This window comes from Alligator mississippiensis, chromosome 7, assembly GCF_030867095.1.
Source record: "Alligator mississippiensis isolate rAllMis1 chromosome 7, rAllMis1, whole genome shotgun sequence".
In the NCBI taxonomy this organism is placed as follows: Eukaryota; Metazoa; Chordata; order Crocodylia; family Alligatoridae; genus Alligator; species Alligator mississippiensis.
Window position 1 is genome coordinate 23,778,273 of NC_081830.1, and position 72,089 is coordinate 23,850,361.

General features: G+C 42.9%; 1 protein-coding gene across 1 annotated transcript; it reads left to right on the forward strand.

Moving 5' to 3' along the window:
* Positions 1-27,249: 27,249 nt before the first annotated feature.
* ADRA1A (adrenoceptor alpha 1A) lies at positions 27,250-56,605 on the forward strand. The gene is made up of 3 exons (XM_019482446.2): positions 27,250-27,480; positions 28,861-30,574; positions 55,683-56,605. Exons 2-3 carry the CDS (start codon positions 29,692-29,694, stop codon positions 56,201-56,203), a joined length of 1,404 nt encoding a protein of 467 aa, XP_019337991.1. The 5' UTR covers positions 27,250-27,480; positions 28,861-29,691; the 3' UTR covers positions 56,204-56,605.
* The last annotated feature ends 15,484 nt before the right edge of the window (positions 56,606-72,089 follow it).

Sequence of the window (72,089 nt, forward strand, 5' to 3'; positions counted from 1 at the left end):
TTTGTACATCAGCTGGAGCCTAAATAGGTTGCCCATCCTTTAGAGAATGACTGGTATAACCCTGCACTAGAAAATTCATATATTCCTTGTGGCAGGTAATAATATAAATTGAAATGTATGAGAAGTGCATTAAACAATAATAATATAAAAAGCAATGGAATCCAGTGTTTAAAAAGTGTGCTGAGAAAAGAAAATGTCTTGCTTTCAAGTCTATAGTTGCCTAAGCTTTTCATTTCCAATTTGCTAAATAAATCCATCTTGCTGTCTGAATTATTTAGTTACATCAGCCAGACGTTTTCCATTAGGCTAGTGTTATTTTTAGGACCTATGGGAAAAGATTTAATAACTTACACTTGCAAAGCTCACCTGAGGTAACCAGGCAATTTCCTGGTTCTTTTTTCCCCCCAATAACTTGAATATAATGAAGGAAAAAAGCCATGCCCAAACCCATGCCCGCTGTGTTTTAGGAGCATGGGGTTAGTCAGCGAATTGTATGGTTTATGCATTTAGAATCCATCCAGCTTGGATTCTTGTAGAGAAAAAAGACTCCAAAGTTAACAGGTATCCATTTCCATACTAGTTCAGGTTTAGCCATCACAATTTCCAAAATCCTCATTAGCCACAGAACAGATAATGGCTGGGGTCTCATCTTCTCCCCTACTGCTCATCTGCTTCACTGATGTGTGTCTCAACCATGTTACTCTCCGAGAGAGATGATCTCTGCTATCTGGCGCATCTCTACTGATGCTGTCAGTTAGTGCAAATAGTAGGAACTTGGGTCTCTGAAATATAACTTTGTTTCTTAAGAGGACCAAAGCATCACGTTTGTAACCTTTTCAGATGTATTCTTATTTTCATTATTCATAGATGGAGATTTAATACCTATGTTTAAATTTGATCTCTGACTTTGAAGAAAAGGGCTCAGGCAGGGAAATGTGATTGAATCAAAGGCCAGAAATGTCTCCCCCAAAATACACTAATTGAGGTCAGAAGGGGTCCTTTCAGGTGGGAGAAAATAGCTCCTTTGCTTAATTACCCTTGCTTTGTCTGTGGGGAAAATATCTAAACCGTGGGACTTTAAATCTGTTGCTAGAGACAGTGGTGCTACAGTAGTTCCCTTTTATTACTGCAGGGTTATGGGTTTTTTTTCTCTCTCCCTGTCTTTGTCTCACTGTCTTCTTTAAAAGCCTCATCCAGACAACAACTGGAGGAGAGAGGAGTTTTGAGGAAAGTGCATATAAAAATGCACTTTGAGAGTTCAGCATCTCACTACATATTGTCACAGTCGGCTAGCACGACAGGTGCTGCTACAGTGACAGCGATACTGTAAAGGGATTCCTTTCCTCCACTAACTGGGTAAGTTTGGTTTGAAAGAAAGTCTTGGGGAGTGGGACTGAAATGAAGTTTGTTTGAGATGGGTGTTTTTGCTTTTGCTGTAGGGGAGTCAGATGCTGCATGGTTAGGGCCCACGCTGCATTTGAACATGACTAGATTTTTAGACAATGTGGCTATCTCTCTCAATAATATGGAGAGTGGGCATAATGTTTGCCAGCTGAATTATTGTAATGTGAAGCATACCAGTATTTGAAATCCATCCTTGATTTTTTCCCTCCCCACTTTTCCCCGCTTTCTCCTCCCTCCACTATTGTCTGTATCTCTGTTAGCAACAGAATTAATCAGCTTATTCACAGAGGACAAATGATCAGATGAATTTAAGGATTTTTGTGGGTGGTATTTTCCTGGACCATCATGGCTGCAATATTACAACAACATTAACGCAAATGGATTTAAGCCTTTTCTGATGGTGAATCATTTTATACACACAGTATTAGAACAGTTGAAGTTCACTTAGCTTCTCAGGTCAGGATCCATTAAAAGATCTAGTGTGTCTTCCTTTATGTTACTTTCCATTAAATTTCATCCAGTTATCTTTCTACTGAGTTTACTAACTTGTGCTTGACTAAAGCATTTTCTCCAGTAATGCTTCTGAGTGGCAGTTTGTGTTGAATATTTAGTTGCAACTTCCATTCATTGAGAGTGGTCACAGGTCCTATGTAGTCATGTGGCATTTCTTTTGTGTCCTTCATTGGTTATGCTGGTCCCCTTTCCCCTCTTCTGACACCATCAAATCCTAAGGGCTTGACAATTAAACCAGGGGATTTGAACTCTAATTATCCAGAGGTCAGGTTGATGTTAAAGCATTTATGAAAGAAAGCAGATAGGTGACAGAATGCAGGTTGGGTTATTAACGAACATAGTAAATTGCAAATTCTTCAGCATTTGTGTTTCTTTCCTTTCTGGTGCCCCATGACAAAGTATGCATAAATAAGCATTTAGTTAGCAAACTCATGGAAACAGTACTCAGTTCATCAAAGTGTAATCAATGTTGCTGATTAGATTTTTCCAGAAGGTTGATTGCTAATTAATATATTAACTAAGCAGGGGGCAGAAATAGACCCCAGGCTGGATTGCTCTATACAGCCAGCGATGCTATTTTTAAAGGGCTCTGTTTCCATTATAAAAATAGCAATGGGTAGTTTCTTGCAAAATAAAGAAACTTTCAAATGGTTAGAAATAGGAAAACTGGCTCTGGTTTAAAAGAGAAGGTATAACTTTGCCCCAGTCCTGAACAGACCCCAGACTTCCTCTTACATTGTGACCTGATTCCAAACATGTTCTAGTATCTTAAAACAAACCCCTGGAGTACTTAATCCATAATTTTTGATCCCTCCTTCAAGTTTTCTGTCGTCTTGTTTCAACTCATTTTCCATACAGTTGTGAGATTTTCTGAGGACCTTCAGTTTTATAAGACTATTTTGGACCTAGGTAGTTCATGGTGATGCTAAAATATCTAATCTGAGCGGTGGCCAAGTGAAATTTTAGTCAAAGACCTTTGCAGCTGAAAGGCCTGGCTTTGCTAAGTGATTAGTATCTATTGATGGCGAGAGTCTGAAAGAAAAATAGCTCTTTTGTTTCATTTTCTAATGGTATAGGTCTAATGACACACAAAATCATTAGAAATTTGGTATAATTCGCTTCCTGAATAGGTCTGTTCGATCTAATAGGTCAGTTTAAATCCTGAAGCATCATTTTTAATATCCCTTCCAAAATTTATCATTAATTAAAACTCTGAATCAGAACTGAATGATGACATTCTGTACTCTGCAAAACGCAAAGCCAACCTAAGTAGAATTAAATGTCATGTAGAACTTGTTCTCTTCCATCACTGGCATGTTTTACTTGAGCCACAACACGCATTAAAGAAAACATCAAGACCACTTTGACAGTATTTGTGGGGGGCTCTCTGCTTCATTAGTAATGGGACCAAAGTCTTTTACTTCAGGGTTAATGGTTGAAACCTTCACAATTCCAGATGTGAAAAGTTCTGATTTTGTAGTCTAACTTTGCTTGCATGGTTTTAATATTATGCATACAGAAATGAGTAAAATGTGTAAGTGTCCAGTTATTAGAGTTACAGGGTACCTATACATGTGTTGGACATGTGCTCCGATTTGTGCTAATTAGCACAGATAGGAGCAGACTCGATTAACATGCTGCAGCAGCCTCCATGTCACATCTATTCAGCATCTCCACATTTCAAAATGGCAACGGGGGCACTTGAACTAAAGCTAGTTGAACAAGATTAAGTTCAAGTGCCCCTGCTGCCATTTTGAAGTGTAGGATGCTGAATACACGTGATGCTGTGGGCACTTTAACTAGAGCAGCTCTTGAAGTCGCTCTAATTAAAACGTCTGCCCCTCTACCCCGGAGCTTGTGTATGGGTAATGAAGGCTGTCACTATTGGTTGGTGGTAGCCTGCAGAGTAGAAGAGGGTAATAAAGAGGGCAGGACACGAACAGCCCACAAATGTCCTTTAGAAGTCACAGGAATTGCTTGTAAAAATGATGGAAAATCAGTGCTATAATGCCCAGTTCTTTAGCACTGATGTGACTGGGAGATTTGCCATTTATTTGGCAGGTTCCTGTTCCTTGGTTCAAGGAATTGCCAATCTGACTTCTGTGCAGAAAAGCATCTTATTGAAAAGAGTGCATGTATTTGGTCCATTGACTTAAGCTTAAGAGCTTTTCTGAAGGTGACCTAGTTTATCAGGTAGTTTTATATTTCAAAGAAATTAGACAACCTACTTCTTCACCTTGCCATCCTTCTGATCCTGTCAGTGTGAGCTGCCCAGTCTAACTTTAAGTACCTCAAAGATCGGATAATAATAGGATTCTCACCAATTCTAGGTATTGCTCAGTTCCTACCTCTCTAGGTTTGAGACCTTATGTGCATGTTTGCTTCACACATCTAATGAAACACTTTTTTCTTTGTTATCTATGTGTGATCACCCATTATCCACCAACGCCAGGTATAAATAATTCAGTACATCTTTCCTATCCACACACGTAAAGGAAAATATCAGCTAATATAGGTCCACACTGCTGGTTTCTCTATTCTAAGAGAGCTCATTGCAGGGCAACTGGCTTTTTTAATGAGTAGTGATTTCTTGAATTTGGGAATATGAGATTTCAGATTAGAATTAATTTCTTTCCTCCCTGTGAAACTGAATAAAGCTGTTTTGGTTACATTTTTGGATTGCAGTACTGCCTAGGAGCCCCAGTCATGGACTTGAACTCCAGTGTGCCAAGTGCTGTACAGAATATGCAGAACAAAGATGAACCTTCCCCAAATGGCTTATAATAAAAAAACAGAACAAACAATCCAGTTCAGTTGCATTTAAGAATGATAGATGGATCCAGCAAGCCTGTAAAATGAGTGTAATTCCTTAACTCAGAGTAGGGTGTGAGGATAAATCCATCAAAGATTATTAGGCACTCAGATGATGGGGGGTGCAGATGAGTACTGATAGCTAGCAGACAACTGTACACTCACAAGTTCTGACTTGCGTTTTGGTTTGTGCCTGTACCTAATTCTAAGCACACAGTTTTCACCTTTCTGTTTCTATTGGTTTATTTTTTTATATTTTTTGGAAGAAAAATGAACTGCTACTTTCTGTACTGAATAGCAAACTGGTTTGGTTGGCAGAGAAACATAGAAATTATTTTGCACAGAACAAAAGCTAAGCATCATTGAAGCTGCAGTACATTTTAACTGCAAATCAATTCAAATATAAGTAGGATCCTTAGTTATATAGAATCTGGCAGAACAAAAAATGATTGAGAGAATATTTTAGCCAGCAATGCTTTTAAAAAAAAAAAGGTTTCCATTGGCATTAAATCTCGGTTTATTTGCAGTTGAACATATTGTAACAGCCCTTTTTGTTATGAGTAGAACAACGATTGGTTTTGTAATGTAAGAGAGAGAGATGCAGTTATAATGTGGGTGTAATCTGGCTCCCCTCTGGAAGATCTTTAATCTTTGTTAATGTCTCCCAATATTGTCTTCTAGTCCCTGTGGAGCACCAGGACTCTGTGATCATGCTGCAAGTGTGAACCTAGATCATCCACTGTGGTGATTTTAAAACCTGAATCAATAGACAAAATTTTCCTAATCTCTATTTTTGGAACCATCAGGAGCCAAATTCCAATTTTAGGGATGTTTGAATTTTTTAATTACTCTCAGAGTAATTACTGGGCATGTCTACACATACATTTGTTCCAGCCTAAGTTTACTCTGATGTAAGAGTCTCTGGTGTTAAGTGCTTTTGGGCGGGCGTCTATACATGCCAAAGTTTTGTCTAGCCGAGTCTTGAAAACCTCCAAGGATGGAGATTCTACAACCTTCCTGGGTAACCTGTTCCAGTGTCTTACTATACTCCTAGTGAGAAAATTCTTCCTAATATCTAACCTAAACTTCCCTGGCTGCAACTTGAGCCCATTGCTCCTCGTTCTGTCATCTCTCACCACTGAGAACAGTCCAGCTCCATCCTCTTTCAAACTCTGCTTCTGGTAGTGGAGGGCTGCTATTAAATCCCCTCTCAGTCTTCTCTTCTCTAGACTAAATAAGCCCAGTTCCCTCAGCCTCTCCTCCTAAGTCATGTGCCCCAGCCCCCTCACCATTTCTGTTGCCCTCTGTTGGACTCTCTCCAATTTGTCCACATCCTTTCTGTAGTGGGGGGCTCAAAACTGAACACAGGACTCCAGATGTAGCCTCACCAGTGCTGAATAGAGGGGAATAATTGCTTCCCTTGACCTACTGGCAACACACCTACCAATACAACCCAGTATGCCGTTAGCCTTCTTGGCAACAAGGGCACACTGCTGGCTCATATTCAGCTTATTGCCCACTACAACCACCAGGTCCTTTTCTGCAGAGCTGCTGCCCAGGCGTCACCCCCAGTCTGTACTGGTGCATGGGATTATTCAGTCCTAAGTGCAGCTTCATGAGATTCCTATTGGCCCAATCCTCCAATTTGTCAAAGTCACTCTGAATCCTCACCCTACCCTCCAGCATATCTACTACTCCCCACAGCTTGCCATCTTCTGCAAACTTGCTGAGGGTGCACTCTATGCCATCTTCCAGGTCATTGATGAAGACATTGAACAAAATCGGCCCCAGGACCGACCCCTGGGGCACTTCACTTGATACTGGGTGGTTTCATGGCTAGTCGTGCCTCATGGGGCTGTGGAGATGGCAAGGCAGGTGCTAGCCAGGGCTTCCTGAGTTGCTGGTGGAAACTGGAGCTGGAGAGCTGGGCGGGATGGGCCGCTCGGCACCCGAGGGACCCTCCCCTGTGACTTGTCACCAGGGGTGCCAGGCTAGGGTGGGGGCTCTGGCAGGCTGCCCGTGCTGCTGTATATGATTTATGCTGTATATGATTTATGTCAGTTATTGAGCAGATTCATAGGTCCTGATTTACATGCTAAGATCCTTTTACGAGGGTTTGGCAATATAAAGGTAGCCTTGAAATGAGAGTAGATGTACATCACTTTTCTAACGCCTCATTTCACAGTGTTAGTTATGTAAAAGGGTCTAATGTAACAGAGAATCAGGCCCTTACTGTTAAAATCTGAATTAAATGTCTGGTATTCTAATAGGTTTGCAAATGGTTGAATACGACTGTCCAAATTTTGGCTATGACTCTTCTGCTTTCACCAGGCACAACTGTCTCTGGAAGCACCAACCATACTCCACAAGAAATTCTCTTGAACCAGACATTCAACTGGCATAAATGGGCCTCATTTCATTGGCAAGCTGCCTTTCTTTTCTGTGAGTGTCCTGGTCCAGTTTTTCCTAGCCAAGAAGTCTTGGGGAGCATCTTAGATGGTTATGTGCTTATCTGAGGTCAGTATTTGAAATGCTAGTGATTTGTCCATCCTGAGTCAGTTGAATTGGTGGTAAGAAGTAACTCTAATGTACAATGTACAGAAAGGAATTATGGTTGTAAACGATGCCTACCTTCCCAACCAGGCAGATTTTAGCTGCCTACTGCACCTGACTGCCCACTATCTAAACCTTAACACTTCCCAGAGATAGTGGTGCCTAAGAGCATGAGGGAAGAGGGCCTTGGTTTAAGCTGCAGTTGAGTCATGAGATCTGAAAAACTGATTCATATGTTCATCTCATATGTCCTTGGTGGACATCATTTAAGCTGTTTCCCAAAGTGAAGCTTGCACCAGGAAACCAAAGGAATGACAAATGTGGAGCAAATAATCTTTCCTGTATGCTGCCATTTAGTAGGATGAAGTTAAATCATAGCAACTAGAGAGATGAGAATCTCTGAATCCCTAAAGGCTTGAGAAAATGCTTCCAGGAATGAGTTTTACTTGTTTATATATGAATGTCTGAACCTGAATGAGTAGGGCACAACTTACATTTGCAGTCTGAGGAGCCGAGTACATGGGTCCTCCCCTCCCCCCCCAGTTGGGAAGAGGGCTGTCACTTGAAATGTGTAAAACTTTCCACATGTCCACCATCTTAGGTCCCCTCCACCAAAAATAAAACTTGGCGCCTATGTTTGCACTGCTTTCCCTTTCAAAGCATTAGAAACACCTTAATGCTTTTGGTGGTTACTGTTTTTAAATGGGCCTACAGTGATAGGTTGAGCAACCAAAATGGACAACTTCCCATCAATGATAAACTCTTGAGATAGCCAAGAATCAGTTAAAGCTAATGGATTCACAGAAGGTATTTCTGTCAAAGTGATTTCCCTTTGCTGGATGTACGAGACCAGAACTTTTTGCATGTCAGAACTGCTTGTTAAGAATATAAACATCTAAAGACCATAATTACAGCACTTTTTGCGTCCTGCCCTCACCCGTCTTTACAGATTTAAAAGCCTGAATTAGAGTTACTAAATAATTACACCAATTACACTATGCACCTTGTGACTGCATAACTTGAGAGATGTAGACAGAAACTGCTGAATTACTGCTATAAAACCGGATGTTGAAGCACAGGGGGATGAAGCAGCAAATAAAGAGATTTGGAGGATCCTTGAGTCTGACATAATTGTAAAGAAAATGCTATGTAGAAGTTCATGTCCTATTGTGTGCTTTGAGTAGTTAATGTTTGGCTTCGGTGCACATTTCACAAGCATGTAACTTAGCTTTGGAACATTCCTGTTAAAAACATGATGGTACAGATGATAAAATGAAAGGTCAGAGACCTGCTTGATATAAATATATTGTTGCAGACCTGAGAATAATGACTTTCTAATTTCCAGTCCGTGCCTGAGATATAAGGCTGTTTTTCTTCGTATAATGCTAGACTGGTTTTCACCTGGACCCTCAAAAGTTGGTGTTTGTCCAAGAGGCTTTAATTACTGGTGGATGATATGCTAACCTGTGGCTGAAGAGAAGACTTCTATTTATATAAACCATCTGTCCTAGGCATCACTGAGAATGCCTTCAAAACTGTTGAAGATAGTTGTGGTTGTGGACCTGGATCTATTTACAAATTGACTGAAGACTAAAGCATGGCCATGAGAATAAAGCACAAGGCTTGGGAGTCTGGGGTCTGTTCTTTGCTGCTGGATGAAGTCATTGAGGGGTTGCAACGTGTGCAGAGAGCTGCTGCAGAGCATGCCCTGACTGCTTGGCCCAGATTTGTACAAATCAGTTCCTCAAAATAAGGTAGCCACTAGGCCTATGCAAACAGGGAAGTATTCGATTTGGATTCGGCTGATTTGGAGGATGTCACAACCCAAGGGTGTGATTTTGTGCGCGCGCTTCGGCACTGCTAAATTATTTCCCGCCACGAGGAGCTTTCTTTGCAGGGTGCATTTCTCAGTTGCAAAGAGAAAACCCCGGTGCAAAGGAGTTCCCGCCACCTGCATGCAAATTTGTGTCCCACTATTGGCCAGTTCTAAATTATTCCCACGTGGCGGCTAGTGATTGGCTTGCTAGCCGTATAAGAGGCTTGAGCGGTTTCCGCCCAAGTTGGAGGACTCCACAACTATCAGGAGGAGGAGAACTTCACGTCTCGTGAAGAACTCTAAGTGCTGCGGAGCCTAACGGACCCAGCGTGCGCCTTAAGAAGGCTATAGGGGTCTGATCAACCTCTGGCCTCTCCCCGTTGCTGAGCGCGATCCCTCGACAAACCCCTTCCCTGCGCGCTTGTTCCACGGAGCCTAGCAAGCTTTGTGTGTGTGTGTATCCAGAGCTTTGTCCGAGTTATTTCAAGAGGCTCGAGTTTTCTGCGGGTCTTGTTCGAGTTCATGTTGTGGAGCCTAGAAAACTCCACGTGTCTGTCTGTAACTGCAACGCAAGCAAGTTTTTCCTGCCTGCACCGTGACCATCTACGGTGTAAATAAAATAATCTTTAATCAACCGCTACGCGTCTGTGCCTAATTCTAGTCTGTTGGCCTGCATTCCTCGACCCGCGTGCCAGGGGTCCTTTATTCTATGGTCAGTTCCTGTTTATAACTCAGTTGTTTCCAAGATTCTGGTTTATTCCAGGTGCTCCCCATCCTTTTAAGGGAAAAAGCAATCCTGAAAGACACCAAGGGTAGCAGAGAACAAACATATGAAGGGCAGGTGACCAGTGAGTAAGACATTAAATAAACTCAAATTATTTTTGCTTTAGTGTTCACAGCACTAACTGAAGGTCATTGCTTAAAGAATAGGATGCATTTTGCTGGGTTAAGAAAGTGATTTTTTTTTAATGATCATGCCGCAGTGGGTTAGAAAATTAAAATAATTAGACAGTGACACAGCAGATGTGTCCTCAATGGATTGTGTTCCAGAATTCAAAGGGAAAAGAAAAGGGGGACACTGATGGGAAAGCATGGTAGCATGTGAAATATGGGTAGATGTGTCAAAGATAGAGACAGTGATTTAAAGGAGAAATGTCACAGGGTAGAGACAATTGCATACAGGACAGGACTGAATGGCTCAAGAAATGGATTAGCTAATGGAGCATGCTGTGTTTTTAATGCAGGCCTGTAAAGGCGTAGCATGTTAATAACCAGCCTGGGTGTGCTTTCAGTAAGGCTTATCATGGAGGGAGAAATTCAGCGCCGCATATGAGTGCTCTGACATCAAAAGCCTGATCAATGTGGAGGGTTCCATTAATTGTAGTAGTGGGCTTTGGATCGGTCCCTTCTTGTACAACTACGTGTCTACATTTTTTTCAGAAAAACTTTCAGCACATTAGAAAGCAGACAAGTCTCTAGGACTCAATTGGCCCTATTTTGGGCAAAATGGGATGCTACAAACTCTGCCAAGTCAAGCCAGTCTGTGCTTTGATAGAAGACCTCTAGGTGCTATGTGATTCTTTCGTTTAAACCAAACAGAGAAACAACGCTGCAGCATGCTGTTTAGAGATATCGCCTACCAAATGTACCCTTTTTCAAGTGAGGCATCATTAAAAAAACCCAAGCTGCTTTCTGCATGAGAAGAGGCGTGCAATGCTGGAGCCCTGTGCAAATTCTGCTTTTAACTACCTGAAATTCCTCCTGATATTTCACTTAGATCATGACAGTCTTCACTGTTTGTCTGAAACTAGTTTGGTCTTGCTATGTACTGTTAAGCATCTGTTTTTCCAAGATGGAGGTGGTGGCAATTCAGCTATAGTCTACATATTTTTGCCACTTTACTACCCACAATGTGTTCAGTGCTTTCCAGACTTACAGTACAGGTTGCTGGGAACAGCCCAGTATCACTGTACATAAATAATAAAATAAATGCCAACAAATAGGAAAAATTACTTGATTCAAATAAATGAGCTACACAATGAGAGATGACACAAACACTTGGCAATGGTTAGCACATGACCTTTGGAGAGAGCAGTGGACGGTTGATTGAAAACATTCATTGTGGCTTCAGAGTCTAGTGAAAAAGTGCTACAAGCAAAAATGCTTAGGTTTGCCTTGTATAGAAGTAAAAGGAGAATATTTTCCAATGTGGCTGAATATCCTCATGGCATGAAAACATGGTTGCTGGCAAAAAGAGCCTAAGTAAAATCAGAACCATCTGCTTGGCACTAGTTTTTTGAGTCTATACTATTCACTGTGCAGGGCAGAATGTACTGGACGAGAATAAGCAAGCAATGTGCAAATTAGAGTTGATCGGAGCATTTTCAAATAAATGAAATTATTCTGAAGCTGCAGCAATGTGAAGAGCTGTGCTTGTTTTTGTCAAGTAGGTGCTTTTGCTTAGACCACTTCTCTCTGGAACAGCATAATTCAAATTATCCCAGTTAGTCTATATTCTTCAAACTCCCATTTCAACAAACTCCTGTTCCAAGGAGAACCTTTTCTGCCTGATCTCTCAAGTAACCCCAAGATCCACTATCTGGATCAGGCAGGAAACATGAAGCCTTTTGATGTCCCCTTCAGAGCTTGGGCCATATGTACAATATATTAAACCTTTTCTGATGTTAATTTTCTGATAGAAAAATTCTACAAAAAGTAGAATCAAGGTGGGGGGTGGGGGTGCCTAGGGTAGGGGCATTGTAAGGAGCAACAACTTATTTTTGGCTTCTGCACTGTCTAAACATTTTTATAGACCAGTGGGTATTAGTGTATCATCTACCACTTCTTGCAGTGGGAAAAAAGGAGTTGCATAGTTCTTATAATGTAAAAGAATATATGACTTTCATAACTAATACACAAGGTGATTGCATTTTTATTGCAAGTGAATACAAAGGACTTGCAGGAAGCAATTAACTTTAAATAATATTACCAAGAAGAAGAGTTAGCTGAACCACAAAATGTTTGAGAGATGATTATTTAACATGAGCTTCAAACATGCTATTGGGAAATGCTGCTTGGTCATTGTTTAAATCCAGGAAGACAGCATGATGGTTGCTTTTATTCTCTTGTGTGTTGGTTTTGAAAGAGAGAAAATTCTAAAAAAACCCATGCAAGACATTATTATTGGCTTTTTGGCCGATAAATTAATAACACAGCTTTTCTCATTAAATCCCTCTTCTTCCTCCTCCTAACCCCTACTCTTCCTCCTCAATAAAATGAGTCAGAGTTTAAGGCACAGTAGGGCGGTAGTGAATTTAGCACAAGGGTCAATAATACTGTGCCCCAAGATGCAAGAACCTCAATTATGGTTGTTTTCCGCCTGCGTGACTTAAGCTAGAGCACTGGCAATAAGGACTGACTCTCTCTTACATGCAGAGCTTTGCTTTAGTAAATCAAAAGACAATCTGGAAGAAACCCCCTGTCTACCCATATACTTTTTCCAAATCTTTTATCGACTGTTCTCCCTTTCATCAGTTCCCTAGGATTTTATAGTGATTCCTAACAGCAAAGGCAGGTTTTACTTAATGTTCTCACACAGACACAGCACAGTTAAGAACTGAGACAGAGTTCGTAATGAACCCAAAGACTTTGGGATGGATTTCCTGAAGCTTAGTAATGTGAATCCAACATGGTTTTTAGCCTGAAAGCCCCCAGTTAGTTCAAGGCCTGGGAGTAAAACCCAGCACTCCCAACTTCTGTACACTTTGCAGAGTTACACATGAGCATGCTCAGTGTTTCCACTTTGCACTCATATAAAGTTCATCAGACCCCTATTCTCCCACTCTAACCATAACATACTTCGTACCTCTTAAACACTGTGATGGAAAGTAGGATGCAAGCAGAAGCAAAGAGAAGGGTCCTTTATTCCTCTCAATTATTCCTTTTATTTCCTTCTAATTGGGGCTTGATCTCACAGAATTATTCCTTGGGGAGAATCAACGAGCAGTTAACTGTAAATCAAACACTCTTCTCTTGACAGAGTAACTGAATTCATATTTCCTTTTAAACTGTGCCCTTACTCTCTTGGATAACCAGCTGTTTGTAGTTATGGTTGAGTCTGGAGTGTAATAAGTGACACGATACATCATTCCTTTCCCTGAAACATAATGGCTCTTGACTGTAATAAACTACCCATTTCTCTTCACACTGTTTAACGTAAGGATTATGCAGTTTCAAATGAAAACTGCTTAGCAAAGCTTGGTACTGTACAAGTTTTCATAAATGTGTTTCTGCTCTCCTGAACTGTCATTTGGCATAAACACAACATTGGGTGTATAGGGACTTGGAAGAGGCCTCCTGGACCATTAAATCCAGGTCCCTGCTTTTGGGGGCAGTGCATCATAGCAACCCCCTTCAGAATTTACTGTACTCCATCTTAAGAATAGTTACTTCCCTCCACCCAGGCTTAAATAGTTAAGAGCCTTCCTTTTAATTTTAGCTGAATTTAGTCTGTACCCACTTGTCCTTGTTCCAGCATTGTCCTCCAGCTGTTTTCTCTTTCCAGTTTTTTATAGAGACAGCAGTCATCTCTCTGCTCAGCCTTCATGTTACTAGACTAAAGAAGCCAAGTTTTTGTAGTCTTCTGTCATGTGATACTCTCTTGCTTTCTCTTGATCCTCTTACTACTCCTTCTCTGCACCAGTCTTGAACATAGGGGACTATAACTGTACATTGTCTAGCCAGGGAAATGAGTAGCAGGGCTTGCATTTTCAAAGATGTCTAGAAATCACAGCTATTAAAGGTTCGGCTCCACCAGATTTGCAGGTTGTAGGTTCTATGCGGATTAGCATCTTTGTCTTGTGCCCTGTTTTCATCCATATGACTTTTTTTTTAACAACGCATGAGCATTTCACAGATCAAGTGTTTGGCAGCTCTGACACAAGCTCTCACAATGTCAAATGTAAGACCTGGACATGTTCTGTGTAGAAGCTTACTAGATTTGCAAATTTTTATTTTACCAATGCCTTTCTGCATGCACACCCCCACTGGCATTTCTCTGAGTTGAATTAAGACATGAATTCCAGCTGCAAATTTGAGGTATGTCATATCAAGATTTTCAGGCTATCTCCTCACTCCACACCCCAAAGTTCAAAGGTGCACAGGTTGAGACTCCAGTTACAGACAATGTATTTGATGGATCCAGGTTTAGATGCTCAGCAATGCCCCTTCCTAACATTCAGGGCTGTCTTGTCTTCAGGAGAGAGGCAGTAAGATAAAAGCAATTGCACTTGTCTCCTCATTAATGCTGTCTGAGGTGGTACTTCAGGTCACTATGTGTCTTGGCTGTCTTTGTTTTACCTACAGCATTACCTCTTATCTTTTGTAATAGACTCAGTATTTTTGCTCTGCAAATCTTCTTGGGAGATGTACTCTAAGCCTAAGGAAAATATACAGCACTACTGCTGCAAAGTCCTCACCATGTCAAAACATTGTGCCTCTGCAAATCTAATTAACATTTTGCCTGCTGGTGCTTTAAGTAGAGTATTTAAATATCAGTCAATTGGGAAGGGGTTTTTGTTTTGTTTTTGCTCTTTTGTTTTTCATGAAATGCTAATTTGCGGTAATTGTATTATACTGGCTTAGGAGTCTGGCTCTGAGGAAGGGAGTTATTGGTGTGTGCATTTGAGTAATAATGATTAGAGAGACAGAAAACCTAAGGAAAGAGAATACATTACTAAAATACTCACGTCTTTAGAAAGAAACTCCAACTTCCTTGCTTTAAGGGAGTGAGAGATCTGCATAAAAGATTCCTCAAACACCTACATCCACAAGCCTGCCATTGAGATGGAAATCAAACACATGTTTTTTATAGGCAGAATTAATTACAGTAAATTGGAGGAATTAAAACAAGAAGCCAGCAGTACTGAGGGTGGTGGTTTTGTACAGCTCTCACAAATGGAAGCTGCATTTGTGAAATGTGATCATTTCATGGAAAGACCATAAGGAGGGGAAGAGAGGAAACTACTCTTATTATTTGTATTATAATGGTATTTAGATACCCTAACCTACCAGTATGAGGGCAGCACTTATCACATTTGCTTGACTCATAACAAAATGCAACAGGTAGATAAAGATGCAACCAGATATGTCAGGAGAAGGAAATGAGTTTTACCCAAGTAAGATCAGTCATAGCTCACCAGCTGTCCAGCCATACTAATTAGCATGGGTTTTTATGAAGGTGAACCTGAAGGAAGGATTTGATAGAGGATAAAGCAAAGACTGTTAAGAATATTCTTTCTTGTTGGGCTAAAGAGAAGTTCCTTTAAAATTGCATCGAGTCGGTGTTGTCTAGTAACTGGAGCAGAATCTTTTCTAAGCATTGTGCATTCATTCTGTATGATATCACATATCGAGGTGCTGTAGAAGTGCAGAGAGCAGATCTGAAAATACACATTGAAATCCTCAGAAAACTATCTAGTGGTTAGAGCAGGAACCTGGGAGCCAATACTACATGTCACAGATGCTGTGTAGAGGATTACCATAAGGAAGCGGTAGAGAAAAACCGCATGATCACTATTTAACTAGGCAAAGAGCTCAACAGCTGGGTGATTCTTGGTATCAGCTGTAGAAAGAATGTTTCAGGGCTCTGAATACTGAGAGACCAGTTACAAAATGCTGACTGCTGTGACCTGTTGAATAGCAAATAGGGGAACATATGTAACACAAGTGCTTTGTGCTAACAGAGTCTGCAGTCATCTCGAGAACAGAGCAAAGCAGCATCCATGTGCTCTGCCTGCATTGTAGACGCTTTGGGTTTTTAAGAAAAAAGTGTCATGCCTCATTTGTTTATCCCAAATGCAGCACTATTCTTCCATTGGTGTGACATTGGTCTATCTGTACATTATAGTGCAGTCATTGCTTTAATTTCTTCCTCTGGAACATCTAGTGCTGGCCACTCTGTGACAGGAAAATGAATTTATATGCAGCATTGATTTATTCAGCAAAGGCAATTTCTAGGTGTAATAAAGAGGCCGGTGTGCTCAGTAAACACATTTCTGAAGTTCTAGCTAGGGACTTCAGAGGGCCTCAGACTGTGCCCCCTGGCCAGCAGTTCCATCCAAAAAGATGATGCCGTTGTTCAAGTGCTATGTGCTCTAATACACCACCAAAATTACTTACTTTTGTCATTTAGCTTTTAAAGCTGCTGACTTTCATTGGCATCTGCTTGGGTCCTCTCTACTTCAAGGAGATTTAGCACAAGATATATGATCAGAAAGTAATGGAAAAACAGACTTCTGCAAAAAGCCTGGTTCTTCTGTAACTCCATACATCCTTTCTCCATCCCCTCCTAAACACTGTTGTGTAATGATGTTGCTGGCAGACAGTAACTGCCTGGAGGTGGCAGTGGATAAAATGAGCTCTGCATTTTCGGTCTACAAAGTACCGAGGGCAGCTTCTTGATGAAAGGGGCCATATATCAAATGTAAGTTATTGTTATGCCCTAAACTGCTTAGGAGGAGAGTCAGACAAAAGTTGCTGTTCAAACACAATAGGGAGATGGTGGCTTATAAGAGATGACAGAATAATAAAGTAAGTCACAGAGCAACAAAAATCCAGGATGGCAGGACAAGAAACCCTGGCTCTGAAATGATGAGCCCAGCAATCACAATGACATGGGAGGATAAATAGACTAAGTGAATTTCAGCCCTATGCAAAAAATGGGGGTGGAATAAATGGAAGAGAATTTCACATTTTCTAAGCCGTGAGACTACAGAAGTAAGGGGATTGTGTGCTTTGGATAGAAAAGGAATGTCACAAGCTAATAATGAGCTGCTATTACACAACCACAAGTTTAAAGCTAGTACTGAGTTGACAAAGAATTAATGAGCAATACATTTGCATGATAGGGACGTGGTGGCAGAGCTGTTAAGGTACTTTGTGGCAGCTCCTCAGGCATGGGTTTGAGTCTTTTCTCAGGTTTGTTCAGGAAGCATCCATAGTTAATCCAGGTGTAAATGGGTCCCTGGTCATTTGGGTGGGAGAGTCAGAGCTGGATGTGATGCTAGGCCCATCACTCTCTAGAGTGCATTAGTTATGCTAACCCCTGTGGGTTACCAGGCTTGGGTGCCCCAAATGACATCAGAGCTTTATTCTGGTTTGTACTGTACATGCACATAAGGCCCTTGCCTCAAAGTGATTTCAGTTTAGATAGAGAAGGGGTAGGAGAGGAAGTAGCAATGAAGTAACTTGCTTAAGATCACAAAGCAAGTTGGAGGTGATAATAAAATCTAAATCTCCTGACTTTTGAGCTAGTACTCTCTCCACTGGGAAACATGACTTGTCAGAAGTAGGTGCCCATAATATATCTGTGGCACCCTTTCTCTGTGTGTGTTTGTGTGTGTGTGTGTGTGCTTGTATGTATGCAAAATGATGTTCTTGGTTCTAATTTCAGGAGTATGTAAAGTGCTTTACATACTGAAGGCTAAATTCAAGCTAGAACAGAGAAGGTAGCACAAAATCCCCTCTTTACCATCAAAGGAGGTTTTGGAGAAAGCAGCATTAATATTACAGGAGCTTCAGCCTGGAAATCTTAACTTGGACATAGGAGGTAAACAGGAACCTGGTAGGAGGGAGTGACATTGAAGCAGATTCTCATTTTCTGATAGATTTGACTTCAGCAGTAGGTAAAAATCAATCTTCCCAGGGCTAGAAAGTGACATGGATCTCTCTGTGGCTGGGTGTTACCAGATCACCTGAGAAATAAGTCGTGCCGGGAATTCATTAGTCATTCTTTGTGAGTTGCATGCAAATAAAAATTTCCAAGGATCGATCGGTACCTAGTAGCCAGCCCACAACTGTCATCCAACTTCCTCTGGGCCAGACATCCTTACCGAGTGTAAACTGATATAGCTCACTTGAAATAATGGGTTTATGTTAATTTATGCCAGCCTGCTAGCTGGCTCTCCATCTATACATGCATCTTCTCCAACCTGGTATTGGTATTAGTGGCTCACTGCCTTACTAATGCTGACAAAAGAAGGAGTATTTTGCTGAACCAACTAGCTTTTTTGGAAGGTGGTCATGAGGGAAGCATGCTGTATTTTCTTTTGAAATGGTTTGAGTTTGGAGAACGGCTCAAACTTTCTCACTTGGGGAGGATGTTGAATTTCAGGGCTGGCTGTAAATTCTTTTAGTGTGGGGCTTTTAAGAAACCCAAGTCCCGTAGATTTGTAGTCAGATGTTATTCCTAAGTGAATTTAGGAACGTTGGAAAATGCCACACTAAGTTTCGAGGCTGAGATTTTTGAAGTTCCTTGAAGCTTTTGGATGTCTCATTCCCTTCAAATGACTGTGAATCAGGCATTCAGATCCAGGCTGTGTCGAATATTGTAGCCTTTGTCTGTAGTCAGAGAGACGTATTTAAAAAACAATCTGTTAGTTTTCATATTGGTAAATTAAAGCTGTCCAAGGGGAGTGAGTAGCTCCATTTGACTGCCGATATCCATCATAACCAAATCTCTTCATCTTGCTGACAGAGTCAAAACACAACTATTTAAACAAACAAGGCATGTAGGAAAAAAAAAAAACTGTCTGTGGTAAATGTACATGATGTGGTTCCAAGCTGCAGATCACAGGCAGCAGCATCCTCCCAAGTCCACGTTCTCAATGCAAACTGATCATATTTAGTGCGTGAGAACTCCAGCCCACTAGCAATGCTGATGGGTGGATTAAAAAAAAAAAAATCCTCCAGGGTTGCAATTTCTCTCCAGCATGGCTGTCGGTCTGAGACTTAGGTTCTTTTCTTCTGTGAAATGGGGAAAAAGTGTTCTTGCTGAATAGGTGATGGGAAGGGGGAAGGTTTAGTAAACAACATTTAATATAGCTTGTTCGTGGATGGGTTTTTCCTCATATCCATATATGATCTGAAACTTCGCTAAAGTTCCATTTGATTTTTCAAAGTAATATTTTTATCACTTTTTCTCCCCCCCCGCCCTTAAAGCAAGCCTCCTTGGTGGCCATTCCACAGAGCTTCCATCTTAACCAAAGGTTAAAATGTTTAGTGTTCTTGTACAGTACCAAGGCTCCTTTTTCAGTTAATTTTGCAAAAAAATCCTGTTTCTAGCTGCAGCTGTGATTTCTGCCCCACGCCTTGCAATAAAAAAAGCTCTATTTACAGAAAGCCCTGAATTTGCACTAAGGTTGCTTGACACTACTCCTGATAGCTTAAGGAGTCTTAAACTGGACATGTGTGCTCAATTTATGACTATTTTAAGGACCTTTTTTACCCTTTTAGAAGGATGGAAAATGTCCTTAGTGAAAACAAGAATCCAGGCCCAAAGCAATTATACCTGCAGGTAGGAAAACCTACAGTGGGATGTTAAGATGACTTCACTCAAAGATGTGATTGAAACTCGTATTCCCAAGGTCTTTCTAAACCAGAATGCCCTGTTACTGTTGACACTGTGACGCTATAAAGCTCAGCACAGGCTGCAAAACCTACCTAAGTATAATCTCAGGGTCCCTGCAGGTTTTACTTGCTGTGCTAGTCTCCACGCTGCAGCAGTTAAAACTAGCTAGCTTGGGTACTAATTACAGTTTATGTGATCTGCAGTCACCCTAGACTTTAGTGTAGCATATCTTTGAGAACAATAATATTGCCACCATTTTCCAGGTGGGAAAGTGAGGTACAGTGGGTTTAAAGGACTACCCAGGTTCACACAGAAACGTGGGAGAAACAATTGAACACAGATTTGCTGTGACCCTCTGCCTTCTGCAAACCTGCTGGAATCTGCCTCAGTTCATCTGCACTCAGTTATTTGAATTATGTGTAAAAACCATTATTCACCCATCTGCTAGCATTTTGTGGGGAGTGGAGAGGAATAGGAGCAGGTGGTGCTAGAAAGAGCTGCAGCAGTCTGGTTCTGAAAAAGAGTGAAGCAGAAACATGTCCTCTGACAAGGACATTCATCTTAAATGAGGCGATGATTCCTGAGCTCAGCATTGATAACTGTAGCCATGAATCTAAATTTCTTTTTAATTGTACAGTTAAGGAGTGGAGATGTGAGATTCATTTCTATGTACCCTGTATTTGGACAGAGAGCAAATGCTGGAAATCAGCTTTTTCTTCAAGACTCGTTGCCCCTCTCATGTTGGTCCCACTATCACTGTTTCCAGTTTCCTTAGCTCCTCTAGTCTACAGGTAGATTATTTCAGCTTCCTTCATCAGCCAGAGGGATGAAGCCAGTGGTTCAGAGGAACATTTCACACCAGTCACAAGGCAAGCCCAAGATCTGTGGACCAATCAAGTTGAACTGAAGCTCCTAAAGCAGACCCTGCTGCATAGGTTTGATGCTGGTTTTCTGCACCACGTGAACTGAGAGTACCTTAGCCAGCCATGTGAAAGGGGATGTTACCATTTAATTTGCACAGATAGGAAAAAAGCTTGTTCTGATCCACAAGTGTGTGCCTGGCAGGTGTGTCTTTTTCAATTTGGAAGAGCTTTCCCAATAATTTAGTGTTCCATACAAATTTATCATGACATAATGAGCAGGAGTCTAGTTGATTGATTTTTTTTTCACAACTCATCATCATTTCATTGGTCTTTAAAGCCAACATTACTCCCCAAAATAGTCATGACTTTACTTGGCTGTTGTAAGACTTAGAGATAATGTTTGCAAAAGGACTTTAGGATCGCTGCTGTACTAATGCCCATTGCTATCTGTGTTATCACATCTGTTTCCTATACGTGTGTCCTAGCAATTCCACCAGTACCATATATCTCTGCATAATGCTTAAGCCCCTTCAAAGAATGCACACTGATCGGATCCTTTGTAGAAGGAGCAGTGAGATGCGTAATAATGCCTTTAAGGTATATAGAGGGCCAGGCCATCATCTAGGGAAGTTAATGGAGCTATGCTGATTTACACCATGTGGCAGTCTGGTCTGTAATGGACCTTGCACATTTTTGATGTTAGAGCTTGAAAGGTGCGCTTTTCTTTTTGATGGTTGCCCCAATCCCCTGCAGGCTGAGTGATGTCTGGGAAAATTCAGATATGCTTTGCCTTTTACATCATAACTTTTATATAATGTTTTCACCCCTTTAGAAAGGCAATGAGATCTGTGTATCCTCTCTGGGGAAATTTTGCACAACTCTGTGAGTAATGTTCACCGAAAATGCCTCATTGCTGGTTTAGTTCTGCTGTCACTATATAGTCAATACCCAGGCTAAGTTTGCAGTAGGGCTCACAACCCTTTTGTGAATCTATAGATGAATGGTTGAGGCAGTGTTCATAGTTGGGTCAGATTCTGGAAATGATTTGAAGTTCAGCTCTGAAGCCCCACCAGAGAAGAGGGGATCCTTGCCAGGTATATGAATTTTTCATGTTATTTTTACCAAATTCAGTCCAAATCTCATGAGATTGGGTGCCCAGAGATAAGAATGTTAGCTTCAAAATCAGGAGAATTTTGGATTTGGTTCCTTGCTCCAATGCAAACTTCCTGTGTGATCATGGGCAAGTTTTTTACTCTCTAGTGTTGTGGGCTGCACTGAAAAAATAGTTTTTGCTAATTAAGGTGTTCAGCACTGGTGGCCATAGATGCATGCTGTTCAGTAATCAAGCAGAGCCAAGTCCTCTGACAGAAGCCTGCTTCAATTCTGTGTCTCTGTTCTAACTGATCAGCCCTATCTATCCTAAGTCTGTGCATAACATAACCTGCTCTAGCCAGCTCATGCCCAGTCCTCTTGAAGGTACAGTGTCTCCACTTTTCCTTTTCCCAGCCAAACATTACAAAAAACAACTAGCATCAATCAAATTCAATACAAGACTGCCTTAAAATACTTCTAACTGTTCTGTTAATGAACTATTCTCCAACTATTTGGGTTGGTCTAATAAAAGATATCAAATTCACCCAAGGAACCTTGTCTGCCTCTGTTAATGAAACACACTCATAGTGTTCAGTTAGTCTCTGAATTTCCCTATGCTATCGTGTACATGTGGGCTCAGGACAGAAGTTATACATGAACTTGTTTAAGTGATCAGAAACTGGTTTAAACCTGCGAGAGAACATAAATTCAGTGCACATAAACCAGTTTCAAAATGCACATAAACCAGTTTTGCTCCTGGGCTGCCCCAAGTGAAACCCCCAACTTAGCAGCTGGGAAGGCTCAAAGGGATTACCCCTGGCTGGGAGGGCGGTTCTGGGGGGTCCCGGGATGTGCTGAGTTGTGAGCAGAGGGGGAAAACCGGTGGGAGAGGGGAGGCAGGGGGGTTTAATCCCCGTCCCTTCCTTCTACCTTCTCCTAAGGCGCTGCCTGGGCCACGGGCTGGCCACATGCCCCACTGCTTGGGGAAAATCCTGGCAAGGGCTGCTTCCCCCTTTTCCCCCTTCCTCCTCCAGGCACACCCAGGCTGGGGCCCCTGCAGGCTGGGGTGGGGGTTTAAACCCCTCCCCAACCATACTCAGCCACCTGCCAGGGCCTCGCAATGTCCCCCCCAGCTCAGCTTACCTCCAGCCTTTCGGCCACTGCAGAAGGGAAGGGAGGGCTTGCTTTAGCGCCCCCCAGCTTCTAGCCTGAGCCACTGCAGGCATATGGCTGCATTTCCAGAATCAAAAGTGAATGTCTAGTCACTTGCTTGTCTGTTCCATCCATTAGACTAACCTGCAAAGATGGACTCAATTCAGGCTCGGGCTTTTTGAATGTCTGTACTTAGCCATGGAGGTCACCCCTGAGACATCAAAGCAGTACTATTTTTAGGCAACACTAAAGCCATTAGTTCCAGTTGTGTCATGTCCCAGGGCTCAGCTTATCATTTCAATGTGCTGTGATCGTTGTTTGTCTGAGACCGTGGGTGAAATGGCTGACTCAGTGTCCTTATCTCCTTCCTGTCAGAGTTGAAGATCGGGTCAGTTCCCATTCAACATGTGAGTGTAAGACATCATATGACCACAGGGCTATCTCTTGTGACACCATTGCTGCTGGGGACCATTTTTTCCCACCATAGGTATGAACAGCATTGTTTTCACATAGTGAATCTGCTCTCAGGACCCAAAAAATATTGTGGCTTTCTTGTTTTGCCTTCTCTTTCTCTTTATACATTTCTAAGTCTCCAGTGACTGATGAGATTTTTCCAGTGCAAGCATTACTGTTTTCCGTTTTCTGTTGAACGCAGCGTCATCAGATGACAACCCAGGCTTTGTTAGTGCCAGTCTGTCATTTAAGAATGCTAAATATGGATCAGAGTCAGACTCTGCATGCATTTTTAGTAGATGCTTAATTTTTTCACATGGTTTTCCACAAATGTATTAGATTTGAGGATAATCAAGACTGACAATTTAATGTCTAAACCGGCAATATCTAATTTAGTGCAGTCTGACTAAACTCATGTCCAGTAAAGTGCAGCCTGTTGTTAGACATGATTATATAGGGCATATCATGTATAGGAAACATGAATTTGATAATCATGATTACCTATTTAGCTGCAGGTATGACAGTCTCAGAAAGTGGAAAAATAATCCAGAGCAAAAGTACAGTTTTTCTTTCTGCCAATGTAAATCTATGGCTATTTTTGTTTGAGGGGAGTAAATTTTATTGTGTCACAAACATGGGTTCCTTTGCTCGACTTTGTCTTGTATTTTGGACTTCCGGGAGATGCCTTAGCCACTGCTTCAGTGCCTTTGTTCCTTTCTGGCCAGTATAAAGCATTTCTGAATCAGTAGTGGGATTAGTCATATTGTGATAGAGCATAAAGGACATTATTCAAGGACCACTTTATATCAGGCATTGTATGGTTGCCTGGCCAAAAGACATTATCACCCCCAAAGAGATTAGAAGAAGAAACAGGTAGTTGAAATAAACATGCGAGAAGGGAAGGAAATAATAGCAAAGCAAAGTGTCATATAAGGAATAGTGTCACTGATTGTCTTTGAGCACAATCATAGTGAATGGGTAATGTTCCACATTTTCAGTTTTTACTGAATTCCACTGGTAAATTACTGGATTTTTTTTTATTGAAGTTATTTGGTTTTTACTGATTTACACTCATTTTTCAGTGAAAATCATTACAAACTGATCGGAGGGGCTGGGTGGTGGTGGCAGTTGCACGCAGAGTAGGGGGTGAGGGGAGTGATGGTGGCCATGTGGAGGTTGGGGAAGGGTGGCTGGAAGCACTGCCTGGGGGCATATGGCTCCCAGCTCTGACCCTGGGCAGGGCAGGAGGGGCCGCGGAAATTGCTTCTAGGGTGGGTGGATCCCAGCTGCACCCAGCGGCTCTGGCTGCGGCCCTGCCCCAGGTACTGGGAGCTGCGAGCCCAGCCGGGGGGGGCAGGCAGGAGAGCCCAGGCCCACTCCCTGCAGCAAGCACTGCACTTGGCCAGCCCACACAGCTCTGCGGGGCTGGAGCCGCTGCCTGGGGGTGCAGGGGTCCCAGCTCTGACCCTGGGCAGGGCAGGAGGGGCTGGTGCCGGTGGTGGGGTCGAGTCCCCCCTGCTCCGCGTCTAGCTGCACACCACTCCCTCTTCCTCTAAGTGCCAGGACAGCCTGGTAGCAGGCTGCTGCAGCAGGGGGAAGAGGCATGTTGCAGTCTGTCAGCTGCTCCCGGGGCTGCAGCAGGGAGCAAAGCAGGGGAAGCTGTCAGTAGGTGCGGGGCATGGGGTGGGGCGGAGGGGCACGCTTTTCCTGCTATGTGCCCCCTGGGAGGGCTGCAGGCTGGGGACTTTTGGGAGATGCGCCGGGGTCTTCCTGGGGGGTGCATGACCCTGAATCTGTGTGTGGGATGAGAGCAGGTTGTCACTGCTGGCTGGGGCTGACAGTGTCACCACCGACCAGGCTCTTCCTGGTACTTGTGGCAGGCATCAGTCTGCTCTTGTCCCGTGTGCAGGTCTAGGGGCAGGTGCCCCCTGGGAAGAGCTCAGCGCAGCTCCCCAGTCTGCAGCCCTCCTGGGGGGCACATAGCAGCAAGAGACACGGCCCCCGCCCCTCCCCACGCCACTGACAGCTCTCCCCGCTTTGCTGCAGCCCTGGGAGTGGCTGATGGGCTGCCCCACCCCCCACTAGTCCCAGCTTTACTCCAGTCCCTCCCTCACCACTGCAAGAATATATTATTATTTACCCTGATTTAAACTGATTTTTTAATTTTCTTTCTTTTATCCCGATTTCACCCCGGTTTTTATGTTTGGAAGATAAACCCTGAAAAATTCCTATAATTTTTATTTGAAATAAAAACTGAAAATGTAGACCACTATGAATGGGGGGTAGTGCAATTGTTTCAACTAGAGTTTCTGTATAAACAATATTTATGCACAATCCTTTTTTTCCAGCAAGAATGACTTGATTTTCCTGGAACAATTGCGTCTTGTCCAACTTCTACCTACATGTATACAGAAATTATTTTTGATGCAAGTTGTTATTTTTTAGTCTTGCTTTGACATTCAATTTTCTTGTAAATAATTAAAATAGCCAACAATATTCTGGGCAGCCAAAATTGCAATCTCTACCCTCTTTTTTAAACTCAAGAAGAAAAATGCCTTTTTAGCCCTTTGTTCAAGCTGCTTTTTCTAAAGGTTTGATTGACAGGTGAGATTTTCCACATGCTGTGAGTTGATTTCAGTGATTTCTTGCAAAGTGCATTCAGTGAAATACAATCATCTGGTGATTTTTTTGCTGTGAGGTGGTTTCTATCAGTTGCTTGTCCATACAGCTATACATCTCCCCTCTCTTTCCCCCATCTGTATCTGTCTGATTGAAACTTGTAGATTTGTCCAGCAAGGCATTTTATTTCAGGAGGAGTGTTAATAATTCTTTACACTCCCTTAGCACCTTTTGAAGCAGTTTGCAAACATGAATGAATTAGTCACAGCATCCCATTGCCCCTCCTTTCACCTAGGCAGATAATAGTCACAAAGAGGAGAAATGTGAGAAGTGCTAGTCAGGATTGGAGCCCATGCTGCCTGACTTCCAGACACAGACTTTTGCCACTGCACAAGACTTCCCTGCGTGAGGGAGCTACCTTTGCACTTGCAGACTGACTTATGAATTGAAAACAGACCAAAATTTGGCAGATTTTCAGCCAGCTCTATTTTCAGCCATCTGTTCTGATTTTAATTTTGTTGAAGTGAACAGGATGGGTTAAGTGATACTCTGGATGCTCAGCTAGCATCCAAGTGATTGGGTGGCTTGTGTTGCCTCCTCTTTTGAGACCTGTGAAACTGTGGTCCCTGCTCACATCCTTGTAAGAGACTGAGGGAACACTAACCATGCTGGTGTGGCTCATCCAATCCAATATCCTGTGCCTACTGGAATTACTTTTAAAGGTGAAGCTTTTAAGTTGACCCTAATTTGTCACAGCATTTAGTATTTTACTGTTTACTTATGGATTGGTATTTATAAGGCACCTGTCCTACTCTCTGCACAAAAATGAAATGGAACAACACATGGTTATTACCTACCCTTGTCATGTTTAATCTCCCTGACTTCTGCTTAAATCTGGACACACTTTCTTCTCTCAGCTCCCCAGGCTTTTAATGTTTTCCAAGCACTGTTGCTCGCTCCTCTGGGAAGAATCTTGAAAAAGAGCAGGATCTTGCAATGTTCACCCAATATAGACTTTAGCAGAGCAGCTGAGAAAAGCATGCAGGATCTATGGTAGTTTGCCATGCTAGCCTTGCCTACTATTCCAATATAACAGGTGTGTGTATATGACAGGTGTGTCTGTATGCTTTTTTTCTAATTTTTTTTTCTGGCAGGCATTTCATTTTCTGTATTATAGGAGAGCTGTGTGAGTGGCATGGGAACTATTTTCATGCAATTTTCAGATGATATTTGCCCATTAATTTTAGGGTTAATTATCAATCCATAAATTGTGTGTAACTGACATTTTTGCCAACTAACTATCTTCAAACTTGGAGGTGGGGGACAAAGGGGAGAAGCACTTTCCAGTATCTTGCGTTTTTGCCAGGCACAAATGCTGCTGTTTGCTGAGACATGTTGGCATTAGATTTGTGCTCTTTGTTTCTGAGCAATACGGGAGTGACAAGAGATTACGGTAATGGTAGGGGATACTGGCTGCTGCATCAGCAGAGCAGTAAAGTTACTGCTGCTTCTTGACAGTGTGGAGCTGAACACTGCAAGGGGGCGGGGGGTGGGTTCAGGGAAGCTGGCACCAAGCCCCTCACAGCCATTGGGATACAGGGAATTAGTGCAATTGTGAGTCATCAAAATATTAGTGGGTAAAGAAGTGGTGAAAGGCAATGAATTTTCAGGCAGAGAGTCCTGTTCCTGCATGGAGAGAGGAGCTTGCTGTGCTTTGCTGTGCTATGGACTGGCTTTGAATTTCCTTTCCAGATGCTCAGCCAGAGGAGCTGTGCAGCCTTCCCGATACTCAGGAGGTGAGTGTGGACGTGGGGCAGAGGCAGGGATCCGGAATAGGGTCTCACTCTGGTTCTGACTTTCCCAGCAGATTGGTTGTTAGGTGTTTAGTCATTTTGAATATCCCATACTCCCTGTACTTCCCACCTCCCTCACCTTTTTTCCTGCATCACCTTTTCCCTGACTTGCTGAGAAGTTTTGTTTCCTGCACTTAGAAATGAAGTCAGATCATTTAATTTCATGTTCTACCCTCTGCTTTACAATAATAATAACCATAATTTCAATAATCTGCGGATGGGGGCTGAATTTTTAATTGATGTGCTCATTAAAACCTGCATTTTCCTTGGTCTTGTTCTCTCCTGTGGACAAACAAAATGTAAAGCTCCAGTTTCCTAGCACTAGAAGGAAGGCAAGTTCCTTTAATGGAAAGGACACCTTTTCACCTGTTCATCCTTCCTGCATATTAATTTGGGTATCAACAGGTTTTAAAATAAGAATATTACTTTTATACAGGGATGGTAATTAAAATTACACAGATATATGGTGATTTGTGGCAGGGGAATATTTTTTTCCTTCCATAATCTATTAAGAGACTGCATTTTTTTTTTTGTTAATAAGAATCAACCGATAGCCATCTTATTTGGGAGCTCAGATCTGTGTTGTTAGTTGTGGCTTTTCAAATGTCTGAGTAGTGGCCTCAGATAGGACATTTGGACTTTGTTTTTATAAGACATAATCAGCTGGCCCTTGTAGCTTTATTTCATGGCCTTTTTTTTTGCTTCTAATGCCTAGCTTTAACTTACATTTCCATGAGATATACCTTTTCCATATTTAGTCAGAGGACACTGAGTTTGGCTGCCAGATATACTGAACTGCTATGCCATTTAGTAAAAACATATTTTTCTGCAGCAGGTAAAAAAATGGCTTATATCTGGATAGCTTTTTAAGATGTGCTGTTTGTCTAGGCTAGTGAGAAGTTGTTGGACCTCTGAGGTTGTCACTTATATTACAGTGAGAGGATTCTGAACTTGCAGATTTTGGTCACAGTCAGGTTGCAGTCCTGATTTTTATCCCATGGTCTGTGTAAGAAAATTAACAATCAGGTTTGATTTGATTTAGCCCAAGGTCAGTGGGAAACAAGCTTCCGCTCAACTTGTAATATTGTCTCTCTTCTTCTGGGAAGAGGTCAGGGACATTGATTAAGTAACAAAATGCGCATTTGTTGTTTGTTTTCTGGAGCAATATCAACCAGGCAGAAGTGGTTTCTACAGGCTGGAAGGGAATGGGATGGGGAAGCAGCATAAAAATAGATTTTCAGGCTCTGAAAAATGCTCCTACCTAGGAAAATATTACTCCAGGTTCTGAGAGTCACATTTTCCATGTCTCTTTGCCTGCTGTAGGGGGCATCATGTCTGGGAAGAGCACGACATCAAGGACTCTGGCAAGGGAAACCTTACTCTCCTCTTCTGAGCTTACAACAAGTTGGCGTTTATAAACCTGGATCCTTAGCCCAGGAGACCAGGTGTGTAGAGCTGAACTTTTCCGACAATTGCAAACATTTTGATCAGCACGTCGAGACTCTGAAGCCTACTGTAGATTTAGCATCCTTTAGTTAGAGGCGCATTACTGAGTTGATGGAGCATCATTGCTATCTTTTGTAAAGCTTTCTGCAAAGCCAAGTGTGAAACAGAATTTGGACACAGAGCACAGCAGTTAAAAGCATCACTAACTACCTTTGGGGAGAAATCTAAATTAAGATACTTGGATCTTTTTCATTATCCTATCACTCCAGCAAACTGAACCTTTCTCCATAAAGCAGTAATGAATTAGCACTACAACTCAATTACTTCTCTTAGAATTATCCCCAAAATAGGAGAAATGCCATCATCTATGCCCCCACTATACCCTGCACAGTGGAGATTTTTGCATCCCAAGAAGAATGCAAAGAAAGCCAGTCTTAGAAAGTCTTCAGAACGGTTGCTCTGTTGCTAACTAGCTGCCCAGGAATGCAGAGAACAGTAGAAGCTTAGAGAAAAATGCAAGTTTTCTAATATGTTTTTGTGTTTCATTTCAGTGTCTCTGTTTCTACAACCTTATTATAAATGGGTTTCCTAAAAGAGTTGGCAAATGCTGCCTGCAAAATCTTCAGAAAAAACTGATCTTGGCACTTCTAGCACCTGAAAGGAGAGTAAGGCACACAGCAATCAGATAAACATTATCTGTGAGCAACAATGGTTTTCCTCCCTGGAAACTCCTCTAACTGTTCAAATTGCACCCATGCTGTGGGCACAGTGAGCATTTCTAAAGCGATATTATTAGGGGTTATTTTGGGAGGGCTGATTATTTTTGGTGTCTTGGGTAATATTCTAGTTATATTATCAGTAGCCTGTCATAGACACCTTCAGAGTGTAACTCATTACTATATAATTAACCTGGCTGTGGCTGACCTTCTCTTGACTTCCACTGTCCTGCCCTTTTCAGCTACCTTTGAGATTTTGGGTTACTGGGTCTTTGGGAGGATCTTTTGCAACATCTGGGCAGCTGTTGATGTCTTATGCTGCACTGCTTCCATCATGAGTCTGTGTATCATCTCTATAGACAGATACGTTGGGGTGAGCTACCCACTGAGATATCCAAGTATAATGACAGAAAAGAGGGGACTCATGGCTTTGTTGTGCATTTGGGCTTTGTCCGTTGTGATATCCATTGGACCTCTCTTTGGCTGGAAGCAACCAGCTCCAGAAGATGAGACCATCTGTCAAATCACTGAAGAGCCTGGCTATGTGCTGTTCTCTGCTCTTGGCTCCTTCTACCTCCCACTGACCATCATCTTGGTGATGTATTGTCGAGTATATGTGGTGGCCAAAAGGGAAAGCAAAGGCCTGACTTCTGGCTTGAAGACTGAAAAGTCTCATTCTGAAGAAGTGACTCTCCGAATACATCGCAGAAACACCCCAGAAGTGAGTGGAACCCCATCCTGTTCCAAGATGAAACACCACTTCTCTGTGCGTCTCCTTAAGTTCTCCAGGGAAAAGAAAGCAGCCAAGACGCTGGGGATAGTGGTGGGATGCTTCATACTGTGCTGGCTTCCTTTCTTTCTAGTCATGCCTATTGGTAAGTGAAGCAAAACCTCCTGCTTTTTATAACAATTTCTCCAAAGGTAGGGAGATATTTGTGCCCTTACCATTACTTACAGCTGGAAATGGCAGTTGTATGAAAATCCAAACCCGTCACAAAATAGTATTTGTTTCACCAAACTTCTGTCCAAAAATTCTCAAAAAACAATTCTGAAATTCTGATGTCAGAATAAAAGGTTTATTACAGTTAAAAAAAATGTATATTGGGGTATGTAACACAAAATGTTTCACTCCATTTTGGCCTTGTGAAAATTTGTATCTAAATGATTTGTTTTTCCCCATTTTCATCAGCAAATAATCCCCAAATTGTCTAGCTTCACACTGATTGAAAGCAAAGGCAAATGTTGAAATCCTTTGTTAGATAGAAATCTTGACCTCAGGGCAGGCTCAACTCTAGACAGAGAGGTGTAGTTGTGTTTGCGTATGTGTGTACCTGTGCTTCATAGTTTCATAGATTCGTAGAAGTAGGGTTGGAAGGGACCTTGTAGATCGTCAAGTCTGACCCCCTGCCCTGGGCAGGAGAGAAATGACCCCAGACAGGTAGACATCAAGCCTCCTCTTAAAGACCCCCAGGGTAGGAGCCATCACCACCTCCCTTGAAAGTTGGTTCCAGATCCTAGCCGCCCTGACTGTGAAGTAGTGCCTTCGGATGTCTAGTTTAAACCTACTCTCTAACAATTTGTGGCCATTAGTCCTTGTTACCCCGGTTGGTGCTAGGGGGAACAGGGTCTCTCCCAAACCCTGCTGGTCCCCACTGGTGAGCTTACAGATGGCCACCAGGTCCCCCCCTCAGCCTTTGCTTGCAAAGGCTGAACAGGTTCAGGTCCCGTAGCCTCTCTTTGTAGGGTCTGCCCTGCTGTCCCTGGATCATGAGGGTGGCCCTCCTCGGGACCCTCTCCATGTTGTCCACATCCCCCCTGAAGTGCGGCGCCCAGAACTGAACACAGTAGTCCAGCTGCGGCCTGACCAGTGTCGCATAGAGGGGGAGGATCACCTCCTTGGCCCTACTTGAGATGCACCTGTGGATGCACGATAAGGTCCGGTTAGCCCTGCTGACCGTGACCTTGCATTGTCGGCCCATGTTCATCTTGGAGTCAATAATGACCCCAAGATGTCTTTCTGCCACTGTGCTCCTGAGAAGGGAGTTTCCCAGCTTATAAGTGTGCTGCTGGTCTTACTGCCCAAGTGCAGCACCCTGCACTTGTCAGTATTGAAACCCATCCTATTTTCGTTAGCCCACCCCTGTAACCTGTCCAGGTCCTGCTGTAACCTGTCCTTCCCTACTAGCGTGCCCACCTCACCCCAAATCTTGGTATCATCAGTAAATTTAAACAGGCTGCTTTTCACCCTGTTGTCCAAGTCACTAATAAAGAAATTGAACAGTGCGGGCCCAAGGACTGAGCCTGGGGGACTCCACTGCCCACTTCCCTCCAAGTCGAAAAAGACCCATCCACCACCTGAGCATGATCCTTCAGCCAGTTCGCAATCCATCTGACTGTGTAGGCATCAATGCCACAGTCACCTAGTTTTTTGATGAGAATGGGGTGGGAGACAGTGTCAGAGGCCTTGCTGAAGTCCAGAAAGACTACATCCACCGCAACCCCTGCATCCAATGCTTTTGTGACCTGATCGTAGAAGGCTATCAGGTTGGTCTGACAGGATCTGCCCCTAATGAACCCATGCTGGTTGCCCTTGAGCATCATCTCTGCTGCTGGTCTGTCACAGATGTGCTCCTTGATGTTTATAGTCCAGATAGGCAAACTCAGTTTATTTCAAGACTAGATTCTCAGAGGAGCTAAAAGCTTTACATTTTTAGTTACTCAGCACTCATATTGGGTACAGTTTTTCCTATATCTTTGCCAGGCAGCAGCTTCTATTATGCCACTTTTCAAGAGCTGAATATTTCATGTGCATCCAGTGTTAGTGAGACCTAATGGAAATCTGGCCCCTTATTTTGTTGCTGTAAATTTTGTAAATAGGAGTTGAGCTTTTGAAAGGGCTTAATAAAAACCCCACAGCCATAAATAGAAAGGCTGCCATTGACTTGAATGGCATGTAACTTAAACCATCATAAAAATAGTATTTTATCTTTTCTTTATTTTGTTGTCAAATGTGATCTTTTTTTTAAAACTAAGGAATGAGTACAATCCTCCCCCGCCAGTTTAAAAAAAACCCCAAAGTGTTACTAATTGTTTGCTATTTGCAAATGCTAAAATGACAAATGGCTCCAAAATGTTATGGTATAACTTTTAAGAAATGAATCTTAATTTAAGAGACCTCATAAAGCAGCACAAGATTCCAACATAGTATAGCAAAAGGGAAAAAGAGCAAACCACTTTATTCCTGGAAGATTATGGTCATGGTTATATTTATTCTAGTCTTTGGGATCCAAGAGCAAAGTAGGCATGTATAAATTGATTTTTTTTTTGGTTGTTAACTTCTAAAATTGTAAGTTCAATTCATCAGTCATCGAAGTTTAATTTAGAGAAAATCATTATTTAATAGCAATGAATTGCCCTCCAGAAAAATAAGATCCTGAATACGCTATAAATTACTGACTAGTATACTACAGTGCTTTTCTTCCCCTGTCTGGTGATATGTAAAGCCCAATTTTTGCCTCAAAAGGGTTAAACAAGAATTTTGAGGTGTGGTACTTACTATGAAGAATTCAACTGATTTATCATGACTAGTTCTTACTGGGTGATTGCAAACTGCAATTAATTAAAATAAAACAAAACAAAACAAAAAACCTGAAACAAACTTGCTAAATGCTGTTCTCCAGCCTTTGCAGAGTATTATTCTGTTAGTGTGCAACAAAGCATTGAAAATTAGGGCTGTGCAAAATTTTGCCGGCAGTTTTGTTCAGACGCTGTTTCAACTCGTTTCGAACTTGAAACAGCAAAATTGAAATGAAACAGAAAACTTTGAAACAGCATCGAAATGAAACGAGGCAAGTTGAAACATTTTGAAAATTTTGAAAAGTTTTGAGTTTCGAAGCTCAAGCTGGGCTTGCCTGCAGGCAAACAGAAACTAAAGTAAGGAGAGGGAGGGGGAAGGAGGGGGAAGGAGTGCTCTCAGTAGGGCTGTGCAAAACGGCTCTGTTCTGTTTCGACTAGAGTTTCGAGGTTTCAATGGAACAGCATTTTGTTTTGAATTTCATTTTGAGTTGAAACAGCTGTTCTGTTTGACATCGTTGAAACAGTGAGGCTGTTTCGATGCTGTTTCGCTGTTTCACCCATTTGCTACAATGGGGAAGCTCGAAACAGCTTCTCTCATCTGGCAGGCAGATCAAGGCCCAACCCCAGGAGGGCTGCTGGGGCTGTGTCAGTCCTCATGGGGCTGAGGGCCCCTGATCTGCCTGCCAGGTGAGGGAGAGAAGCTGGTGCTACTGCCTGGGACTGGGGAAGGGAACTGAGCCTGATATCTCAGTTCTCCTCCTCAGTGCTAGATCGGGCTGGGGATGGGAAGTCAGCCCAGCTGGGCTGAGTTCCCAACCCCAGTGCAACCATCGTGCTGGGGAAATGAACTCAGCCCAGCTGTCTGGCTGAGTTCGTTTCAACTGGGCTGAACTTGGCTGAAGTTCAGCTGGGCTGAGTTCATTTCCCCAGCGTGATGGTCATGCTGGGGTTGGAAATTCAGCCCAACTGGGCTGAGTTGCCTTCCCTGCCTGAATGTAGGGCTGGGGAGGGAAACTGAGTGATCTGGCTCAGTTCCTTTCTCAAGCCCAATTGCAGCGCTGGGGAGGGGAACTGAGCCAGGGCTCAGTTCCCTTCCCCTGTGCTGTGATCGGCTTCCCACCCCAGCCACGGGAGGCGGGGAGAATCAGGATTGTGCTTCCCGCCTGGCGGAGCCTGGAGCTGCTGGGAGCACAGCCCTGGTTCTCCCCTGTCTCCTACCACCTAGCTGCTGGCTGCTTCAAAACGTTTTGAAAGTTTTGAAATGTTTCAACTAGCCTTGTTTTGTTTTGAGGCTATTTCAAAGCCCTTCATTTCATTTTGATTTAATTGTTTTGAGCTCGAAATGAGTCGAAACAGTGTCAAAACAAAATGGCCAGCAAAATTTCACACAGCCCTAGCTCTCATTATTGACTGTGTAGCTGGCCAGTGACTGTCATCCTTCCCTGAGGTCTCTTCCAATCCCAGTGCTCTGGGGGAGGGATGGACAAACTGCATAAAAGGCAGCAGTGCTTGCACTGCCCTGCTTTCTGCCTTGGTGTCACTTATTGAGCTGTGTGTTCCAGTTTTGCCTGTCAGCAGCTAGAGATGCAGAGCCCCAGAACCCAGACTCCCCTTGCACCAATCTCCTTGACAGCTGGCAGGCTTCATGGTCTCAGCAGGGGCTATCATTCCTGTAGTTTTGACCCTGCTATGGCTTAACACATACATGTGACATGAATTTTTTGCTTTCAAGATTTTGAGGTGAAGTTTCCTTAAAACCCCTGCACCTATCTCCTTGAAACCTGGCAGGCTTCATGCCCTCAGAAGGGGCTACCAATTCTGCAAGTTTTATTCAAATCAGGCCAGAAATGACAAAGTTATAGGCTGTTTTGAGGTTCCCTATTATATCTTATGGGCAAAATGTCGAAACAGCAAAACTGTTTCAACGAAACGAAACAGAACAGCAATTTGAAATCTAAATGAAATTTGAATTGAAATGCTGTTCCATTGAAACACAAGTCAAAATGGAACAGTGCCGTTTTGCACAGCCCTATTGAAAATGTGTTTTCAAACTGATTTTGCATGGCTTCCAAATTGTTACCTAACCTTCAGTTTTGATATTCTAGAAAATTAAATATTACCCTTGAATGGTTTAGTCTCCATTGCTTTCCTTGTGGAAAAGCTATATTCTATAAGAAGCAAGACATCAAGAGGGTTCTGTAGACATTTTTAAAGAAAGATTTAACAGAATCTTATGGAAATTACCCTAAAAATTGACAGGATGAAATGGAACATGATCTCCTTTCTATAGCTTTTTTGATGTTCTCCTATTGAATTCTTGAGTGGGAATATAACTATTACTTACATTGTAGATTAACCAAATTCTAGATTCTAAATTAACTATCACTAGCTATGTTAGCTTTTGCTGCTACATAAATGTCAACGGGTTCAGAATCTTTCTAATTTTGACTTGGGAGATGTCTGCCACTATTGGGAAAGCATTTGAGTAAAAGATTTCATAAGGAGAGTCCCTGAGAGGACAGGCTGCCCTGGGTGTCATTATGTTGGAATGCTGGTTGCCAAGATGTCCTAAACATACCCAAAAAGGGTTCAAGAGACTGCATTACGCACAAGTTTTATTTCATCCCCAAGAGTCATTGCCCAAATAGAGCTGCTCTTGTCGATTCATTTGCTTTAGCGTTAGGAAACCTGTCTCTGTATCTTTGATCCCTTATAAGGGAAGTTTCCTAAGGTTAGTCTGCCTATCTTTATGTGGCTTCTGTGTTATTTTAAAATCACATAGTATGTCTTCTCAAAACCTGTTTGCCCCCTTTGTTAGAAGAAAAAAAAAGGCTAAATAGAAATGCAACACAGAGTAACTTATCTCATGGAAAACCACAGGCACGTCTCAATCCAGACAGAACTTTCCTACCGGTTTTTTATCACAAGCCCCTCCATAGATGAATTTGTATGGGGGTTTTCATCCATGGACCACAGAGCCTTTTCCAAAGGCAAATAAACATAATTATTTTCTACTTTGCAGATGGGGAAACTCAGGTGAAATGAGGGGAAGTGACCTGCCTGGTTTCACAAAGCAGATTAGCAGCAGAGGCAGGCATGAAACTCTGGGGCCTGGTTTTCAGATATGCCGTGAGTTTGCACACCCAGCTGGAGTTGATGGGAATTCTGTGGCTCTTGGAGTTGGCCAGAAAACAAGAATCCTGTTCCATGAAAACTTGCATGGCTTTGGCATTTGTTTTTATTCTGCCTTGAGCCAGAGTCAAGTCTGGGGTGTAGGAGTTGCAGGTTCAGTTCTCTCTGGCCTGCCTCATTCAGAGCAGCGGCTAGACTGTGGGCTTTGTATCCAACATCCCAGATGGGCACACTAATCACTGGGCTCTTGCTGCACAGTGTTTTCTTTGAATCCATCCTGGACCTGAGCTGTCTTCCTAAAGTCAGTTTAATTACATCAGATTCTTTTCCATAAAAAGATTACTTTAAAAAAAAATGGTATTTGCCACTGGAAAATACTAGTATTGTTGTGTTGAGAATGTGTGGACAGCACTCCAGGCACTCTCTACTGAATATCGGTCGCTACTTTTCTGGTTAGGCCTGTACTGATGAAGTGAGCTTTCAAAAATTCCCAGAACTTGCATGTATTAGAAAAATCAAGTTTCTACAAGATGTGGCTTTGCAAGCACCAGGAAATCTCTTTAAGTGGCCAGGTAAGTTCTCTAGAACTGGAGGAAAGCTAAGTTTCTATCAGAAGGGAGCTCAGAGGTACCAGGTACTTACTAGCACTATCAACCCTTAAGGCTTGCTGCCTTTCCGAGCCCCAAGAGCAAAGGGTTTGAACTACATGGGATGCAGCACATTGCTCAGTTAGGCTGCTGTAGAAATGTGTACTGTCCACCTGCTCTTGTTCCACTGTATGCCAATCCTGGAAATGAAGTGGTAAGTCTGCCCTGGGGCATACTTAATATTGCACTCAACACCTGGGTTTCTGATATCTGCCTGGTTCAGGCAAGTCAAGTCATAACCAGGTAAGCTGGAAATCAAGGCTGGGACTCAGGAGTATAACTAGAAAGGCATTTGGCCCGCTCAAAACATGCTGTAAGGGGATGAAGGACGATGGGTGAGGGTGCCAGGAAGAAGCTTTCTTTTTGCTGCCTTAGTAACTAGTGTGTTCATAATGGGTAGCTGGATCAGTTATCACTGCAGGGAGTGGAAGAGAGAAACAGAACCAGAGCACACGTTCCACTCACCAGTTCAGAGTCTGCAAAAATTTAAACCTGTCCAGTCAGCTAAGGAAACCTTTTCTTATCAGCTTCAGCTAGATAGTTAGTAATAATCAGCCACAGGTTGCTCTGTGTTGTCTCAGCTCTTCCAGGAGGAAGAGAGCCATCTGATTCATCTCTGAATGGAGAGGATCCCACAAGAAATAGAAAACACCTAAGCTGAGAGGGTCCTGTTAGGAGGGGGTAGATTTATATAAGGCCTGCTGTGAGGACCTGTTTTGCTCCAGGCAGTTTTAGATGGTTTCTGCTTATGATACAGGGTGCAGAATAGATCATAAACTTCTCTGACTTGGCTGGGATGCTGGCTTGTCAAGCTAGCCATAGAATAGATGTATTTCTTGGTCCATAGTGAGTGGGTATGGATCGCTGTGTTTTTGCTTATATTCCAGATTGCTTTTGTTGGTACAATAGGGAGCAGCAGTGCAATCAAAGAACATTCATAACCTATGGGGAAACTTAGGTAATGTTTAATGGTATAGCTTTTGTTGTAAACAAGCAGGCCTGTAGGGGCCTGTGTTGAATGTAGACTTAGCCTTGTGAGAGAGACCTAAGGGCCTTGACAGAAGGAGGTGACAGGCAAGAGACTTCAAATCACAGGACTTGGGCTCTCAGGGACATGCTGGATGGAAACTGTTCTGCTTCAGTGTCAAGGATATTCAGGTTTCTTTGCTAGTGTTTCCAGAATAGCTGGGCAGGATTTTTTTTTTTTGTCTTGATATCAATTTTCTGAATTCAAGGGACTGCATTTGATTGGACACAGCACTTCATGCAGACAAAACATTTAAGATGTTGGTGCTTGCAGAAATGCTGCATTGTTTATGCAGAACTTTCTTGAAAAAATTTCATAGCAAACCATTGTTTGAGCCTGGAAATGCCCAAGGGAGATGGAGCCATAGCTCCTAGCCTTGGACATTCCCTAGATCCTGCAAAGGAAAACTAGACAAGTTGATCATGATTCCCATGCACCCATCTTTCTCTTGGGGCACTTTTTGCAGGTAGAGTGTGGACAAGTTAGCCCTTTGAATGGATTGCTTTGCTGCTTAGAAACCCTAAAATATTTTCACCGCTTGCCTTGCTCTTGGCACAGGCTGAAGCCTGCTCATAACTACGCCATGAGAACAGCCTACTCCTAGTTATGATTCAGTCCTCAGGAGGTGGTTGGAAAGAAGCTATTCCTATCCACTTGGGTCCCACCACTCTCACATGCCCTTTCTCCATGCCAGGTGTCTCAGTGCCTTCTCTCCCTTAGCGTAAACCTTGGCCTGGTGGACTGTCTTCTCACCCTGACAGTTATCTCTTCTTCCACAATTTAACACCCCATACCTTACAGCTTTTTGTATTTGTCCAAAGGTATGCTGAAATAAAATGACTCCAACCACAAGTATGGAAAGAGGGCTGCCAGGCTGGCATGTACGGAATATATTGTAAACACACTGAAAATGCATGCGTAGCTTTACGTAAACAGATTAAATGAAAGTAACTTTAGATTCCTCGTATGCACATTCATATATCTCACAGCTAGTCACTTCAGTTTCGTGTGTTGCACCAGTTGGTTCTGCCTTAGCTTCTCTGCATTTGTTTACTTCCCTGCCAGTCCTGTTGGCTGCTGATAACCATTTAAAAAACCTTTCGTATCCCTCTGCATGCTGTGGCTAGTCGGTGATTGGTGTTCCAGTGATGCAACAGCACTGAAGCATTCCATTGACATGGACATGAGGCAGGCAAGTGGTGTATAATTAGCAGGGAATCATGGAGTGCGCCTTAATTTACATAAATAGAGATGCAAAGACTCATTTAAGGAAGGATGTTTCTAGAGCTACAGCATGGGACTGATGGTTAGGAGACCTGAATTCTTCCATTCTCACTTCTGCCATGCACTTCCTTAAAAAATGAACTTGGGCAAATTTCTTAACCTACCTCCCTCTGAATTGCCTCATCTGTAAAATGGGCCTATTTCCTAACCTTGCAGAGGCTTCATGCTTCTTAATGTGCTTTGAGATCTGTGCTTGAAAAATGCTATGCAATTCCAAATCCATGCTGATACCTTTTTGTTACTTTAATGACCTGTCACGAAAGCTGACCAGTCCCCATCTGATTATAGTGGGTAGGTCTAATGCTTTTAGAGAATGGTTTGTAGGAGTACAGCCATTTGGGTGCTTACCTAGAAGTCTCAAGGATGAGCTGACTTCCTGATGGAATTTCTGCTTGTGATTCGTCATGCCTCTGAACGGGTTCCTCTTCCTGCTTCTTGTCTCTGCTGAAACCTGGAAAGGAAATACTGGAGCTTGACACAGGTTATAGAAATGAAGACTCATTAACTGTTTACTTTGAACAGGAATATGGGAGCTTGTCTATGGGAGGAATGCTTTTTTGTTGGCTTCTAGGAATTCTGGATGATCTCTGAAGTGTACAATCTGGTTAATTCTGCCTCCTGTTTCTGGTCTACTTCATGCCCATGCTGCTTGTCCTGTCTCATGGGGGCCAACACGATAGTCTGAAGGCATTGATAAACCAGGACAGTGTTAACATGTCCTGCTGTCTTGCAACCTACACTACATCTCTTTCATTAGTCATGCTCCTGGTCATAGGTCCCAACTTCTATTTATGCTAGGGCAGGGGGAACTAGTATGATGGACATGTAGAAATTTTTATGCATTTTGGGTGGCAGCCCTCTTCCCAAGGGGAGCCAGGGCCTTTGGCCCCCACATGTACTTGGCACCTCTGCTCCCGATCCACTGAGTCCATGTGGGCATCAGTGTCCCAATAGGTGGAGTATGAGGGTGCCATTTCAGAACAATGCAGCCCATCAAAGGGAAAATGTAGATGTGATATTTGAGCTAGGGACAGACATTCAAAAAGCCTGAGCCTGAATTGATTCAATCTTTGCAGATTAGCCTAACCTGGCTAGACTGAACTGGTTTGAAAACAGTCAGACATTTTCTCTGGACTGAGGAAATTCAGGCACATGCCTGCAGTGGCTCAGGTTAAAAGTCGGGAGATACTAGAACAGCCCTCTCTTCACTTCCACAGGGCTGAGCTGAGCGGGGTGTGGCTAGGCCCCGGCAGCACTCTCTCATTAGGGAGGTCTGCCTGCATGGTATCAGGCTTTTCCTGGCTGCTAAAGGGGTGGGACTGTTGCCAGCTCCCAGCCCCGGGCTAGCACTCTGAGGCAGGGGTGTGTGTGCAGTGCATGCATCTGTTGATGATACGGAGCTTTTCAATCTCCCTCCCTGCTTCATCATACTGTCTGTAGCAAACTGACAGGCAAGCAAGCCAGCTGGGGGCTGACAGTGATAACAGTCTTTATCACCTGATTAGCAAAACAATGGTATCTCTCAATTACTTCAGACTTATAGTTTCATAGTTTTTAGGGTCAGAAGAGACCTATTAGATCATTGAGTCTGACCCCCTGCCCTAGGCAGGAAAGAGTGCTGGGGTCAGATGACCCCAGCCAGGTGTCTGTCCAATCTCCTTTTGAATATTTCCAAGGAAAGGGACAACACCACCTCCCTTGGAAGCCTATTCCATATTTTGATGACCTTCACTGTAAAGAACTTTTTCTTGATGTCCAGCCTGAATTTGCTCTCTTTTAATGTATGTCCATTGTTTCTAGTTACCCCGATTGTCACCCTGGTAAACATTGTATTCCCCACTTCCTGCTGACCCCCCCCAGTGTGTTTGTAGGCAGCCACAAGATCACCTCTCAGCCTCCTCTTGTGGAGGCTAAAGAGGTTCAGGTCTTCCAAATGGTTCACATAGGGTTTTTTCTGTAGGCCTTTAACCAGACGGGTGGCCCTCCTCTGAACCCTTTCCAGGTTATCCACGTCCCTCCTGAAGTGTGGTAACTAAAACTGGACGTAGTACTTCAGCTGCGGCCTGACCAATGCCGCACAGAGGGGAAGTATCACCTCCCTAGACCTGTTTGTGTTGCACCTACTTATGCAAGAAAGAGTGCGGTTAGCTTTACTTATTACCTCATCACATTGGTGACTCATGTTCATTTTGGAGTCAATTATGACTCTGAGGTTCCTTCTTAAACAGCTTACTGGCTGACTTGTTGATTAGCTCCAAACAGCTCTAAGCAGTCACTGTTTTGTCTTCCTGCCTCGGTGAAATTGGAGATAGACACACACAGACACCTTTTGGCATTAGCTACTACATGCCTAGGGTCCGTGGGCCTAGGGTACATGCTGTGGGAGATGGGAGGGAGGGGATTTCCTGCTTGAGCAGTGTGTGTGTGTGTGGGGGGGGGGGGGTAGGGCAGGGGGAAGCCAGGCAGACCCTGCTGTGTCTGCAGTCTCTGCTGGAGCCTGACACAGCATTAGCTAGCATACCACATGCTGGCTATGGCCCGTGATGTGAGAGAGAAGAGGAAGGGATCCCTGCTTAATCAGCGAGTGGTGAGGGGGCAGGGGAAGCCAGCAGACCCTACTGTAGCTACAAGACTCTGCCGGAGCTCTGGCCGGGGAGCAGAGGGGAGAGACCAACCCTGCTGTGGAGCTGAGAGCTTCACCCAGCCCAGAGAACATGCTGGGGTGCTGAGGGACTCACCAAGGGGTCTGGGACAGACATTGCATAAGCTGGTTTGAGCCAAATCAGTTAAGTCTGATACTACATTCAACCAGGTGTATCTCTAACCAGTTTCAGCCATTCTCAAACTGATTTATGTGCACTGAACATTTGTTTTGTTACAGGTTTAAACCAGTTTCTGATTGCTTAAACTGGTTTATGTGTAATGTCTGTCCGTAGCCTTAAGGGTTCCCAAGAGGCAGGTAAAGCAAGATTAGCCCTGTCCTTTGAAAAATGCTTTGTGATTTCTAGAGGCAAGGGGCTTGTCTGTTTATAGCTGACTCTAGCTTGATTGATTAATACCTGGTTCAAACATGAGTGGAGACATAAAATCTTTATAGGTGAGGAGGGTGAGCCTGGTGTCTCATTCCCCATTACAGAGGCTTGCTTTTGTGGAGTTGCCCTCAAAGTGAAACCCAACTGAAAATTCTGAATATTGTCTGGTTTGAAGTCACCCAAATCCCTTAAACTGAACAGCAGCTTTATGGGAACCACATCCCAAACTTAATGTAGCAGGACAAAGCAAACCATGAGGTTTCATTATGAGAGAGTTTCACACAGCTGTGGCTCTAATCCTGTTCCCATGTCATGCCATGAAATGTCCCATGCTATGAAAAAGCAAGTCAGGTTCCTTTCTGAAATTTATGTTGGTTGTCAGGATGCTACATATTTAACAACATGAACTCAACCTATAGTAAAAGTATTACTGCCAAAGCTTACGCGAAACCATAAAATAACTGCTATCGGTGACTTCCACATTTACTTTGTGTTTTATTTCTCTTGCATAATGTTCTCCAGAAGTTGTCTTCTCTGTTGCATGAAAACTACCCAGTGATGTCATGAAACCTTTTCTCAGTAAAAAGCAGCCAATGAAGACTGGGTTATAATATCCTTTTTGTGGCATTTAGCAGCTTAATAAAAAAATGTGTTTAATGAGCATATCAAAGTCCAGCTATTAGGGCTTTTAACTCTTGAGAATTACTTTTGGTGTAAGGATGCATTGTCACAGACCTCATCCCCTTGAACAAAAGATGTGGCTCTGCATGGAAATACTGGCTCGTGGTGTGGCAAATTTTACATAGTTATACCAACAAAAGCTGCAGTATAGATACAATTATATAGTCCTATCTGAGTTCTGTTCAGAAAACTGGTTCAAACTATACCAGCCAAAAAAACCTTTTCTTTTTTTGGCTTTATAAGCTTCATTATCATAGCTCTTGTCAGGGCTTTTCTGACTATCTTGGTGATACAAACTGGTTGTTTTTTTTGTGAGGGAGGGAGTTGTTTTTTGCTTTTTTTTGCCACGGAATAACTTATTTTGTTGGTTGACAAGGATAGAGTGGGAAGTTTGAGCAAGGGTCAGGTGCTAGAACAAAGGACAGTGAGGTCTCCATACGTCAATGGAGACGTATTTATTTATTTATTTGTGGTGGGCTGGGTGAAAGCAGCTTTCCATTTTGCTCTCCAGGGTGGCAGATAGCTGCAAGAGCCCATAAGGAAGTCAGAAATAACACTTACAGTACTTTCAGCTCTGCTCTCACTCTCCTTTGGGGAGGCAGTAAATTATTTTCCAATCTCCTCCCCTCTCCTACATAATCTGGCAATCTCAAAAAGGAGCACAGTGGAGCTTTCACTCTCTCCCTCTCCCACCTTCTGCCATGAACGGGGCAGGGAATAGCAGGCCCAGGCTTTTCCCTGAGAAGGGCTGTTTTAAAAGAGTAAGAAAGAGAGCTTCCTCCCTGTTATTTTCCCTCTCAGCCAGATAATGGTTTCAACAATCCAGCCCTACACGGTTTTCATATCAGAATATTTTGGATTCTAGACACGAGGGCAGCATTCAGAGCTCAGTTCCTCCATATTAGCATCTCAACATGTTCCCTTAATGACAAAGAAACCAAATTGCTCCTGCAGAGTTGCATGGCAGGAGGTCAGTAAAGGGAAAGCATGTATGCCCTTCACTTTATTGTGTCTCTGTGTAGCTATTGAATAGCAATAGAAAATATGCTGGAAAGGATGACAGCTGGACTATTTTCTTGGCATGTTCCTTAATCACAAGGGGAATCTTTTTCCTTAAGCGTGGTTTGCAAATGTGTCCTTGGTGTTGGGATGAAATCTTGGCCACATTTAAGTTAATGGAAAAATGCCCTTGGACATAAAAGGGACCAAGATTTCACCCCTGAGGTTTAAACTTAAATCTTTACATCCCACTGAATCAGGAAACCTACAAAACAAATTGTAGAGCGGATCCTAGTAGTAACATTTTGACCCAAAAATGGGGGAGGAAATTTTTAAACAACTTCTGCATCTTATGTAGGAGTGACCTAAGCTCTGTCCCTCTGGGTTTCCTATACAATTCACCTGTCAAACAGAAGGCATATCTTTACCACTAAAATATTCTTATCTTGTATATGGATGACTGAGTCACCACACTCATACCTCAAGAGGGCATGAGCCAAGAGGAACATCTTTCTCCTCTGACTGTCTCAAATGTCAGAGTGCTTTTCAGAAAGCATTATGCAGTACAGAAGTTGTGATGTACCAGTCACAAAGAGCTTCAGAATTTTAGTTTAGTTCAGAAGTTGAAGGGACAAATCTTAATAACTCCTCCAGGGGTATAAATGCCAGTGTTGTCAATCCCAGATGTTGAGCTATTCTGAGTCAGACCTCCAAGTTCCAGAAAAAAGTATGAGATTTGGCTTAGAAGTAATGGGATTATTTTAAAAAATGAGCTGATTGTATTCTGAGGCTTTTAGGTGTCAAGCCTTCAAGCTTTTCTTTGAAAACACTAGGGCAGGAAGCTTGCTTAAAAAGAAATGCAAATCCGGATTCTGTCACAATCTGATGACTTCAGAAATTGGGGCTTTAGGAAGAACAGCAACTATTGTAATAAAATTATAAGAGTTGCAACAGTACGACTGAGAGCAATTCTGCTGTAATCATGGGCAGCAGGGGCTACATGGAATTGATTTGTAAGTCAGTTGTGTCACTTCAGATTTATATTGCTATCGATGCAAGCTGACTTTGGCTCCAGGTGTTTCTCTGAACATTTTGAGTCTGCAAATCTGGGCAGTAAATCTAAAACTAACTGGCTTGCTTAGGACATATTTAATATGTTGATGTACAATGCCAGCATTTTAGAGAATTGGACGGATGATAGCACTTCAGAGGAAATCCAAACCCAGACACGAGGCATCTTTGTAGATCTGAACAAAGAGGGCCTTCCTGGTTCTAACACCAGTATCCAACCCAACTTCCCACACAGTCTCAATTTCACCTCAGCGAAACACGAGTCCCACTGTATGCTCCAATCTCAGAATTCAGGATCTGGTTAGAACACATGTTTATACCATTATAACCAGTCTTTATGTCTTCGTTAAAAACAAGTAGAAATGATAAGCAAATGGTGGCTGTGTGCAGTTTGTGTGTTCACTCCGGATCCTAATTTTACAAAGCCAGTGTAACTTAACAGTGTTAATGTTGCCTGTTCAGACCCTCAGACTCTGGTGGCATTTCCAGTTTCAGCTGCATTTTCACTTCCACCCAACTTATCCAAACACCCTTGAAAAGGTGCAGTTTCAGATGCCCATTCTGCCCAAGCAATAGCTTGCTCTTCTGTATGTGTTACACTGATTTCATGGTACAAAAAGCTGAAGTGTTTCCTACTTTTCCATGCTGCTTTGATCATATATTTGTTCCCACGCAAGAGACTTTCCATAAGGATAGAGCTGGGTGAGATGTGCTGGGGACATTAAAAGTACAGATCACAGCTGTGATCCATTCAAAGCCATAATAATAACCACACACACACACACACACACTGTCTTCCATGGCATATTTTCTATGTGACCTGAAAGTCAGTATAGAGAGCGCTCTCAGAATAAAGTTCAGTGAAAATTCTCTAAGCTTGAGGGCAAAGGAAAAGACTATATTTGGTGATTTTTTTTCTGCTGTGTCGATCTTCTCTGGGTGCTCAATCACAGACAACAGCACACCAGTCCTAGTAACCACCCCTAGAGCACTTGACAACAGGGCTGGATTTAAGTAATATGAAGCCCTGAGAAAGCAAACTTAAGAGCTCCTAAATCTCACGCTACTTCTTATGATAGTGGATGGGCTACTACTGTATTAAACGACTGAGAAGATTAGGTTCAATATATGCCATTGTGCTTTTTCCATCAATGCATCCACACTTGATATCAGTACTGATTTTTGAATAAGCCATAAGCAAGCAACTTCGTAACTTCTGATTGGTTTGCAGGGAAGTAAGATTACTTCTTCATGATTGAATTAATACTAAATCTGCAGAACATGCATGGAAAACAGAGCTGTTGGCTCCTCCCACATGTCCCACAAGCTAAAGTCAAAGGCATAAATATAGGAACGCAAGCTTAAAATGAGGGGAAAAAACCTAAATCCTCCCATTCTGGGGTCAAGGAATGACAAAAGTTTAACTGGCAAATTAACTGACAAGGCTTATAATAATGTGTATTTATTTCTTTTGATGGATTGAGTTGTGCTAATAACTCTTACTAAAACTTAGCTGTTTGAATCCAGCCTGCAAGAAAGCCCCATGGGTTCTGTGAATTCTCAGCCTGGTAATGTCTGCAGTTTCAGGAGCTCATGGAACTCTGTCTGTCTTTCCAATATGGGTAGGAAGGGAACCTATAGTCATGGAAAGGTTACATTATATGAAAGACTTTTGGAACTCATGACCTAGCAAATTGAAACCAAGTTGTTATATATTTGCAGTCAGATTTTTTCAATACAACATCATATACAGAAATAAGAACCAGGGAGGCTATGGTGCTGCCATGCAGATGGAGTGAGTCAAATATACTGTGCCAGGCACTGGCACCTTTAAATGCTGTGCTACTCCACACAGGCTGCCTCATAAATTGGTTGCTTCAGGTGGATTAATTAGCATTGCTGAGTATCAGCAACTGTTAGTCTGTCCCATGCATGGCATGATAAATTTGCTGTGTAGACACAGCTTGTGTTAGCTCACTTCACTGATTTATGGGCTTACATTTGGAGAGAGGAGTAGGGCATTATATTTACCAGTAGGCATTGTATGTAGGTAGTCAGTCATACTAGTTTCTAGTTCTGTAGGGTTTGTATCTAGCTTCTGCTAAAAATGTTATTTTGATTCCCTTATTCAAGGACAGGCAGGACAGGGAAATCATGGCAGGAGATTGAATTAATCTTATCAAGACTTCACTTGCTACAGAATCAAAATTACCCTGTTTTTTATGCTCCATTACCCTTTGCTGCATTAAGCATGTTAAAGTGCAAAGGATGGAAGTCCATCACACTTGGCATATTCCTTCCTGTTTCCCTATCAGGAGGGTGTAATCCAGCAGGAGATTTAGGAATGGGTAAAATCTCCCCAGAGAATATAGGATCTGTAAGGAAAGTGCTTGTAGATGGCAGGCAAATGAAATGTCCATCTGTTTTGTGAAGATGTGGGAAAAATAGCCATGCATTCCCTTGGAGTCTAGTTTAATTGGCAGCAGTGTCTTTTAGTTGTAAAAGATGTGCATAATGATAGTAACAGTGGAAACGTCTGATTCACAACCCCAGAAATGGATGTTTATCTAGATCTTGGTAATGGGACTATCCAATACTTACGATCAAAACATCATACCCAAAGCTTTGGGGTGGGTAAATTGTCCAGATGCTAGCTCTGCGATATAACCCTTTCTTGATATTAACAAGGACCAACGCAGTATTTCTGCAACACAAGATACAAACACTCATTCAAGAATGCCCCCTGTCAACCCTGTACTGACAAGTACTACATGTATACAGATGAGAAGCTATTTAGATTTCACTACATAATTTCTCAAGGACTTGGAATAGGTGTGATGCACTGTTTCTTAAGATCTGCTGCAAGTGATTAGTGCTGGTATAAAGGGAATGTGAAATGCTTCTGTTTTGATGCTAGGCAGCTGGCACTCATTTTGCACTGATATACATTATTTTGTGGTTTTAGCCTTCGGATTAAAAAGCCAGTTCTCATTCCCCTTAAATCGACACAACAAGTGACATTCCTTTACAATCCTCACATAACTCTTACCCAGTCTCTGGATACTTATACAACAATAATGAAGTAAACAGGCTAGGGCTTCCTTCACCTCACTCCAAAATTACAATGTGTCATTGACTTCTGGTCCAGTGCATGGAAATGAAAACAACATTTTAGTTTCAAAGTTTGAGTTGCATCTACCATGGGAATGGATGAATTAAAAATAGGGGCTAGAAGCTTCTACAGCCACCAATATTTGCTTACTGTTCACACTATTTGCATGTACGCTGCATTTACACTGTGTCACTCCAAGATAGGAAGTCCCTACACTGATCAACCAAAAAGGCTATATTAATAACCTAGCCCCCCAAAAGAGCAGGAGACTGAGTTTGACATGGCTGTTTTCTATTTTTAACAGACTTTGGCAGGCCATTAGCATTCTGTTTAAAGTAAGCCAAAAGTCATAGTGAACAGAAATTGTTGTTTTTTTTTTCACTCATTGCTACACTAACTTAATAAAGCACTTTCTGGGCTTGGTTTTCTCTTATCTTTTACACTGAAATTAAATGGGAAAGCAATGGCTATGCTGAGGTGAGAGTCATTAGAAAAAGGAGACAGTTAATGGCCATCTGGGCACAGGGCTCACTCCAGGTTCTTTTGCAATTGAACACTGCATAGAAAGATTGATCTGCTTTCTTCTGCACAAAAGTTTGGGAGATCCATTTGGTTAAGGATTAAATTTGTCTAATAGTACATGTGATCTGAAATGTTTTAACTGTACTAGGAACATCAATGTAGAATAATGCTCAGTGCCCTAGGAATAACTGTGCCGCGCGGTTGTATGTATAGCTGTTGGAAAACGAAGGACAAAATTCTCTATGCTCAGCAGAGCTGTCAAGGCATCAGTTATAGACCTCTGGTCCTCAATCCTAGTGAATCTCTGAACAGCCTTAGCTGCTTTAAGTTGCACCCGGTGGCTCTGTTTTTGAAGGGATCCTTTATTAGCTAGCTACTGCTCGCTCTGCCACACCTTCCATTTTTTCCTGGACTGCAGTGTGCCCCCTTCCCTCATCAACTCAGTTCAGAGAGTGAGGATTGGTGTTATAGCAGGAAGAAATTACTTTGGGCTTGAGGGGGGACCGCATTCAGCAGAAGAGGAGTAAGAGAAAGAAAGCCATTGATCATTTTGCACTATTCTGACAAGACTTTGATTCTCTTTCTCTCATGCATAGATTTATCAAGAGAGTTCCCCTTCACTATATGCAGCTCAGAAATCTTTTCTTAGTTTTCTAGGGTTCAGTTTCAACATGTATCCAGAAGATGATAGAATCAGACGCTCTGAAGATGCAGAAGGTATGGACAGCTAAATGTGCCATACAAAATTAAAGGGGGAGGGCACATACCGTGTCAGCTAATCCACAGGAGCTGTTTCATGCCTGCTCCTATCCCATAGTAAATGGATGGTACATTGATACAGCTTACCTGTGGTTTAGCTTCCACTTATCAAAGGATGGACAGACATACAACAGTTAAAGCAGATTAGCTGATGCACGTAAACATTTCTCCCTTTTAACCACATATAAATTGTTTATCTTGTCCATACTTTCAGATCCATTTTTAGGCTCTCCTGAGACTTGTAAAGTAGAGGAACTGCTTGTTGCCATAGTTAATGAGGAGGGAAAGACTAGTGCACTGAAGTTAGGATTCACTGTCAAACTTCTTAAGTGGTTGGAAGTGTTAAATTCTGCAGGTTTGGTTGGGCAAAGAATGGACATGACAGGCAGACAAAATTTGGGGGTTAAATTGACCCTCACAAACCTCAGTTATGATGTGAAATATTTTGTCTTGGTTTAATGCATTTCTCTAGCAGCATTGGTGTATGTGATCTTGCAGAATGATCTTGACAAATACTTGTTTGCTGGGAAACCTTACAAATTGCATAATCTGCCCCAATTTCTCTTCCAATCTGAACATGCTTATGTTTTCTTGGACGAGAAAGGAAGCACCTCTCAGTGCTAAAAGGCCTACTTATTAAAACTTGTCTGTAACAACCAAAACAAGCAAATCATGTTTTCTGGGAAGTTGTGCTTGTGTTCAGGATGTGTTGTCCAAACTAGTTACTGACTTTGGGATTCTTTGCTCATGTTATTGAAGTGGCCAATAATCTGGGAGCATAATAATAATAATAATACTAAGAATAATAACCTTTCCCTTGGAAACATGCTAGGAATTTTTTTTTTGTGATGGTGGACTATAACAGAAATAGGTCCTATTGGCTTTACTGTTACTCACAGATTCCCAGAGCAACCATTATTTTGGCAGTCTAGAATAATTCCATATCCAGAATATTATTTTAATTTCCAAGAAACAAGAACTTCTGGGCTGGGGAGAATCTTGTTAAAATGGCTAGTTTCCACGGTCATTCAGAAAGAAACCTTATAAACAACTCTCTGTCAGCATCTTTGGGGGCCTACACATATTTGATAATTATGGGCCGCCAGCTCAGTAAATCCCTTGAGCATGTGCTGAGTCCGGTTTAGACTATTTAACATTAAGTACCTACTTACGTTTTGATCTGAATTGAGGACAATATGGGCGTGTTCACACAAGTGCGCATGTGCTCTTTGCTGTGCCTCAAAGGCTTTTGAGGTGCTGCAAAATGCACCCTGTGTACCCCATGCAAAATGCACCCTATGCACATGATTTGATTCTCCATGCTGCATATTTTCAGGAAAATCCTGGTATAAAAAAAAAAAAAAGCACGCCAAAAAGAAGTGGCATGGTGCACATGGCAGCAGCATGTGCTGCCCAAAACCAGAGCCTGACTGGCCAGAGCCATGCCCCGGCTGCCAGCTAGGCCCTGCACATGCAGAATGCCGTCACTGCAGCCCCAGGAGGCCCCCAGGACCCCAGGGAAAGCTGCTGGGGTCAGCTCAGGTACTGGCCACAGCCTCCTCTACCTCATCTAGGGCAATTTGCCCCCCACCAGGGCATGTGTGCAGAGGGATTCCCCAGGGATAGCTAGCAGCGGTTCAACTACGTGCCGCTGCTGGTTGTCCCTGGGGAAACGTAGTGCATGCTTGTCTGGATGTGCCCTATCAGTCTATTCATCTTTCAAATCGAGGCCTGTGTTGCTTTCTCTTCTGCTTTCATACTCTCTCTTTTTTTTATCAAAGCTGTTATTTGAATAATGGTTGGAAAACTTTTTTGTTACAATTAAATTTATAGGTGAAATGCATTTCCCTGGAGAGAGCCAACCTGAGACCTATCCACTATTTAAGCCCTGGAGCACATTCTAACAATGCTTTTAGTCGTTTGGCTGAAGTGTGATGTAAATAGTGAATAGATAATATGTTGGGCCTTTGACCAGGGGTCAGTTTTACTCTGTATGAGATTTTTTAGCATTGTTATGCGTAAGGGAGGCTACAGATAATGGCAGAACATGTCATATATCTGTGTAAAAGACACCAATATTTATTTGCAGCTGGTCCAAAACAGTAAAAGAAATCAATGACTTAAGAACGTTAACAATTTAAAAAAAAATATTTCAAAGCAACTTTTTTAAAACAAAAAGTTCTGCTGTTCTATAGCTGGACAAGAAAACTGGGTAAAAGCATGACTTTTATTTTGGGGAGTTTCTGTGGATGTTTGAATAGTTGATGAAATTTAAAAAAATCATTAATATCTCTCATTACATGGAAGTCATTCAGATTAATTTTTCTGCTCTTTGTAGAATAAAATTTCCTTTTAGTATGTCTGTTCACTGTATACTCTCCTTCCATGGCAAAATGTCTGGGTTCAGCCAAAGACTGGAAATATATAGTAAAATGCATGGAAAATATTCTGTGATCAATAAGGGGACACACAGCTGTCCTTCCTCATGAAGAACTAAATAGCAACTAGTTGACTCAGACTCCTATCTTGATCTAAAAGTGCCGCTCTTACCTGGTTGAGCTAACAAATACTTTCTAGTTTAAAAAGCCGAACAGGGTTTATGACACATGCACAGTCCATGTTCCACATGGGAAAAAAGATAGAAGGCAGGTATCTGCACAAGGCAACTCATTTAATATATACAGCAGTGATGACAAATGTTCAGTATTTTTCCGAAATAATAACTATTTAACCCCAAGATGGAAACTAGACATCAGTTTCCAAGTACAATGAACAGAAAATGTGGTTATGGGCAGGGATCCTGGTTTTCTCTGTTTAAAAATCTCAACCTCCCCTCTCAGATTCTCTAATTAAAAAACCCCAAATCCACGTTTTCCACGATTAAAATGAAACACCACTATCTATATAGGTATCAGTTGAACACAATGTTTTATTGATATATTTACATATTTAAAGCAGTTTGGAAGCCTACCAGTACCTCAATCACTATAATAAAATAAATTCTAAATACCAATACATTTTGGCATTTGATTTTGGGTTTTTTATCATGGAAAACCAGAGCTCCCCCTGCCCCCTTTGTTTACCAGGATGTGGGTCCCGCTGCGGCTGTTCCCCCCCACCTCCCATCCCCCATTACTATGTGGACTGAACAGCCCTGATATGCCAGTGCCCTGCCCATGCCATTGCCCCTCACTCCCAATGTACAGCCCCCCAGTCCTGCCGGTGCCTCTCACTCCACACCCATAGCTGCCCCCCCCTCCGGCTGCCAGGGCTACAGGGCCAGGGACCCAGGTCCTGAGCCCCTGCTCCCCCCAGCAGTGTCCGAGCCCCAGCTGCCATCTGTGGGAGGTGGTGGCTGCTGCGGCTGAAGTGGAGCATGGAGCCTGGATCCCCCTCCCCCACAGGCAGCATGGTTGGAGTGAAGCCTGTGGGGGAGGGCAGATACGGGCTGCCCGCTGTTGGCTCGGGGCTCCCTGCCCTTCTGCCTTCCCCCTGGCATGGCAGGGAAGGGCAGAGCAGGGTGGGGATGGTTGGTGCCACCGCTGGGAACCCCACGCTGCCATGGTGAGGTGCTCCTTGCCTGCCCAGTAGCAGCAGGGGGCACAACTCTGTGCCGCCACACCCACTGCTGCCATGGCAGTGCAGGACTCCCAGTGGTGGCACTGAGCCTCCTCACCCCGCTCTTCCCTGCCATGCCAGGTTCTGCTGGGCCCCAGGGGGCGGGCAGTAGGAAGGGGAGTCCTGAGCCTGCAGTGGGCAGTCTGCATCTGCCCCTGGTTATCTGGGGAGCATGTGTCCCCCCTTCCCCCCAGGAGTGTGTGCAATGGTGGGGAGCCAGCCCCCCTGCCAACCCCCAGAAGAACTGGCTGCAGCTCCATCCTGCTCCCTGCTCGGACCCTATGGCCATGCATTCTTACCTTGGCCCTGGCCCCCAAATCCCTGGCCCCGCACACTGCCCCAGGTGGGCAGTGCCTCCAGCCCTGTCCAACTTCCTCCCTCCCTCACTATGGGGATCTTAATCTGTCCCACTCCAGACTAACCTACAGGTTGCTCCAGGAGCTGCTCTTCATGTGCCTGGCTGCTACGTGCCTGTGTGTGCATGTATATGCATGTGACACCCCCTGCCTGATTGCCCTCCTCCCATTCCCCCCAGCCCCTTGCAGGCTGGAACTCTGCTAGCCTGCAAGGGGAAACCTGCTGTTCCCTGCTTTTCTCCATGAAAGGAAAAAAACCTGTGGTTTTCTCCTTAAAATGAGAAAATCTGTGTTTTCCTGCGTTTTCCTGCAGTGAACAAAAAAACAGGATCCCTGGTTATGAGAGTGATTTTTCTAAAAATCTAATCTTCCCTCCTTTCATATTGTGTACCAAAAATAAAGGGGCCCACCTGAATGTAGAAGTTTGGCTCAGAGAAGGGAAAGTCTACTGCAACCCAGGAGGGATGTAATAAACCAACTACATTTAACCTTGTACTGGTAATCAATGGAGCTGAGGACAGTTGTGAATATCTGATATGCAGTTAGTTCTGCTTATGGTCTAAAAAAATACAGCATAGAGAGAGTTTGTATTAATGGATATCAGGGAGAAAGCCCTTCTTGGGCTATTATAGCTTTTTACTGATGCCATTCTTTCTGATGAAGCTGTTGGTGCTGATTGCTGTCAGAAATAGCACGCTTGTACTAGATGAGCCCCTGGTTTGATCTAGTTTCTGTAGTTCTGTGCCCTGTTGCTGGCCACATACAAATTGTAGCTGTGGTCTGTGGGTTTCATAGATCCCAGGAGACATCATATCCTGAATTGCTGGCTGCTTTCTTTTATGGAAGAATTTTTGAAGTAAATAATGAATAAATCATATTCATGGGAACAATTGCATTTTTATTAAGTTATTAATTAAGGAGTGGGCTGTCAGGTCAGTGTGCCTGCCATATGCACATCTGCACATTCTCTCCCATCATATACAGCTGGATCCCGCTGTTGTTGTAACTGTGTCCTTGTCACCCTCTCAACTCCCAACTGGGTTTCCTTTGGAAGTGAAAGCAGAGTTGAAGTGTATTTCTCAATCAGTGTGTTCCCTGTTGCTGGTTATAGTTCAACAAAGAAAGATAGTGTTGCCTACAAAATAGAGCCTTGGTTCTAATTTCTAGTTCTGCCACTGATCTGGAGGGTAACCTTTGGCAAGTCATTTCTCCCTCAGTACCTCCGTTTCCCTATCTGTCAAATAGAGAGCATAATACTGTTTGTCTTTGGAAAATGCTTTGATATCTGCTGATAGAGGTGCAATGCAAGACTTTGCTTTTTCTCCTTAAGCTACTTAAGTGGGAAACATCCTTACAGTTCACTAGCAGCTCCTGTTAAGTTTCTAGGCACTCCCTATGCAGGTCAATTAAAGACCTTTAGAAACTGCTTATAGATTTCATGGGGACTTAGGACTGGAAGGGATCTCCAGGGCCATCAAGTACAGTGCTCTCCTATTACAGGCAAGCAAATTGTATCATCACGTTTATATAGTTACAGTTCATGGGGCTTGATCCATTGCTCACCGAAGTAGAGGGGAACTTAATGGATTAGTCCCATGATACAATAATATCTTAAGGATGTTCAGAAGTTCCTGAGGGAATCAAGTATCCAGTTCCTTCAGGAACATTCAGAAACATCAGCCAGAAAGTGAGCCGCTGACTGATTCTCCTTTTGTATTTGATCTGATCCCTGAAGTGGTGATTCCCTTTGCATATCAAATCCCACTCCATTATCTCCTGAGTATTCCTGTTATTTAGCTGAGCAGTCTGGTGCTACATCTCTAGGGAGAAAGTAATTTCCCCTAAGTCACTTCTTGTCAACACTTGCAGCTGCTTGCCTTAGGACTCTGCAGAACCGACATATGAAATTACGGCTGCCTTCCTAATTGAGCAGATATGTAGAACCTGCCCTTGGGAACAGTTAGATACCATCCATATGACTGTTCAACACCATGCACACTAAGATGCTCTCTTTCACAGAGAGCAGAGGTTTTGTGAGTTACTTGTTGTCAGAGCAACCAAACAGCCTTGAATTTTATTTTCCTGTGCTTTATTTTTTTTTTTTCAGTTGATTATCTACAGTGTCTTGCTGGCTTTGCCTTAATGCTCCACATCTTTTCCATTCCAGGTTCTTTCTTTCCTGCAATCAAGCCCCCGGACACAGTTTTTAAAATAACATTTTGGCTTGGATATTTAAACAGCTGCATCAATCCCATCATCTACCCGTGCTCAAGTCAAGAGTTTAAAAAAGCATTCCAGAACATCCTAAGAGTTCAGTGCCCCTTGAGGAAGCAATCTACTAAGAAGCAATCCTTTGGCTTTAACCTCAATCATCCAAGTAGCCCGGCCATGGAAAGTGGCAAGGACGTGGTCCGTATCCCTGTCGGCTCTGGGGAAACCTTCTATAAGATTTCCAAATCCGATGGGGTCTGCGAGTGGAAGATGTTCTCCACCATGCAAAGCATGTCTGCAAAAAGTGCAATTTCTAAGGACCAGTCAAGCTGCACAGTTGCCAAAGTAAAGAGCAAAGGGTTCTTAAGGGCATGCTGCTGTACTGGCACATCAGGGAATACTGTCCGGGAGAACCGTAAAGTGCCCACAATTAAAATACACACCATCTCCCTCAGTGAGAATGGGGAGGAGGTCTAAAGAAGGGATTGAGAGCTCTAGCAGGAAGGGTCATGGAGGAATCTTGACGTGATTTTTCAGCTCTGGCAACCTGGTGGCACTGCTAGTGGGAGGTTGCTTTTCTTAATAGGAATTCAGGGTAGGGGTTGCAGTATGGCGATCACAGAGGTCGACAGCTTAACTTTGAAAAGCAGCTCGAGATGTGTGGGGAACTGAAGTTAACTTCAGTGGGTGGTGGGTCTGATCCAAAGTCCAGTGAAGTCACTGGCAATCTTACAATTGAGTTCAATGGGCATTGCAGACACGATAGTCATCTGGCCACTTGGAATGATTATAGCAATGTTTCCTTGCTGCTTAATGGCCTTATTTTTTCACTGTAACCTTTTATTTTACAGCTCCAACCCTTCTGGTTTTGAAGCTCAATGAAAACAGAGGGGGGGGGGGGGGGAAGTCCCAATGAGTACCATAAAATATTGTAGTGATTTTTGGCATGGATGCTTTCAAAGGGCTCTAATTTTAGAGCCATTTTATGATCTCTTTTTATTTATTTATTTTTTTTTAGGCTGAACTTGTTGATTTAGTGCAGTTCAAGCTGAGGGCCTGGGGAAGGGAAAGCTTTGCACAGAATGTTACATATCTTGGAGTGTCCTTCAACAGGGGTATTCAGTAGGGATGTGTGATGGCTTTTCAACTGTTTTGTGCCTCTGTTCAGTTCCAGTCCCAATCCTGTGAGGTACTGAGCATCCCAGGCTATTGAAGAAAACAGGGAGTTGACAACACACTGGGTCATTTCCTCCACTGGTGCAGATCTGTGTAGCACCATTCACTTTGCTGTCAATGGAGTGATGGTGAGCAATACCAGTGGAGGGTGTAGCTTCCTGCCTTGGACAGCATTCCCTGGCCTGACCTCAACGATGTTGAAGTTTTGGTGAGTTCAGCTTGCAGATTTAGTGGAAACATCCCCTCAGCTTTTGCCCTGCTTGGCAGCACTGCCTTAAGTCCCACTTTGTATTCTGGATTCCAGTAAACTCCATCCCAAAGCAAAACATGATCAAAAGAGTTGCATTGCACCTCATTTAAAGAAAAAAGAAATCTGCCAGTTTCCTCCTTAAAAAAAAAAATTAAAAACAAACAAAATGTGAACTCAGTCCTTCCAGGTTCATTTAAAAGGATTTTGCACCTTAGTTATATTGTAAAAATACCTGTATCTGGGTGAGATTTATGCACTTGAGGGTGATTTTTTTGCACCGTTTTATTTTCTTAGTCATGGTAAGGCCTCCAAAGGGCTATTGACATATTAAACCCCTCCACTTCCAGGTAGTTGCAGTAGCCAGGTTGTGGCATGTTGATGTATTGCAATAATTGGAAGATATTCAGATGTTTTACTGCTGCTCTGCTGCAGATCTTTACTGCATTCTTCCCTTGATGCTCCCAAAGTAAGGTCCTGGAGACTCCCACCTCAGAATTTGGCCCCTTATTTCTGTTCAGATCAATGGAAGTTAAACCTATATGAGATAAAATTGTCCCCTTCTCCTCCTGCCCTTGACTGTGAATGCTGAAGGAAAACAATTGGAGTGATTATATTTTACCTTAGTTATTCAAACAAATAAACAGGTCTGCACCTGGAAGTGATGGTGGGAGGAATTATCTGTACAGCATTAGGAATAAGCAGCTCATAACATAATTACCTACTGAGCCTGCCAAGTAATAAAGCAGCTTTCTTGTCACAAAGCACAAAGCTTTCCTGGTGCTCATGTGTCAATCCTGTGAGGTGCTAGATGATACCCATTGATCTGAATGTGGATGGAGACTTCTCAGCCTCTAAAGGAGCGACTGGGAGTTTTGCAGGGTAAGGCTTTGAAAAGGGACCTGGACATCACTGATGAGGAATTACTATTTATTCATCTTCCATGCAGTAATTAGTCCTCATATTGATGGTGTTTGATTCTCCAATGTCTTTCATTTATGCACATCCTAGACTGTTTCCTTCTGCAAATGCATGGCATCATTTGGACCTTGTCAGTTTATCTGTGAAACACTGCAAAATTAGCATTTAAAGGGCTTGATTCTCAAATACACTCAGGTTGCTTTAGAATTCTGACTCTCAGTAAAGCTACTGAAAAATGAATGTAGATGTAATGTCCATGCTGAGGCTTTCTTATATGGCCAGGAAGGAGTAAAGCAGACTTAGTGTAAATAAGCATCAGGTTCCACAGGTAAGAACAAAATATAGAAGAACATTTTCAGTTCAAGAAACTCCCAGGCAAAGTATTATCAGATTTGGGGATGAGACTTACAGCAGGCATTTAGGCAGCTAAAGATGCAGATAGATGCCCAGTAAGGTCAATAGGAGTATTTAAGGGAGTTAGAATTATCTCCTAATTTTCAGTGGGAGGTAAGTGCCTAACCTTGTTCAGTAGGTAGCAGCATTTAGTAAAGTACGCAGCTGCATCTTGAGATACTTCAGTTCCTTTGGAAATCTGGTTATTGTTGTCTTAGCTGTCAAAGATCTCTCAATTAGCCTGGTCAAAAAGAATCCACAGACCATGTATCACTAGCCAATCTTTAATGATGAATGTAGGAAAAAGTGTAATCTTTGTAGACAGTTTATAAACAGAAGCTAAACTGGCCAACAAAATTTCACACTCCATTTCCATGCAGCTGTACTCTGAGTGCACTAAATAGCTGGTGTCAATTCAGAGAACATGAGTATAATTCAAAGATTTCTCAAGACCTAAGAGGCATGAATGATCTCATAACACTGTCAGTTTCTTTCTGCTCTACTGATCAAGAGCACTTCAGATACTCTTTGGGTGCATCTACATATCACCCTACGTCACTGTAGTGACATGCTAAGTCGCCATATGAAGCGCTACGGCGATGCAGCGATCATGTGAGTCTACATGAGCTACTTTGCCGTAGTGGTGTGCTCCCCTGTTTTAGTGTGTCCCTGTGACGATGTTGTGGCTAAAACTAATTGTGCACCGTGTACACGGTGCAGGAGTAATGTTGCCATAGGGCGACATGTAGATGCGCCCTTTATGTTCCTGCCATTTTTCTTCCACCTGTTACCTCAAATACATGTTTTATGTGTGTTTTTTCAGGTGCTGTAAGAATAAAATCTGTTCACAGCAAATTGGGTTTGCAATGTGGCAGCTGACTTTTAGGGGTGAACCCATACAGCCTGATGGTGTCTGCTTTCATAGACTCATAGAAAATTAAGGTTGGAAGGGACCTCAGGAGGTCACATCTTGTCCAACTCCCTGCTCAAAGCAGGACCATCCCTAACTAGATCATTTTAGCCAGGGCTTTGTCAAGCCAGGCCTTAAAAACCTCCAAGGATGGAGATTCCACCACCTCTCTACGTAACCCATTCCAGTGCTTCATCACCCTCCTAGTGAGAAAGTTCTTCTGGATATCTAGCCCAAACTTCCTTTGCTGCAACTTGAGACCATTTTTCCTTTTTCTGTCATCCGCTATCACTGAACCATCTAGTTCCATCCTCTTTGGAACTACCTTGCAGGGAGTTGAAGGCTGCTATCAAATTCCCCCTCAGTTTTCTCTTCTCCAGACAAAATAAGTCCAGTTCATAGAATCGTAGAAAATGAGGGTTGGAAGGGACCTCAGGAGGTCACATCTAGTCCAATCCTCTGCTCAAAACAGGACCAGTTAACTACGTAATCCTAGCCAAGGCTTTGTAAAGCCACGTCCAGTGGCAACGCGTAGGGGGTGCACGTGCATCCCCTGAGAGCGCTGGTGCACCCCCTGACTCCTTATGGCTCCTGTTCTCTGTGGATCAGCCACTTGGGTAGAAATTACTGACCCCAACTAAGCAAGCATGCTACTCTCTCCAGCCTGGGACAACAGTACAATGAATGCCACCCGGTATGTTCTAACGTGATTAGGAATATATGTGCTTTGGAAAAGTGTAAACCAGGGTCACCAAGCATGATTAATGCTGCTATTTAGTCCTTCTATCATTTGACTTAGCGGTATAGTTATTAGTCTTGTAGACATGAATTCATTTCCATTCCACCTATACAGATACTGCCTATAAATAGAGGTTGACTGTATATGTGAGTTGCCCTGCATTACAGCCAAATTAGGTTGTAAGGGAAGGCAATGCTGTAGATTTAATAGATTTCATAGACATTAGGGCTGGAAGGCATCTTGTGAAATCATTGGATCCTGCACCCTGCTCAAATAGCAGGAAGGCAGCTGGGGTTAGATCACCCCAGAAAGATAAACTTCCAAGCATTTCTTAAAGATATCCAGAGTAGGTGCTTGCACCACTTCTGTGGGGAGTATATTTCAGACTCTGGAGACTCGGATGGTAAAGAAGTTTTTCCTTATGTCCAGTCTAAAGTGGTCTTCCAGCAGTTTGTGATCATTAGACCTGGTCTTCCCTTGGAGTGCCCTGGTGAACAGATGTTCTCCCAGTTCCTTTCCAGTTTTCCAGCTTTCCAGGTCATCAAAACTTTGTTGCATTCCACAGGTCAGTAAACTATACTTTATAGCTTTCCTTGCTATGAGAGATCCCACTTAGTTGATTGGATTAAGTAGACACAGTCATTTTTTTCAGTTTTCCCAGATGAATACTGTATTAGAAAACTACAGAATGTCTGATATAGTTTAATATTAGAATAGGGTTGAATCAACACCCTGGACCTTGACCATACCTCAACTTCAAAAAAGCATTTAGCCCTGATTTTTGGCAGTGTCCATCTGCAGTGGAAGAAAACCAACCTTCTTTAGAGCTGTTTTGAACCTTTTCTAAGATTCTGAAGTGATCTCCAGGATTTTAAACTCAGATGTATTGAAATGTCGTACAAAGTTTATTTTCATGGTATTTCAAGCCAGACCAGAAGGGGAAGAGCTGCAAATATCATACACAAATCTTGTTCTTTCAAAAGTCCAAGCTAAGTTCTGCAGCCCTATAGACTTCAAATACTTTGGATTCTCATCTGAACTAAATCTGAACTCTGAAATACTTTGAAAGTGATTGTCATGTTTTCATAATGAGAACATTACTAGCAAGTAGGCCTGTGTGAAGTGGCCAGTATTCGCTTCAGATTCGGCCAATTTGGGGGACAGGGATTCGTTTCGGTGATTCAAATCACTGTCCTGAATTGATTTGGCGGAATCTGATTTGGAGATTCAGCTGCTGCCGAATCTCCAAATCACACAGGCCCATCCATCTGCTCTCCCAGCCCAGCAACGGCTGCCCTGCCCGCCCCAGCTCCTGGCACTTTGAAAAAAAAAAGCCCTAATTCACTGAGTGCTGCCTGGCAGGGGGGAGGGATGATCCCTGCTGCCCCCCACTGCCCCACGCTGCATGGGGGGCTCTGCATGAGTCCCCCAACCCTCCCTGCTGTCCCAGCCCCTGCCCCATGGCTGCCCCATCCACCCCAGCTCCGGCCCTTTAAGGAAACCCCCCCCCAACCCAGACTCACTGGTTCCTGCCTGTAGGGGGCGATTCCTGCTGCCTGGTAGGGGGTGATCTCCACTGCCCCCCACTGCTCCGCACCACGTGGGGGGCTCTGCATGAGCCTACCAAAGCCCTGAGGCCACTGCAGGAGCTGGTGAGTTTGGGATTTTTTTTTCTTAAAGGACTGGAGTTGGAGTGGGTAGGGGAGCTAGGGGGCACTGGGGGAGCGGGCAGGGGTCACGGGGCTTATGGCAGAGCCCCCCATGCAGTGAGGGGAAGTGGGGGGCATTGGGGATTTCCCCCCCGCTGGGCAGCACCTAGTGAGTGGGGACTTTTTTTTAAAGCACTGGGAGCTGGGGCAGGTGGGACAGCCATGGCAGGGGGAGCTGGGACAGAAAGCAGGGGCTGGGGGGGCTGGGGGAGCAGGCAGAGGATGGGGCCTGGCTGGGGTCCTCCCATGGTCCCCTCCCCCCTTCTGCAGCCCCCCTGCCCTGCCCCCTACTTACCAGCTCCGAGTCCGGCTCCAGCTCCCTGCTGCAGCGGGCAGGGACTGCCCGAATTATCAAAGCTCTCTGAATCTTTTCCGAATCGATTCGGAGAGCTTTGAATTGATTCAGACCTTTTTATTGGTCCCCGATTCAATTTGGATTTGGAGATTCAGCCACTGAACTGGCCCAAATCTCCTCCGAATCGAATCAGCACCCAAAGCTTCGCACGGCCCTACTAGCCAGGATGTCACATCTTCCGCGCTTGTGCTCAGTCAGATTCTGCATCATGTAAATAGTAACAGTAAAATCCTTGAATGGACAAATCATTGTCTGTCACTCATCCCATAGTCCTTTTGAGAGAATGGCTGTAGTCTTGGCTTCTAGAAAACTGTATTTTTAATATTTAAAGCTGCAAGACTGAGAGGATTATTCTATATCTATATATAGGTTGGAGCAAGTGGGATGGTAATCCTATAATAATAATATGTTTCAAACCTGTGATGTTATCATAACAATGTCAAAACAGTTGGGTGGCATATGGATAGACAAGTGGCCAGGGTCACCTTTTGATCAAAGTGCTCCTAGATTGGGGATGTTGAGGGCCAGAATGGAGAAGGGTTTTACACTAAAAGAAGCTCATTTTTGTCCTTTTTACAACACTGAGAATTACCTCTCATGTAGCTACCAGGCATTTAACTGCTGGGTGCCTTCTTTCATAGTCACCTCTCACAATGTACTATGCCCCAGGAATGAGAGAGAAGAGAATTTTCTGGGATAAAACTCCCCAAATCATCCATGACAGGTGATCATTAGCAATTGATAGAGAGGGTGTGTCTTTCTAGCGGTATTGCCAGCCCTTGTTTGTGTGTGAGGTTGAGATACTCGAGCTTAGAAGTTGGGCATAGATTCCCGCTATGGCAGTATAACTAGATTGCTACTGGTCTGCCTGGCTTGGCTTAGAGTCTTCTTCTGCTGAAAGGATCATTTGGAGGATCACCACCCTTTTAGTCACAATTGCTGGGTGCCATCCCATTCTGTCAGCCTCTTTGCAAAGAGACAGGCTGCCTCCAAGTTCCCCTATACCAGAAAAAATGATGCTCTGTCTCTTGCCCCAAAACATGCAGCATTTATCTCCCACTGAGAGAAGGTGATGGAATTTCTCTTCTCTCAAACAGCTCTCAAACCAGTCAAGCTAGCTAGTGGCCATTGTGCCACTAGCTACTTCTCTGCTCATACTATCACAGCTGCTACCTTCATCTGCAAAAATAAATGCAGGCAGTTCGCTTTGCTCATTCAACTGGGAATCTCTTTTGGAAACTGGCCTGGCACCTTGGTGTGTGCAACAACGTGTCCTTAGAGTTGATGAGTGTCTGTTTGGATCGACAGTGCCACAAGCATTTTAAGGAACACTGGAAAAAATCAAGTGACTGCAGAATTAACCAACTCATATGTTTTCTTCTTTCTTTCTCTCTCTCTTTTTTAAAGTGAATTCTGCACTGGTAAAGGATTGACTACCACGGAGACTGAAGGTCTCTGTTTATCCACTGAACAAACACTAGCAGTGCAAGATTCCCTCACTACCCTGCCAGTTATTACTACATGGGTTACAACAGGACCTAGATGAGACTGGGACTCCACTGTGCCAGGAGCTGTACATGCACATAATGAAAGAGGGCCAAAGAGTTATTGAAATAGAAAAATGGTGGATGTGGAAATGACTTTAACAGTACAGAAAAAAATCTTCCCTGAAAAGCAGTTAGATCAGCCTTCATCCATTCATACGAACATTTTCTTTTAATATTCTAGATTTATATCCCCTAAAACCTTTTTAAAATCTAATGTACAGTAACTGCAGATTTTCCCATTATTTAAATAAATATCTGATCTTTGTTTGAATCTTGCCAAACCCCTGATTTTGATATTATCCAGTTAATTCAGGGGGTTAATTATGTACAGTGTAAAACAGTATTTTCTTGCATAAGATTTTTTTCTGTCATTTTATGTACTTTATTTAATTAGAGCTGTTTCTTGAATCTTTAGCTGCCAAACTAAAACAGAGACAAACACATTTCTTCCAGTACCACCAGTCTTTGTGTGAAAGTAAAATATCCCTGTCTTGATTGATTCTGTGAAAAGGAACAGCTTCAGAATTAGAGCATTTTAGGGGTGTAATTGTACACTCCTCAGAGTCAACAGCAGCATTCCTGTCAACGTGTTGGGAACTGGATTTATTTCATTCTTGGCATCAGTGTGATGCTTCTCATCATGGTTGTTGAGCATGCTAAACATATTCACGAATTCTCCTAATGCTTCTGTGGGATAAATACATACGATACCCATGGAAATGGAGGCACAACATACTTCAACAACTTACCCATGCTAGATTTTGACTGCCAAGGGTATAGCACTTTGGTTGTTTGACAGAAAATCTTGTGTCCTAATCATAAATTAATCTTTTCCACGGCCCCACCCCCCTCTCTTTTATGGCCTAAAATTGTTTGGATGAGGAAATATCAACATTGAAAAGCAGCTCATTAGGACAGGCTGCAGTTGATGACACTAATTCTTTCTGGTTGATTGCTTACATCAGCATTGCAAAAAATGGCTGGTCTTCAAGAAGCTGTGCTAAGCACAAAACATCTGTAGGTACTCAACAATAATGTGTAACTGTTTGCCAAGCAGCGAGAGGGATGGGAGAGTTTAATAGCTAGCAAGAGAACCGTTGCAATGACGCAGCATCATTTATAGCACTACTGTCTGTTATTGTTAACTGCATTAGTCACGTTCTATTTCCAGTCATCATTCTACACCAAATCCTTTTAATTTAACTGGCATTTTAACTTTTCATTTGTTTTTCCCACCAAGCCCAAAGAATGTCTCCTATGAGCTCACATTCAGTATTTGCACCGTTCTGTTTCTTGCCTAATTAAAATGAGACTTCGTAAACTCAAGGGGGAAGGTAGACTATCTTGCCAGGGTAATCCATTTATTTCTTATCATTGCATGTAAGTAAACTAAAGCTTCTGTATCTATAAGATGCAGCTAATCCATAAACATAATCAACTGCTTGGGAAGGATTTTCAGAGGTGGATCTTGTACTTTACAAGACAGTATTATGAAAATCCTAGGCACTCAGAGAGAGTTTATAGCGTATTAAAATAAAAATCTACCCAGCTTGATAAATGTAATTGAATCACAGCATTTCCCAAAAGGAGATTAAACATTTGTATTAAAAGTTCAAGTAAAATGTCATGCTTTATATACAGAGGACATAGCATATTATTCATACTGGCAGAGGAAGAGAGAAAATGGAAAGGATGAGCTATGAGGAAAATGAAAATATAGAAAGAAGAGCTATGGATTGTAATCAGCCACTGATGGAGAAAATAATGTGTCTTTTAACATTATGACACACAGAAAGTTCTGATTAATATGGATTAGCATCTTTCTGTAATATTAAAATCAAATTCACACTGAAAAAAATCACTGGCTTTAACACCATGGGATCTTATCAGCTCTTTCAACACATTCAAGAATGGTCAAATGCTTACATTAACAACAACAACAAAAAAATCACAGTACTCAGTGTTTCACATTGAATAGCAAAGTGCTGTCTTATTGATCCATATTTCTCCTGTAAAACCTGGTCTTTGTAAGCCAGTTTTCTGAAGCAAGGCAGTGCTCACAAAACCCACCAGCATTTCTACAATTTTCCACATGAAGGAGCTTACCCAATGACTTGTGATATCTCAGCTAATGATCGTAGTGCCATTATATTTTGTGGATCAATAAATATCTTTGCTGAATATTGCTGGCCGTTCAATTGTACTTTATATGTGATGATGACAGCTGGAATTATATGCAGGCTGGTGTGCTTTCTAATGCTTGCCCCATTTTTGGTTGCAGAAATGTGTTCGTTTTCCTTGAGCCACATGCAGCATTTTGCATTCTCACTGTACAAGGTGGACGGCTGATGTTTTTTAATATGTTTCACGTTCTCGGAATGGGCGCTGCGTTTTTTGATTATGGTATTTCAATGTTATGGAATTTTCTATATGCTGTTTTTATAGACACATTGTTTATTATGTGACATGTTTGAATAGTCATGCTGGTCATTTTCTTGAACAAAATTGAATGTATATGAAATATTAGTAGGTAAACAAATAAATTATTGGGGGAAAAGTATGTTTTGTGAGCTGTGAGCTGCAAATTATTTTCTAAGTAATTATGCATTTCTTATAAAAAGAACTGATTCCCTATTACATACCTCTTCCTATGTGCAAGGCTGCGACTCCATTACTTATGTCAAGTCACCGATTTCAGTGGCACTGCTCAGAGTAAAGCATTACTCAGAATGAGTAAGGAAATCACACTGATGTATTGTAAGATGGGGGAATCTTGAAATGGGGTAGTGATGATCTGACAAGTCCAGAGTTGTGGCACTCCATTGTTTGAAGTGGATTGCGTCTAGGATATTAATTCATTTCACAGTGGTACCTGGCATTCCAGCAGAGACCAAAGCCTCTATGATATGTGCCGTACTGATGCACACACACCAGGGCTCTCTGCATTTTACTCTAGCAGGCATTGGTAGCAGAATAAAGAAAAAGGATTAGGCCCTTAATAGTTATTATACTAAAGAGGCCAAGAAATGGCTGTATCTCCTAGAATCCAGGGTCCCTCCAAATCAGTGGGGAGTCAAATAGACAGTGTACTGGGGGAGAAACTTGCTTTGCTGAATTTGGTGTTGTCCTGGTCCTGTGGATGAACACAGGCTGTCAGGTTCCAGGGTTGTCACCCCAATGCTGTTCACAAGCACTTACCTTGCAAACATGCAGAAAGAAGGATTTCCTTTAAATCACAGGAAAATAACTTGAAAGGCTTTTATTCTTGTTCCTCCTGGCTTTTTAAAATTGGGTGCGTCTACACATGCATTACTGCACTTTTTCTCATGTGCATTAAATTTAGTACCTCGGGGTACCTATACGTGAGTGCAGAGGCTGCTCCAATGCATTGGAATTCTAGTGCATCAGAGCAGACTCGATTAATTGAGTCTGCTGGAGCGTGGCAACAGCCATGCTCCAGCATCCTCTCGCGTCTCATGTATCAGGTTCCCTATACGTAAAAATGGCGGAAGGGGTGCTTGGACTAAATTTTGTTGAACACGCTTTAATTCAAGTGCCTCTGCTGCCATTTTTAAGTGAGGGGATGTTGATACATGAGATGCAGTGGGGCTTTAATTAGAGCAGCTCTTGGAGCCACTCTAATTAAAGTTCCACCCCAGAGCCTGTGTAAAAGTGTCATCCAATATGAGGTACTAAATAAATGTACTTTAGACAGAGCTAATGCACAAGTGAACAATTTTTAGGGGACTCTTAATGTGCAGTAGCCTATTCTACTGCGCATTAACATATTAGCATGGTTTTTTAAGCACCACTTTAATGTTCAGTAGAATAGGCAACTGTGCATTAAAGCCTTGTGTAGACATGTCCGCTGTGAGCTAACTCTTGGCTTTGACCTGAAAATACACATGGACAAGATTTTGACTATGGTGTTCAAATCTCAATGAATATTATTCAGATACATTTGAATACATTATGGGAATCTCTTCTGTCCACTCACCCCTTGTACCTGTGGGAAACTTCCTTCATGGATGACAATAACAGATGAGTAGAGTTTTGTTTCATCTGCTGATTCTGGCAGCCATCAGGGAATCCATGGGGTCCTGATTTCATTTAGTATTCTAGGTATCACTGTAATAGCAAGAATAAAGTATAACAAATATATTATGAAATCTCCTGAACATGTTTACAATACAACACAAGTATATTGAAATACACACATACATAAAGAGTGCAAAAGAGCTCAATGTGATTCGAGTGCAAAGATATTGAAGATGGCAAATGTTGGAATAGTCTTGCATGTTGGTGTTCACTTCACAAAGAGCCATTATCACTGGCTCCCTGGCTCCTATTGTTATAGCAACATCAGTGTAATGGTGGCAATGCATGTTTCTATAATTTGAGACATTTGGCTTAGAAATTCTGAGTCAGAGATGGCATCTTACTATGTGTTTGTACTGCACCTAGTGCAGTGGGATCTGATCTAGCCTGGAACTTTTAGATTCTGCTGTAATATAGATAATTAATAGGGCTGCGTGAAGCTTTGGGTACTGATTCAATTTGGAGGAGATTTGGCTCAATTTGGTGGCTGAATCTCCAAATCCGAATTGAATCAGGGGACAAATAAAAAGGTCTGAATCAATTCAAAGCTCTCCAAATTGATTTGGAAAAGATTTGGAGTGGCTCAATGATTCGTGCAGTCCCTGCCTGCTGTAGCAGGGAGCTGGAGCCAGACTCGGAGCTGGTAAGTAGGGGGCAGGGAAGGGGGGGGCTGGAGGAGGGGGGAGGGGACCATGGGGGGACCCCTGCCAGGCCCCATCCCCTGCTTGCTCCCTCAGCCCCTCTGACACCCAGCTGCTCCCCCGGCCCCCCCCCCCCCCCATGTCCTGCCTGCTCCATCTCCTGGTGCTTTAAAAAAAAAGCCCCTACTCACCAGGTGCTGCCTGGCAGGGGGGGCAATCCCTGCTGCCCCCCACTGCCCCACACTGCATGGAGGGCTCTGCCATGAGTCCCCTGACCCCTGTCTGCTCCTCCAGTGCCCCCCATGGCTGCCCTGCCCTGCCCAGCTCCAGCCCTTTAAGAACCTCTCCCCAAAAACCCCCAGACTCACCAGCTCCTGCAGTGGTCTCAGGGCTTTGAGGGGCTCATGGAAGAGCCCCCCAAAAGGCATGGGGCAGCAGGGAGCAGTGGGGATTGCCCCTCTGCTGGACAGGAACTGGTGAGATTTTTTTTTCCTAAAGGGCTGGAGCTGGGGCGGCAGGGGCAGCCATGGGTGGGGGAGCTCATGGCAGAGCCCCCCATGCAGCGTGGGGCAGTGGTGGGCAGTGGGGATGGCCCCCTGCTGGGCAGCACCCGGTGAGCTGGTGATTTTTTTTCAAAGTGCCGGGAGCTGGGGCAGGCAGGGCAGCCATTGCTGGAACTGGGACAGTAGGCAGGGGATGGGGCCTGTGTGATTTGGAGATTTGGAGATTCAGCAGCAGCGAATCACCGAATCGAATCACTGTCCCCCGAATTGGCCAAATCCGAAGTGAATACTAGCCACTTTGCACAGGCCTAATAATTAAACCACCCCCACCATTACACTAATACCATAAAATTGGGGTTCTGCTTTTGATGACTATGTTAGGAGAGCTTTGGAAGATCATGAGTGATACTGGTAAAGGAAGAGGGGAGACAGAAGCAGGTAACTAAAAACTATCCTTTTAAATGTGCAGCCTGGTTTTCAGGTGATAGAAGCCTGCCAGGAACTTTTATGGGATTTAGATCAGTCCCTTCATGGTGGAAATTGAGTAACACTCTTAAGAAATACAGATGCTAAGCAATATTGCTGCTCTCATCCTACCCTAATTCACACTGTGAACTCACTTACCAAGAACGTCTTCAGGGTGCAGCTGAAATGCATCTCGTTTCAAACCAACTCATGCAGAGTGGGTCCATTTTATTTTTAAGAGTGAAAGTGGTCAGGGTAAGTACCATATAGGAATAAACCCATTTAGTTATCTCATGTGAATGGAAGGGATATCAGTGCACATTCTATTATGGACCGGGTGATTTAGCAATAAAAATTTAGCAAGGTCGTTCATCCATCTTTGAGCAAGCTACAGAAGTGCACGTGGTGACTCCCTTTTCCTTGACAGGAGTGTGACTATAGTGACACACATATTGACTGTTGCTCAATGTTGGATGTTGTTCATTGAAGTCCTATACCAATTACTCTTACAACAAGGAGACAGATTTGTAGTTTTAAGACAAACAAAAAACCATCATCTAACTATCATCTAAGAACTGAGGGGAGCACTAAGTGGAAAGGATCTAAGTCAGGGGTGTACTAAACCACATAGGTGTACTACAGTCACTGTTCAAATTCTTGCATTATGTTGTTGCTTTATTACTGCTTTATTTTTCAGTCAGCAGTAATTTAGAATTTTAAGGTTCAGAGAGAGAGAGAGAACCTTGAAAAGCAACTATCAAATGCGGAGAATTTTAAATAACTCACAGAGCAATGCAGGCGAGAATGCAAACTCTATTTGTGAAAAGTTTGTTATCCACTTTGACACATAGAAGAGTTTCAGGTAATTGTTGGCACTGGATTTATGATCTAGATATCTTGTTCTGGGTGTATCCAAACCTTCAGACTGACCATGACTTCTCTATTAGATAATAGGCAAATTTTATTGGTACGCACTGATAACAGATAAGAATAATGCAAACATTTTATATCTACTAGTCCTACAGCTGTCACAGAGTCAAGTTATGTCTGACCAGTACATGAGCTTCACCTTGAGGTTCTTTCTTGAATGTCAGATGTCAGCAGCCTGGAAGTCGAAGGTTGAGACTCACCCCCTCTCCCCAAGTGGGGTAGGTGAGACAGGCTGGTGGTATGCCCTCTGTCCATGGTGGCCTCAGGTTCCCCTCTTGGGGACCCTTTGCTGCTCTGAAATCCTTCCTTTTGTATTCTTTCTCCCCTCTGATGACTCTTAATTTCTGGGCATTGTTGATTGGTTTCTCTGTGATCATCCTACTGTTCATACTCTCTCAGTCCCTTGGATGCATTACATCTGGCTCCATGGACTTGCACAATGCACATGTTCAGCTTGTCTAAATAGTCCCAAACCTGTTCTTTCACCACTGAGGGTTGCTGACCTTCTCCCCAAACTGTGCTGCCTGGTGCAGTAGTCTGGGAGCTGACCTTGCCTGGGAAGACCGAGGTAAAAAAGACATTGAGCACTTCAGCCTTTTCCTCGTTGTCTGTCACTGGGTTGCCTCTCTCATTCTCTGAACCCTCATTTGTAGACAAATAAGCCAATTTATATCTTTCTAATGAGGCTTTCAGTGGTGAAATGAGAAATCAAACAAAGAATAAAAATGATTAGATGTGAAAGAAATACTGAAGTGTCCGCTGTGCTTTTGTTTAAAATCATAAACAGGCAGATTGAGGGGCCAGCCACCACTTTTGTGGGATTATTGTGATGGCACCCCTCATTCCTTTGATTGGCTGACAGGACCCAGTGACCCTGCCCCAACTGCTAATCTGTGGAGAGGGCTGCCCATCATATGGCCCTATCCATCACTGCTGATTGGTGGAAAGGGGTGGAGCTGTATGACAGGCAGCCCTCTCCACCAATCAGCAGTGAGGGGTGGGGGTGTCAGCCTTCTTGCTTGCTTGTGTCACCAGCCCCATTTGTGCCAGACTGCATGGCTTAGAGGACAGCTGGTTCCCACTGCAGAACCAGCATTTTATTTTTGGTAAGGTTCCCCGGGTTTCACAGAGATTGCCTGATTTTGCTATTTCCACGAAACCTGCAAAATCATGTTTTGAGTAGGTCCCTAATCATAAATACTGGTATGGAGGAAAGACAATTGATAAAGCAGAGGCAGGCTATATTTACATGTACAATTGTTTAGTTAAGTTGATATAACACCACCTCCCCCCACCTTGCTAGTTGGAATATCTACTTTCTCTAAGAGCCGCACTAGGAGAGTTATTTAGAACATAATATTTATTGCTAGGCTAAGAGCAAGAAAAATGTTTATGAACAATTCGGGGGCTTCACAGTGTTATACTCAGTTGCAAGATGCCATTGAGCCGAAGTGCTTAACAGGACTGAAAAAAAGACTAGACATCTAGACAAATAACTAGACTGTTCAGAGTGGGGCTTTTTAAAAACAAACAACATGAAAAACCAAATCCCAAAGGTGTAGGAAAAGATTTAATCCTAGGGCTTTGGGGCATGTTCCAACTTCTCAGTCGTGGAAGACTTTTCTCTGGACATAGGTTATCCACAGCAGTCTACTGCAGGGTTTCTTTCATCCTCCTCTAAAGTGTTTGCACCATCACTGGTGAAGAGGAATTTGGATCAGGGAGAGCG

Bases quoted from the DNA above. Each gene is read 5' to 3' on its own strand.
- ADRA1A (XM_019482446.2), top strand. From the start codon at position 29,692: ATGGTTTTCCTCCCTGGAAACTCCTCTAACTGTTCAAATTGCACCCAT. The intron at 30,575-55,682 runs GTAAGTGAAGCA...TTTCCATTCCAG, and splicing joins CTTTCTAGTCATGCCTATTG to GTTCTTTCTTTCCTGCAATC.